The following is a 72,089-nucleotide window of genomic DNA, read 5'->3' on the forward strand; positions in this document are numbered from 1 at the left end:
AACCAAATAAGGAAACATTAGGTGGGAACACATGACAGACACGACAGAACCCTGACAGAGAGTCTGTAGCTTGTGATTTCTATCACAGATTTACATGTGACGGCCATCTCTTTGACCATCAATCTTGATTACTTGCCCCCAAATTTGACGATCTCCTTCCTGTGTTGGACTTATTAATAAGTATTCTTTTGTTTTAATGTTGCAAGCTGTTTTGTGAAAGAGGCCGTTTTCTTGGGCCTCTGTGGAATTTTGCCTCTCTCTCTCTCATGTTCCTCCAAGTGAGCCAGCATGTCTCAGACATCTGGCCCTGCCACCTACCCGAACCACTTGGAGACCCGGCAGAGCCCTGTGATGGACATCCTTCAACCCAAAGCAGCCAATGACCTGCAACAGCAGAGAACGGAACAGCGAAGCTGCGACACAAATGGACACCTGACACCCAGCCTGGACAACCAGGAGCTGACCAGCATCATCTCCTCCTTGGCCCACAATCTCAAGGGCCTCAGACAGGAGGTAAATGAACTGAAACTGCAAGTCACAGAGCTCCCAAGGAAACCGACATCCGCTCAGTGAGAGATGGCACAGAACAATTGCAAGGAACCTGACAAGGTGGAGTAACAGAAGGAAATCACCAGTCTTCAGGAGGCTCTAACAACTACTGAACACCAAGAGCAGCTGTAAAAAGTCGCCAGACAGGACTTGGAAAGAGAATTGTTTCACAAAAGCACACTGTTAAAAACAGAACCGTCCCTGGTCACACCTAGGGGTAGATTTTATTACAGACCTTCCCATTTCAGATGGTAATACATGTATACTGGTCATAATTGATCGGTTCTCAAAGTTTATTCGCCTTATACCTCTTGCAGGCTTACCTACGGCCTTTCAGACGGCGGAGCTCCTGTTTAATCGAGTTCTCCGGACATATGGTATTCCTGAAGATATTGTGTCGGACCAAGGACCCCAGTTTATCTCCAAGGTCTGGAAAGCGTTCTTCTCTCTCCTAGGTGTGACCGTGAGCCTCTCATCAGGATATCATCCACAGTCTAATGGGCAGACCGAGCGCAAGATCCAGGATGTGGAGCGATTCCTGCGAACCTTGTGCCATGGCCACCAGAAATCTTGGAGCCAGTTCTTAGGCTGGGCCGTGTACGCCCAAAACTCCCTTCGCCAGAGCTCGACTGGACTCACTCCCTTCCAGTGTGTGCTCGGTGCAGCAGGCAGTGCGTAGACAACGTATCTCTGCAGATGTTCGACAGTCTGCCACTCCCACGTACCATCCAGGACAGAAGGTATGGCTGTCGACACAGGACATTAGGCTATGCCTGCCTTGCCGGAAACTTAGTCCCAAATTCGTTGGCCCCTTCACGATTCTGGAACAGATCAACCCCGTCACTTACAAACTCCAGTTACCTCCACATTACAGGATACATCCCACATTTCACGTTTCACTACTCAAACCATTCTTCCCTTCTGTCTCCCCAGAGCCTGGCCAACCGGAGGAACCCCCTCTCCCTCTCATCCTCGAGGAAGGTGTCGTCTACCGGGTGAAGGAGATCTTGGAATCCCGGCGCCGTGGTGGTAAACTGGAGTACCTTGTGGATTGGGAGGGATACGGTCCTGAGGAACGCTCGTGGGTTCCCAGAAGTGACATACTGGACCCGACGCTCCTAGAGGATTTCCATACAGCTCACCCCGATCGGCCGGCTCCCCGAGGACGAGGAAGACCACCACGACGCCCGGGGTCGGCCCTCAGGAGCGGGCCGTGGAGGGGGGGGTACGGTCACAGATCGGCCAGGCTCTCCTCTCCGCCAATCACAACGTTCAGCATTACCTGAGTTCTGATCACGCTCACCTGCATCTCATCACCGCAGCAATCACCCACAGTACTTAAGCACACACTCCATTCACTCCAGCGTCCGATCTCGTACACAACAAAGTGGACTTCTCTCCAAGACATCGTCTCGCTGAGTATATGCAATTGAAACTTACCCTCTGCTACTTACCTCCTGTGTCTTCCTCCTGTGTATTCCTCTCCTGCCAGATTGGGCGTCTCCGTGATCAGTGTGCTCCAGGAATCTCCCAATACTGTCTGCATCCAATACCTGTGGAAGAAAGGACCAAGCTCATTAGACCAGTCACCTTCATCTAACAAGCCTTCCTTGTCCAGCCACTCACCTCCAGTCACCTCTGCACTACCGTGGTTACTCACCTGTTCAAATAAACACCAACTCTCTGTTACTAACATCTGTGTCCGGGGTTTATGTTACACCTACAAATCTTGTTCATTTTAAAATCATACAAAGAATGACTTTCAAAAGGTAAATATTTATTAAAAACAAGAGAAAACAGTCAAAAAGTATACTCTAAAAAACGCTGGGTTATTTTTTTCAACCCAAATGCTGGGTTGAGGCCGCTGGGTAGGACGTTGGGTTGTTTTAACTCAATTTTGGGTCGAAAATTGGTCTTGATCATAACCCAGCGGTGCTGGGTTGGGAACGCGGACGTGAAAGAGAGCATGCACGTCACGTCAACATCGGACGACCAGCTCGAGAAGCCGCCATTTTCTCTGCCTGAAAGAAGCGAGTGAAAGACGTTATGGTAAGTAAAGATTAAAAATGTAAAGTCATAATTCATAGTGTGTGTCCGGGAGTATTTTGAGGTTTCATGGAAGGCGAAAATAGTCCAAAAAGAGCTTATATTGAAAAATATGCAGACACGGTTTTCGCGTCTTTTCCTCTTAATGGTCTCTTTTACTGAACAGAAGAGGTATTTTTAATATAATATCCGTGAGTGTCTTATGTCATATTTACATAAGATTTTACATTATCTGCACCATTTGAGGTGTTAATAGACAGTTATCAACACATTTACATGTTAATTTGTTATCTTACTTTTCGCGGTTAAACTGAATGTAGTTTCCTAAAGGAAATGGCGTTATGTAATAAAGACTAGCTTAATTATTTTGAGGCTGATGAAGTGATAATTGTTAAAAGTAATGTTTTTCATGTAATATTTCAGACTTGCTGAGCTTGTGTCTTCATTGTGATCAAAAGGGAGAGCGGTCCATTTAAACCACAGGAAAACAATGGATCGCAATGACAGTTCGGACGCTGAGGAAATTTTAAATGCGTATTTACACTCGTATGACGGACCACAGATACATTTATTTTCTAAAAAATAACTTACATCAATCTCAAAAGAATGAAGTTATCTTATGTCTCTGGCTTTCAACATCTACAAAACAAACATTCTTTTAGTCTTAGTAAAAAAAAAAAAAAAATGATAACATGATGGAATTATGAAGTTTACTTGCCTTAAACCGTCTTTCCCTCTCTTCTGAAGAAGCTGAGAAAATCGCGTCCTCGCACAAGCAGGCTGCTGTGTCCTTAACTCCTGGCATGGGCATTAAGACACAAGCTCAACAAGTCTGAAATATTACATGCAAAACATTACTTTTAACAATTATCACTTCATGAGCCTCAAAATAATTAAGCTAGTCTTTATTTCATGACGCCGTTTCCTTTAGGAGACTAACATACATTCAGTTTAATCGCGAAAAATAAGATAACGAATTAACATGTAAATGTGTTAATAACCGTCTATTAACACCTCAAAAAGTGCAGATAATGTAAAGTCTTATGCAAATATGACATAAGACACTCACAGAAGTTATATTAACCTCTTCTGTTCAGTAAAAGAGGCCGTTAAGAGGAAAAGACGCGAAAATCGCGTCCGCGTGTTTTTAAATATAACCTCTTTTCGGACTATTTCCGGAAGCCTTCCATGAAACCTCAAAATACTCCAATGAATTATGACTTTACATTTTTAATCTTTACGTGATAGAACTCAGTGTTTACTTTAGTTGGGCTCTTGAACCTTGACTTTTTAACATTAACTTTTTTTTGGTTACTGTAACAATGTGTTTTTGAAGATTGTTTGTTATGGCAAAATAAAAAAAAGAGTCAAAGAAAAAAAATCTGGTATGTTGTTTATGGATTGATAATAATTCACTGATTCACTGATTTTATCCAGTGTCTCTTCTCTTAATGAATATTGATACTAGAACAAAGCAAAAGAACAAGCACTGCTGAGCAATCAATTATGAAAGACCATTAAAACACATCACTCATTTAAAACAAAAAATAAAAAAAAATAGCTTTGTTGTAATTAGGACACACACATCAAGAATCAGCATATGAATCTCAACAATGGTGACAATCCACAAAATAAATAAACAGATAAATTCTAAACATCACAAAACATGCTACTAAAACTCGAAAATAAAAGCATATAGTAAGAATTCAAGAAAATAAGTGGACAATTCAGTGGCATAATTTATTCATGCCGCAATGCATGCTGGGAGTCATAGCTGAGTTTTGTCCTGTGCTGGTACCCAGCATGCACTGCAGCCTGAAGTTTTTGATTGTCACCATTGTTGAGATTCATATGCTGATTCTTGATGTCTCTCTTTGAACATAAATAACATAGTAGTTTCTTTCTCTCTCCTAGCGTTTATTCCGTCATAATGCGGGGTCCGCTTTTCGGCAGATTGCTCTTTTCTTCCGATCGAGGGCATCCTCGGGGGCGACATTGTCATGTTTCATGTCTTCCTTTATCCGATCCATCCATCGCTTCTTTGGTCTTCCACGGGGTCGCTTTCCTTCCATGTTGAGACACAGGGCCCTCTTCGCTATTGACTCTTCCCCACTCCTGACTACATGGCCATACCATCGGAGTCGCGCTTCCCTCATCTTCTCCATAATCGGTGCTACTCCCATGGTCTTTCTTACGTCTTCATTCGTTACTCGGTCCCATCTGGTCAGCCCTAGCGTCCACCTAAGCATCCGCATCTCCATTACATGAAGGGCCTGTTCGTGCCTGTTGGTCGCAGGCCAACACTCCGCTCCATATAAGGAGACTGGACGGACACCGGTCTTATAGATCCTTGCCTTGAGATGTTTGTGCATACTTTTATCGCAGAGGACGCCGGTGACTTGGCGCCATTTCAACCAGGCAGCGTTGACTCGGGACCTGACATCTAGGAGGCGGTCGCCATCGGCCGAAAGGGTGGAGCCGAGGTACCTGAATTGGGTGGCCTTCTTCAGATCTATACCGTCGATACTGATGGTATCACTAGTCTGGCGGGGGGCACTTTCCATGTACTCCGTCTTACCGATGTTAAGCCGTACGCCATTCTGGTCCAGGCGGTCTTTCCACCGTTGCGTGTGCTCTTGGAGGTTTTGCCGCTCACTATCAGCAAGGAATATATCGTCCACGTAAAGTAGTGTCCAGGGATGTGGTGCCTGCAGATCTACAGTCGCCGCGTCCATACAAGTGATGAAGAGCAGTGGCGAAAGGGCCGATCCTTGGTGTACTCCAACGTTGATGGCGAACGGTGGTGACATCCCAGCAGGGCAGCGGACAACACTCGTAACGTTTTGATAGAGTATTTGGACCCAGTTAATATAGGCCTCGGGGACAGAGTGGGATCGGAGGGAGGCCCAGATAAGTTCGTGGGGTACACGATCGAAAGCCTTCTCTAGGTCCAGGAAGGCCATGTGGATGGGCTTGTTCTTTTCCCGGTGCTTTTCCATCAGCAGGCGGACAGCGTGGATAGCGTCCGTGGTTCCGTGTCCCTTGACAAAGCTGCATTGATTGGGGCTGATGCGTTCAAAGATCTTCATGGTGTGACTCAGGAGTCGGATTGGGCGGTAGTTTTTACATTCAGAAACGTCGCCCTTGCCTTTCCAAATTGGCACCGTGGTGCTGGCCGTCCAGGCCTGCGGTGCCCTGTTCTCTACGATGATCTTATTGAACAGGGCAGCCAGGATCACTGCTCCACGATGCCCCATCAACTTCCAGACATCAACTGGGATGTCATCTGGCCCAGTAGCTTTGCCATTCTTCATTCTCTTCACAGCCTTCATGACTTCGGCGGTAGTGACTAGAGGTACAGGTCCACAGATGGGGTCAGGGCTGTGAATCGGTGGATGTGGGAATTCCTCATTTGAGATGATGGTGAAATACTCATTCCAACGGGCGAGTATGGCAGGAGGGTCGCGCAATACTAGCCCCTCAGCACTCTTGATGTGCTTCACTTGACCAATGGCTTGGGTCGATTTGTGCCGCGAGTTTGCGATGCGGTAGATCATTTTCTCCCCTTCGGGTGTGCCTAATTGCTCGTACAGATCATGGTAGTACTCAGCTTTCGCCGTAGCCACTACCCGTTTCGCAGCCGACATATGTATGTATAAATGACATAGTAGTTTAAAATGTTTTAATCCCAAATTGTTATTAAATCCTTCTCATTTCCCTGGTCACAGCACTGTCACAGCACTGGTCAATCTCATGCTGTAAATCACTGGAAAAAACAAAAAAACAAAAAAAAACAACACATATAATTAGACTCTGAATGAATCCAGTATGTGAGACTCTAAGTCAGTCTAGTAGATGATGGTTGTGACAATTAGAAATAACCAACATCACCTGAGCAACCATAACAATTTTGCCATAACTAACACATCTTAAAGACACAGATATAGCAATAAAACTAATGTTCAAAAGTCAAGGGTCAGGAGCCCAACTAAAGCAAACACTAATCTCCACAATGGTGACATCAAACGAAACAATAAACATCATCACCTCTGTTAATTCTCAATAACAACTTCTGTAGACATCTGAAACAAATAGCTTTATCGTCCGCCATTTTGGAGAGTACCTCAGAATGTATTTCACGTAATCAGCATTGTTTACGTTCGGGGGGGCATGAACGTAATCTGCGCATTACGTTTCTTAAACTAACCCTTTAAGTATCATGTGTGTTACCATGATGGTGTTTTGTGTTTGCATGAATGATTCTGTGCACTTTCTATATATTAGTATATATTTCTGCTTGTGGCAAAGCTGTTTGTGATGAGCTTTGATTCTTCATGTGGCTTTCTCTTTTACCATCTGCATTATTATGTTTACAGTTTTTCTGCATTTTTTACAAAATTATTCTGTCAACCACAGCTGCCAAAATTATTATTTTGTAAAAACTACAGAATTGTTTTTTACATTGTGTCGTATCGAACCTAACCATGAATTTTGTGAACCTTTACACCCCTAGTTTTCACATATATGAGAAGTGTTTTAGTCACTCTTTTGACTGGGATTGTTTAAAATTTTGGACTTAAAAAAATATATTTTTATATTTAGCCCAAGAACATCCTAATTTTGGAGGGTGACCACATCAATTAAAAAAAATGTAACGAGAGGTATTAAAAAAGTAATATAATTAAAATAAAATAAAATATAGCTGCAAGCAGCGATAACCGGGGTTCAAGCATTTTAAGCCCTAAGGTGGTATGCTTTTAGGGTCTAGGCCACACACACACATGTTGGTTTTTGTGGTTTATGGGGACTCTCCATAGGCGTAATGGTTTTTATACTGAACAAACTGTGTGTGCTATTGCCCTACACCAACCCTACACCTAAACTTAGCCCTCACAGGAGACTTTGTGCATTTTTAGATTTTCAAAAAAACACCATTTAGTATGTTTTTTAAGCCTTTTGAATTACGGGGACATAGGCAGTGTCCTCATAAACCACCTTCATATTGTAATACATCTGTCATACCCATGTCATTATACAAATTTGTGTCCTCATAAACCACATAAACATGCACACACACAAATAGAAATGAAATGGTTAAACTATCATATTAATAATCATTAAGCTTGCTTACACACACACACTCATACACGGACATACATGCACACATATTTTGTTGCAGCTATAGATACTTGAAATAAATGACAGGTGACAATACTTTTTGCAAGTCTTCTCTTTTTAAGAGTTTATATAGTAATTTTCAGGTTTCTCTTTGATCATAATATGGCAAAACTGACATATCTGTATGAACAAAATGGTAAACTTGAATTAAATGTGATTTTAAATGTCATAACAGTGATTTTATAAAAGCTCATTAAGAAAAACTATGAACAGTACTGTTTTAGGCTTTCATAAGCCCATTAGTGGTCTTCCGCTGCCATCTAGTGGTTATAAATAGCAATTTCTCATATAACACTGTGTTTTTGACATTTATAACGATTATAGTTCCCCCCCCACCAGATCTCTATTAAATTTTGCATGCTTGTCTAGAATGAAAATATGCATCATGGGCTTTATTTCAGTATTAATAGGCCTTTGGGTACACTATGTAAATAGCATATTATAAAATGACCGGTTTATAGTTATGCAAATGCAAATGTTCAACATTGTTTTGATAAATATTGACCTAGAGAGACTAGAAAACAGTACTGCACTGATTTGATTGATTTTGAGTTAAAAACTGAAGGCTAGTTGACAAAAGCATGTTTTTTTAATAATCTCAAGTACTTAAAGAACAGTTTGATTAACAGCAGTGATCGTAGAGGCAAAGTTGATACAAATGAGAAGACCTATCATATGATATGAAGATATAGTGTATATGAGAATATATAGTGTATATAAGTGAATATTATGAACATTTTATTGCAATTTGAGGTCATTTACTACAGAAATACTGTGTTTTTTAGGCTTTTTTCACTGTTATAGCACCACCTATGGTCCAATCTCTATGAAACTGTTCATGCTTGTTAAGAGTCATCTTACACATGTTTTCACCAAGTTTTGCAAACCTTTGAGCTTTCGTTTAGGTTTTATAGGCTTTTGGGTATATGTAGCCACGCCTCTTTTCTAAATGACCTGTTATAGCTACCCAAAGGACAAAATTCAATTTGTTTTTGATAATTATTGATCTAGAGAGTCCAGAGAGTTGCACTGCCATGGTTTGACCGAGATTAAGCAAAAAATCTAGGACTAGTTTGCAAAAGTAGGTATTTAACATATTTGTGAATATTTAATGAATGATTTGATGCACAGCATTACTCCCAGAGGCAAAGTTGCTCAGAGTGAGGAGATCTAACATATGATATGAAGATCGTGTGTTTGTGGGAATATATGAACATTATCTACAATTTGAGTTTTGTACAGAAAAACATTTTATACAGAAATATTGTGTTTTTGAGGCCTTTTTAACTGTTATAGAGCTACCTATGATCCGATCTCCATGAAACTTTGTATGCTTGTTAAGAGTCGTCTGACACGTTTTCATCAAGTTTCATGAAGTTTTGATTTTTCGTTTAGGTTTTATAGGCTTTTGGGTAAATTTGGCCACACCCTTTTCTAAATGACCCCGTTATATGTAACCGAAGGACAAAAGTCAACATTCTTTTGATAATTATTGATCTAGAGAGTCCAGAGATTATTACTGCAGTGGTTTGATCGAGATTGAGCGAAAAACCAGGGACTAGTTCGCAAAAGTAGGTTTTAAACATATTTCTGAATAATTAATGAACAATTTGATTGACAGCAATGCTTCTTGAGGCAAAGTTGCTCATTATGAGGAGATCTATCAAATGATATGCATATTGTGTGGATATGTTAAACACCACGTGATTACAGAGCCAAAAAACTCGTTAGCGCCAACTAGCGGCCGATTTCTTTCACAATTCTTACAGACCTTTAAGGCCATGAGTCGAACATGCCCACTGAGTTTCATTCGATCGACCTCCGTTAACCTTGTCTAATAAGTGCTTAAATTTTATTGGCCGATGGCGGCCATGTTTTTTGAGATACGCCAATGTCCTCATAGACTCTTATGTCACATCGGACAAAGACATGGCATACCAATTTTCAAGTCGATCGGACAAACAATTACCCAGTTATAGTTTTTCCGTTCTTATACCACCACCAAGTGGCAGATCTGTGCATTTTCTTTTTATTTGACAAAAGTTTGTGCTCCTACACATGAGTCCCGAGTTTGGTGAAGATATCTCATTTCGTTCACGAGTTATAGCCTTTTTCGTAAAATTGACCCGCGACTTTTAAATGTTTTGGGGCCCATTGCGAAAGTAAATTGAAATTTCAAATTTTTTTTGATAATTATTGATGTTTACTGTTCAGACAATATTTCTGCAGTGGTTTGGTTCCGACTGGGTGAAAAACCTAGGACTAGTTTGCAAAAGTAGGTTTTGAACATAATTGAGAATATTCACAAAACAGTCGATTTTTTGAATGTCATAAGGCCAATATTACCTTGAATTACATAGTATAAAGTTGGCCACCACACCTCATATTGAATTTTACCGTCCAGGCATTAGACATGATTCTGTGAAAGAAATTACTCAGCATTACTTCACCTTAGAAAAATTTCCACAAGGTCAATATTACAATTAGCAATAATGTGCAGTGTGGCAATTGCATGCAATGTTAAAACATACACGTTCATAACCATTCATCTATCATGTAAAAAGTGCTCTGAACTATGTCCCTATCCATATCCACAGTTTTTGTGAAAAGTAATGACGAGTAATGAAAAGTCATTCATGGCTTACACTGAAATTATGTTTTGATTTCTTGTTTTCAAGTTTGGCTGACTGTCTGAGTTAGTACGGACATCTTAAAACTTAAAACTGAATTCAAGTAATATCAAAGGCTGGGTTTATTATTGTGGCAATCATATATATAATTTACTGAAATATTATGTAGCAATACACACAAACAATGCAAGGTGTTCCTATGCATCCAATGCATACCCGTTCGTGACTTTGTTCACACAGTCTCTCAGTCTCTGTCTCTGACAGAAGATCCACCAACTCTAGACAGATCAATCACACCACCACACCACCTTGCTACTGATGTTCACTGTCATGAAGCCTGTTATCACCTGTGGAAAAAACTATTTATATTAATTTTGGAATTCATATCTCAAAATATATAAATTTAAAAATTGTTGTTACACTTGCACTATCAAACCCTGCAACAATCAGACCTTATTCCAGAAGAAAGAGATTATTTTCATCACACTCAGATGGATTTCAACTTTGAAAGTAAATGTTAACATTTGTGTTTATTGGATTTGTGGAGGAAAACTGGAAAACTACATTAAATTCTGAATTACACCATTGGGTGTGCCCCTGTTCTTTGTACTACCAAGTGTTTGTTGCTTCCAGACGACAGTAAAATTATTCTTTTCAGCGTGTATTTGGCTTAAAAGCAAAAGTGTTTTATAATGAACGCTAATTATGGGGGTTCGGGTGAGTACCAGCACTTCTTTTTTTCCACTTCAAGCACTGCATATTGTATTGTACATTTATAAATATATATTTCACTACCACTCATCTATCATGTAAAAAGTGCTCTGACCTATGTCCCTATTAGTGGCGGCTGGTGAAAAATATTTTAGGTGGGGCTGTTTGTGTGGGGGGTCTGGGTGCTCCTCCCCCATAAAAATTTAAATTTCATAGATGTGATTTCCTGCATTCTGGTGCATTTCTAAAAAGACAATATTATTTGAACTGCCATGTAGAAATCAACAGTTTCACAGGTAATGATAATGAACAAGTTGCATGTTTATTATGCTCCGTGTCCAAAAATGCAAACGTATAACGATAAATTATTATAGGAAATACAACAATCTAGTTCTTTAATCAATCCCCAGCTGTAGACTACATATCTTTAAAGTTCACTGTAGACAAATTGGATAATGGATAACAGTCTGTGTTGATACTAGAGAAAGAGAGAAGGCTCTCAAAGAAAGGGTGGGACAACATTCTTGAAGAACACCAAGTATGAGAAGAACAATTATTTTAACATTTTAACTAGTATGAAACACAGTAATCCAGCTCAGAACTTTGAAACAAAAAAAGCAAAGCAAACATACAGTTACATTCCTATTGAGATCACTATTTTAATGGCAAATGTGTGTGAAACGTGGTGTGTGACTGTGAGTGAGAGAGAGAGACTGAGTGAGTAAGAGAATGACAGCATAAAAATTAATGGGCTATATTCACTCAAAATTGTGGCAACAGATTACAAGCAATATTATTAAATACATTTAACAAATTAGAATTGAGTAATAATTAATCTAATTAATTCCTTAAAAATTTAAAATGAGTCAAATTTACAAAAAATGTTTTTAAACAAAAATATCTGAATTAAGAATTCTTTCTTTTTTTTATTTACATTAATGCTACTCGACGTCGCCGGCGCTGCCATACTGCACTCGCACTCCTCTGAGGTAAATGTCCGGCGCAGCAGGTGCACTGCTCTAATCTTGGTACTATGGGCGATATTTTCAGAGCCCCCAAACCATAAAATTCGACGACGATGATTGGCAAAATATAAACTTTTTTGCATAGCAACATGGGAACCATTGGCTTAAATTCCAGCACTGTAGGGCTGAGCGAACTAGAGCCCAGGGAAGACAGCCTATTGGCTACTACTACACCAACATGAAGTGAATGCAAATATAATTCTGGAGAGTTCTAAACACATTCTAAAGTAAAACCATTAATAGCATGTCATTAACACAGATCATTTTTCAAAATGAGAGATTATTAAAAACTTCTTATTATTAAATAAAAAAATAAATAAAAATAAAAAACTGGCAGGGAGGTCGGCGCCCCAGCGCCCTCTATGGGCGAGCCGCTGCTGGTCCCTATCCATATCCACAGTTTTTGTGTCATTCATGGTTTAACTTAAATTATGTTTTGATTTCTACATTTATAAATGTATATGTAAATATATGTATTGTCATGTATGGAAAACAGGTCGAATAATGACTAAAATGCAGTGGCTTCACAATCACTAAACCACACAGGGCACTTTGTGAATATAATTTGACATTAATTAAGATGTAAACATGGTCGTGTTTTTTTTTTTTTTTTTATAAAGATTTCCGTGCTTTTATTTTATTTTTATTTTTTATATGGGTGCTTGACTAGACGTGTAAAGGACGTCAGTGGACGTCTATTCACAACCTCTTAAAAACTACTTGGGGCACTTAAATTCATTTTTGCAGTATTAACCAAGGTGTAAGCACAATTTATTTTCCATATTTCATAAGGATTTCATAGAGGGGTCATGCTGGACTATAATGCACGTGTAAAAGATGTCACCTACTGGACGTCGTCTCACTGAATCGCAACAGGGTATATATTGAACTACACGTAGCTAAAAGTCAAAGTAAAAATTATACATGCAACCCCAGAGAACTATATGTACAAACGTATCTGAATGCATTTTAAGGAAATGTTCTGTATTACATATTTTTATATATTTATGTCGTCCTACCGCGACTATTTTTGGCCAGGGACACGACGTTGCCGTCGGACCAATGTTCGCTGGGTAACTGTGGAATAAGGGACTTTTAGCGACATATGGCCAGGCGGGTGAGGGTCTGACAAATAAAATGTTGCCCAGCTGGAACAATAGTTAACAACAACTTGAATGAAATTCTAACACATCCAAACAGAATCATAAATAGATGTCAGGAGGGCGGTCTCCTCTTGTGTGTGTTTGCAGGGATGTAGGGTGTGCTGACTATTGTGTAATTAATGTGTGTGTGTGTGTGAGGTGAGTTTTGAAAAGAGACCAGGCACACCTCTTTTCCTTCCAGCTCATTACTGTCTTTGTTCATGGGAAGAATTTGGGGTTTGTCTCAGTCTACCCAGCAATCTGTCCCTTCAAACAATGCCAGCCTTCTAATGGATTAGTTATTATTTAAATCTGTTTGTGTGTGTGCCTATGCATTCATTTTCTCTCTCTTTACAGCCACTGTTTTTGTTCCCATTCTGCACCCACTTCCTGAGAATGTATTTCTCTGACCTAAACCCAAAATCTAAATCACTCTGTTAATTTTAAACTTTTTTTATGTTATAAGTAGGCTATGTCTGAATTTATCATGAGCATTTGTATGCATATACTATGCATAGAGTGCATGTGTCAGGATTTGGAGTTATTAACATGTTTGTATTACAGCCAGGTAGTTAGTGTTGGCTTGATACAGAGTTTTTTGGCTTTGGTAGAATACTAGAATTGATACCTTATAAGTAACCAAACTAAAAAGGTGAACTGGAAACAATTTTATTTAGAGCACTGTGTGAAACTGTGGTTCAAAACATGTTGCTTGTTTTCAAGTATAAATACATAAGCAACATGAAAATACACGGTTGCACTTTTTTGGTCCCTGTGAGGAAACAAGCTTATAAATTATACAAAATTATTTTTTTGAAATTCTAAAATAGCAGGAAGTTTTGTGTGAGGGGTGTATAGTTATGGTAAGGGGATAGAAAATATATGTGTATATGTACCTGGTATTCCCTATGTTATGGGGACACAAATATAGTAATACCAGTTAATTTTGACCTTGTGGGAACACTTTTTTTTTTTTTGGTTGCAATGAGGAAACAAGATTATTAATAATACAGAATTAAGTTTTGTGTTTGTGAGGCGTATAGGGTTACGTAAAGATAAAAAATATATATATATATATATATTTCTTACATTAAACTATGGAATGTCCCCATAAAACATGGCAAATGTGTGTGTGCATGTTTATGTGGTTTATGAGGACACAAATTTGTATAATGACATGGGTATGACAGAGGTATTACAATATGAAGGTGGTTTATGAGGACACTGCCTATGTCCCCATAATTCAAAAGGCTTAAAAAACATACTAAATGGAGTTTTTTTGAAAATCTAAAAATGCACAAAGTCTCCTGTGAGGGCTAAGTTTAGGTGTAGGGCAATAACACACACAGTTTGTTCAGTATAAAAACCATTACGCCTATGGAGAGTCCCCATAAACCACAAAAACCAACATGTGTGTATGTGTGTGTGTGTGTGAATTCAAGCGATTAGTCATCACTCCCACGCACCTTCATAATTTTTCTCTAATGCTTTATGCTTAACAAAGATCTCCTGATCTCCTAATTATCATACCAAAAGACTTATTCTCCCAGACGACAACTCTCATGAGTGCATGAGAACAAATGCCCTCACAATGGCACGGTCACTGTGCCTTTCTCGATTCTTTAAAAATGCAAATAGCACGAATCCCGCTATTGTGAAACTCGCGAGCAGACACTAAGAATGATGTGTGAATCACAAGAGAGAATATTTATTGATACTTGTCTCACAACCAGCCCAAAGAGTTTTTAAGAACAATTCAACGTATAACGTGCAGAGTTTTTTCACAGAGTGATAGGTTTGGTTGTTTGTTTGTTGATTATTATTATTATTTATTTGTATGTAATATATTTCATATCGCTGTGAAGAATGTTATTGTGGAATATTTATTTGACATTCAGGTGGGTCATGTTGGTTAATAAAATATTAATATAAATAGTAGGGGTGTAACGGTACACGTACTATTCGTACCGAAAATGTTCGGTACGGATCTCTCGGTTCGGTACGCACGTGAACCGAACAAATCATTCAAATATTTTAAGGAAATTCAGACAATAAATGCCGTTTTGGCGCTCCTTGATGAGGCGTAACAGGTCGTTATGTAAACGCTTCAGTTCGGCTCAGAGCGCGAGTGAGAGCGATCATCCCTTCATCTTACTTATAGTTTTAAAGCGAAATAAACATAAATTAACATCTCATGCCTCGTGTAATCGCACAATCAGTGTTTCACTGGCGGAAATATGTGATTAAAACGTTTTGAAATCAAAATGTAACGGAGCATTTCATTTACCTCAGGCAAGTCATCAGTGTCCACAGCTCGTCAGTTCACCAGAGAAATGAAGTCTAGAGAAGAGCATTTCGCGAAATATTAGACTACACATTATATTTTACTTTCCTATCTGTTAGTGATGTCTTAATCATTTAATGTTGCTATATTTAAATAAATATTTTATCAAACAAGTTATGACAGCCACTGTACGTGTAGCCTAAATGATTATGTTTCATCAACAAATAGCTGAAGCCTAGAAATAATTTAGAAGTTTAAAAACGGCATTGAGTGCAATTTACATGTTCGCATTCAATTTTCTTTTTTGAATATGAGTGTTGATTATTATAGTTAAAAATAAATAGTAATTAAATTTAATTTTAGGCTCTATTGTTAATTTGAACCTTATAGTAATGTAAAAGGGCTCCCTTATAGTTTAGAACAGAAGCTGAGGTAGATGTTTATAGATTTTATTATTATTATTATTATTATTTTATGGTTCAGTTTTGGAGATTTAAATAATTTTTTAATGATAATTGAATTCATTTAAGGAAAAAGCGATTTGTTCAGTAATACATTGTTTAATTATAGCCAATATAAGAATATTAGCATTTTTTCCCCCTGCTGTACCGAACCGTCATGTTTGTTAGACAAATATATATTAGTAACTACATATTGTTACTCTGGCCATCTTCAGTGAACTGAATAGCTTCTTGTCATTTTTTATCTGTAAGACTGGACATTAACATGTTGTGGAGTCAGACCTGGGTCGGATGCGTAACCAGTCTTACAGTTAGTCATCTATTTTTTACTGCTTAAACTAGCTCTTAAAATACAGTCTTAACATAGAGGCTAAGTTTATGCAACTGGCCCCTAATTCGCAACCTGTAAATATTAGCAGTCCAAATATGATACATTTTAGTTTCAATATTATCTTTAAAACAGACAAGAGCAAGAGGAGAAAATATCGTCACAATCATTTTGCATCTTGCATCTCGATCGCAGTGGTGACAGATGGATACCAACTGATTCTTTGTGGCTCAGTTAAATGGCAAGTGTTGCCCAATGAAGGGGAAACAAACAAGTGAGAAAATCTCTTAAATAGCCGTGAAGAACTCATTTACACTTTAAATGCGTTTTAAAAGCAGCTATAAGTCGAGGACAATTCATTGGCCGGCTTAATTTATTCAAAGAAGTGTTCATGGAGCTGCCGTATTATGTTTAGGTTAAGCGCAGACCTGAGAACTAACTTCATCTCCCTCCGTCTGTCGTTGCAAAATAATACAGACGCCGACGTCGCCATTGGGATACCCCACCAAGCTATTGTATACTTGTGCTTAACGAGGGGTTCATAAGCCTGTGATATAATCCGGCTATAGAAATCCCTTTCATTAAATATCCTTTCGTTTCAAATAAATCCTATTTAAAAAGAACTTTTACACCTGCCACAGCAGGCGAGATTGCGGGAAAAAAAGCCACAACAGGACTGACATGCATGCTAAACAAGATTTCGCACGTGACACATCTCATAAACTTAACATTTGACTTATCACAATTGATGTATGCTATGTACGTATGAGGGAGGAATAAGATAAAAAATGACCACCACAAAGTTGAGGTTATTTTTAAACCAACAACATACAACTAGGCTACTAGTGTAGTAATAATTTTTAGCTCAGGAATCATGTTTTAAAAATAAAATCTCTCACCATTCTCTCGCTTTATAAAATAGAATTAGTGCAAGTTCACACTGGCATCAAAGTGTCTGATTTATGGCATTTCTTAACGAGTTTAGATGTCTTTTAAAAGACCTCCTTTTTAAAGCAGGGATTGGTCACACTTGATCTCATTTGCATGAAGATGTCTATAAACTACCCAGGCACTGCAGTTTTATCGAACTGCGCGTGGAGCTTGGCATACATGTCAGAGAAACAAAATACATTTTACTGGACAGCTTGCTTTCAAATATTTTCCTCAATTTAAGTTACATACAACTGTAAATCTTGACATTATGAGAGGGACTTCTAGCAGTCGAGTTCTGTGGCATTGGTGGACAGTGGTTGTCGCCTTTGTGTTACTGTCTTTTCTGTCCACTTTAGCAGCGGGAATTACCATGAAATATCAGATATATGAAGAGGACGCTCTATCCAATGTCATCGGAAACCTGGCAACGGACATGGCCTTAAATCTCTCAGATGACTCTAAGACCAATTTCAAAATGATGAATAAGTTCAATGCATCTTCTATTAGACTCAGAGAAAGAGACGGGCAGCTAACAATTGGAGAACGAATAGACAGAGAAAAAATATGTAAGCATACAATCCAGTGTCTCATTGCATTCGACGTTGTGAGTGTCTCGAATGAGAAATTTAAATTAATTCATATTGAAGTGGAAGTAAAGGACATCAACGACCACGCTCCCGTGTTCCCCAGGAAGGAATCCACTTTGGAAATTTCTGAAAATGCAGCACTCGGCACTAGAATTCCTTTAGATGTTGCTATGGACGAGGACGTGGGTTCGAACTACATACAAAGCTACCAAATATCAGTCAACAGTTACTTTACCATTGATGTGTTGAGCAGAGCTGATGGGGTTAAATATGCAGAGTTGGTGCTGTTGAAAGAATTAGATAGGGAAACACATGCCTCCTATGTTTTGGAGCTCGATGCAACAGACGGAGGAAATCCATCAAGGTCCAGCAGCACAAAAATCAATGTAAAAATAAAAGACTTTAATGACAATAGCCCTGTGTTCGACCGGAAAAGCTTTTCAGTTGATATACTGGAGGACGCACCGGTGGGATTCTTGCTTGTGGACTTTAACGCGGTTGATCCGGACGAGGGTTTGAATGGGGAAGTTGTATATGGGTTCGGTAATCAAGTGGCCTCAGAGATCCGGCAGCGTTTCAGTGTTGACCGAAAATCCGGGCGGTTGACACTCGAGAGCCCGATTGATTTTGAGAGCAAGAAAACCTATGAGTTCGATATACAGGCATCCGACTTGGGTCCTAATCCGAGCCCATCCATTTGTAAAGTTGTTGTTCATGTGCAGGATGTGAATGACAACGCACCAGAAATCACCATTACCCCCATGACTTCAGTCACCGCGGGAATAGCGTATATCACAGAGGCTGCTGCTAAAGAAAGCTTTGTGGCTCTTGTCAGCATCGCGGACAAGGACTCAGGCGCAAGCGGAGACATTCATTGTACCCTCTATGGGCACAATCACTTCAAACTCCAGCAAGCCTACGAGGACAGCTTTATGATTGTAACGACATCTTCACTTGATAGAGAAAACATTTCAGAATACAACTTAACGGTTGTAGCCGAAGACCTGGGATCACCTCCGTTCAGAACAATTAAGCAGTATACTATAAGGTTGAGTGATGAGAATGACAACGCCCCTGTGTTCAGTAAACCAGTCTTTGAAGTCTCCTTGATGGAGAACAATGCACCAGGAGCATATATCACAACTTTGGTGGCCAGAGACCTTGACCTGGGGCAAAACAGCAAAATTAGCTATAAGCTCTTGGACACCTACATCATAGGCTCTCCGGTGTCAACCTTTGTCTCTCTAGATCCAGCTACAGGTTCGCTCTATGCGCTCAGAACTTTCAATTTTGAGGTCCTCAAACAGCTACAGTTACGTATTCAGGCAACCGACGGAGGTTCGCCACAACTCCAATGCAGTGCAATCATTAATCTAAAAATAGTTGATCAGAACGACAACGCTCCCTCTATCACGCAGCCTGCGCTAATTAATAATTCTGCCGAGGTTCTACTGCCCAAAGATGCGCCTTCAGGTTACGTTATAACCCAGGTACACGCTAGGGATGCTGATGAAGGTGTCAACGCAGAATTGTCGTTCAGAATATCCGAAGGTGACGCATCTGTGTTCTCCATAAATAGTGCCACCGGAGAAATTTATCTGAAGCATGAACTCAGCTACGAAGTTTACGAGAACTTGAGAATAACAGTAACTGTCAGTGACAACGGGAGACCTTCCCTAACTACAGCAGTCACTATCAATTTCATAATAGCAGGATCTCTCCCTATTGACCGCAATGTTTTCATGCACAAAATTGACGAAGAGACTCAGGAAGTGGATCATTCAATCATTATAATTGTAGTACTGGCGGGGAGCTGCACACTACTATTTTTAGCCATTATTATAATAGCGTCCACTTGTAATAAAGGAAAGGTCGACAATCGAGGCCACAGCCATTCTGGAAAGGAGGACAGAGTTCAGGCCAAGGGAAATCACATCGACCCGCTAATTTCAATTCACAGTGACATCGTTTTTGATATTCACCCTTACTCAAATAAAACAACTTTTTGTGGCTTGATCCAGAGAGGCAGTGACATATCCTACAGCTCTGAAGATAGTATGCGTGTCTCTGAAGATAGTCCGTGTGAACTAGGGGACAAAAGCCGCGGTGTCAAGTCAGAGGTAAGCCTAATGTCTTAGAATGTAAATTCTGTATTTGATATTGTTAGTTCTTCTCAAATATTGTACTTTACTTTAATAGGGATTTTCCACGGTACCAAGCCATGGTAAAGATGCAATGAGACAAATTAAAAATTGGAAAGGCACCTCGTACGCAACTATATCAGCTCCAGAGCCTCATAGTGGAAAGGACAGCGGGATTGGAGACAGTGACTTCAATGATAGTGATTCAGATATTAGCGGCGATGGCTTGAGAAAAGACGAGCATCAAAACAGCGATCAAAATGGTAGGTCTAAACCATGTCTAAATCAGTGGCGCTGAAACGTGTGTTCATGTTACCCTTTCCACATAGTGACAAAGCTAAATGTAAATAACAAAGCTTATATTAATTAACCATGATACTTTGTAACCCTACTGATACTTTGTGACCCTCTATACAGTGCTGCAGATGTACTTGACTTTATGACCTTGCGGATGTTCCATGTTTTTTGGCACCAAGGGCAATACTAAGCCAGTTTTATGTTTGCTGATACATTTTTAAAATTACGTTTAATATGAAAAGTTTTATTTTGTATGTTAGATACATGGAGATTCATCACTGCAGGATTTACTATCTGATTTCCTCATTTATTATGTTCCTTTTTGGCTCTTTTGTTGCTGCTATAGGAATTTAGTAGATCTGTAGATAAGATGCCTATTTTTTTTTCCTTAGTTCAGTGTGAAAAAGTATCTTTGCAAAAAAATATAAATAAGTTATAAGAACACAGCAAATACAGTAACCTATATCAGAAATGATGTTTTATCCAAAAGATGTGCTGCATATTTTAATATAATCTGACAAAGATTTGAGGGTTCTACTAAGCATTTGCTATAACACCTCTACATTGTCATAACGTTTTAAAAGGCTAAACGTTTAAAAGGCTAAAAGGCTTGTACTTATTAATAAGGATATTCTTTTTCTTTCTGAAGGTCTGTGGGCATGTACAAGCGAGTGCAAGATTTTGGGCCATTCAGATCACTGCTGGAGTCCAACAGCTTCCAGGACAAACTGCAATTTAATACATTCATTTGCTAAGTCAGGTTCACTTCCACAAGACACTCTCAGGAGGGAAAACTACAACCAAGCTCACATTCCAAAAACAGTGGGACTGCAGAGTGTCTGTGAGAAAGTACTACATAGAGAATATGACTATATGTAACCAGTTAATTCACCTCAGGGCGCATTAAATTGACAATACTACATTCCTGTTGTTTTCACAAACATCAAAAATGAAGTGTAAAGAGCAATTAAACAACCCTTTAAAATCAACAAAACCAGCTAAACTTACAGATTTTCACATAGTCAGCTGATCATGTAGAGAATAATTATTTAAGTCTTTTTGTAAATGCTGAACATATTTTTATAATGCAACCGATTTTTTTAAAGATGATATATTTTAAAGGTGATTAAATTATATAGCCTACTTGATTTTAAAAGCATGTTGATTTTGTTTTTCACAGTTCAAAATAGTCGTTAATCAAGTAAACATTTCTCTGAGTGTGTTTATATATTTATTTGTAAAAATGTAATGTTTGTGTTGCACTTGGTTAAGTTTTAATTATTAATACTTTTCAATTTGTAGAAGGGAATTCAGTTTTAGTGGTGAAAATATGTTAAACATGCATCAAAAGCTGAAGACATGTACTGATTATTTGTAAATAAATAATGTTATTATTGTCTGATCGATTAGTATTTTTTTAAATCCATAACGGATCTCAGACCTGCCAACCTGTACGCATGTCTACCAATGTTCCCCCTAAGCTTTGAGCGCGGGCGGCCGCGCAGAGAAATAATGTGCCGCGCACACGCAAAAATGAGTAGGGAAAGCCATTTGATTGTATTTTAGTAAAAACGAAAGAATTGCAACGCTCTGATAAACCGCTATAGAGTTAGAACCGGTGAATGCCCACACGGAAAGGTAATATATTCACATATATGTGAAGCACTGTTAAATATATTTAGAAAATATTTTGAAAAAATACATTTAATGCTCATGTTGCGCGCGCGCGATATTTGTGAATTTATATTCATGCCTCATATGAATTTTTAATCAAAGTGTTTTTGCAATACAGCAATGCATTTTGTTTCTACACTAATTAAAGCTATTATATCATATTATATTATAGCCTATTATATTGTATTATAGATCCTATATTCTCATTCAATTTAGGCCTACTATCCACTTAAACAATGTTATCAAGTTTCAGGGCAATTTTCAAATTTTATGTACTATTACGTAAACGCTGCGTACATTTAACGTGTTCGTTGAACACTCTAGGCGCATTTAAACTGGAGTGGAGGGAGTTACCATGGAAAGGGGAGGCAGTTCGGCTGACAAGTAGCAAAAAAAAAAAAAAAAAAAACATTCTCTCACTGTTGTTTTAACTGCTTTCAGTTAATTTAGTCCCTAAAATCACACAACTAATACATACAGCTGTTCCTGACACTTTCTTACATGTAGGCCTAATTGACACGCTTCTGTTGAATATTTAAAATGGTCCAGTGTCATCGGGAAAAGTCCGTTTGTGTCACAACTGAGATAACTACAGAGGCCAACTATAATAGGTAAGCTAGCAAAAGATTTGAGCTCTTATTTATGAATGTTTGGGATTTTAATCACATATTATTTGTAGATGAGTGATTTTTTATAGCTTTGTAGAAGTTTTGCTGGCAATTTGTTAATGGATGAATTGAATTAAGATAATTAATTTAACCCAAAAGTATGCACTGTACTGTTAATCCATTAACATGAACTAAAATGGGCTGAAACTATTCCAAACACTTTTTATCTTTCATAGACAAATATTGATAAGAATTGTACCATGATTTCAGGAGTGTCATAAAAAAAAAAAAAACCTGTAATGGGAGCTGCTGACAGAGATATAGGAAACACAGGTGATCTGAGATAGCTTATTAAATAACTTCATATGCATTTTTCACAATATATTTAACCTATATCATCATGCATCTTTAAAACCTAAAAACGTACATTCTCTTTTCTTAAGATTTTTTTAGTATGTTCTGTACATTATTCTCTTTTCTGCATTTAACCTCTGCTGTAGTTTGTTTCTAATACACCTGACATTGTATATTACATATTGTTGGCTCTGTGACAGATTATGTTCCTATATTCTTCCATGCTGATGCAGCAGAGTTGGGGACCTCTTTTCGAAGAACATCTCCAAGGCACTATGAACCATCTGACTAGTAAGTAAAACCTCAAACATTCAAAAGTTTATCAAATATTTAAAAAAATATATATATCAAATAAATATCAAATATTTTTGGAGACATTAAGACATTTATTTATGTCTTACAAGGCCATCCTGTTTAACACTGCATTGAGCACACTGCAACCTACAGAGGAGTACAACATAATTCAAAATGAGACACAGATGCTAATAAAAAAAAGTGCTTTGAAATGAAAATGAATAATGTTAAGACAGAACCAAGTACTGTGACTATGCCTCACTTCAAAGTGAAACAGTCTGTAATGGTCATCTGCCATACCAGATGGACGGTGAAGGTGGGAATTAGAAGTAAGATTTTCTAAACTTTAAATGTAGTAAAGTGTTTGTTCAAGAAGACTTTGTTGCTTGTGGAAACCCCACACAAGCCTGAAAGGTGCTTAAAACTTAAAATCTTAATTGCACTCTTGAAAACTGTTCACCAAAGACTAAATTTTAGTCCGGCAGAATTTTCTGCACACTTCACCACCACCAAGATCAAAATGAGCATTGTGAATATAAAAGTTTCACATTACATTTATAACAATCATTGTTAATACAGGTCCTTCTCAAAAAATAAGCATATTGTGATAAAGTTCATTATTTTCTGTAATGTACTGATAAACATTAGACTTTCATATATTTTAGATTCATTACAACACAACTGAAGTAGTTCAAGCCTTTTATTGTTTTAATATTGATGATTTTGGCATACAGCTCATGAAAACCCAAAATTCCTATCTCAAAAAATTAGCATATCATGAAAAGGTTCTCTAAACGAGCTATTAACCTAATCATCTGAATCAACTAATTAACTCTAAACACCTGCAAAAGATTCCTGAGGCTTTTAAAAACTCCCAGCCTGGTTCATTACTCAAAACCGCAATCATGGGTAAGACTGCCGACCTGACTGCTGTCCAGAAGGCCATCATTGACACCCTCAAGCAAGAGGGTAAGACACAGAAAGAAATTTCTGAACGAATAGGCTGTTCCCAGAGTGCTGTATCAAGGCACCTCAGTGGGAAGTCTGTGGGAAGGAAAAAGTGTGGCAGAAAACGCAGCACAACGAGAAGAGGTGACCGGACCCTGAGGAAGATTGTGGAGAAGGACCGATTCCAGACCTTGGGGGACTGAGCAGTGGACTGAGTCTGGAGTAGAAACATCCAGAGCCACCGTGTACAGGCGTGTGCAGGAAATGGGCTACAGGTGCCGCATTCCCCAGGTCAAGCCACTTTTGAACCAGAAACAGCGGCAGAAGTGCCTGACCTGGGCTACAGAGAAGCAGCACTGGACTGTTGCTCAGTGGTCCAAAGTACTTTTTTCGGATGAAAGCAAATTTTGCATGTCATTCGGAAATCAAGGTGCCAGAGTCTGGAGGAAGACTGGGGAGAGGGAAATGCCAAAATGCCTGAAGTCCAGTGTCAAGTACCCATAGTCAGTGATAGTCTGGGGTGCCATGTCAGCTGCTGGTGTTGGTCCACTGTGTTTTATCAAGGGCAGGGTCAATGCAGCTAGCTATCAGGAGATTTTGGAGCACTTCATGCTTCCATCTGCTGAAAAGCTTTATGGAGATGAAGATTTCATTTTTCAGCACGACCTGACACCTGCTCACAGTGCCAAAACCACTGGTAAATGGTTTACTGACCATGGTATTACTGTGCTCAATTGGCCTGCCAACTCTCCTGACCTGAACCCCATAGAGAATCTGTGGGATATTGTGAAGAGAAAGTTGAGAGACGCAAGACCCAACACTCTGGATGAGCTTAAGGCCACTATCGAAGCATCCTGGGCCTCCATAACACCTCAGCAGTGCCACAGGCTGATTGCCTGCATGCCACGCCGCATTGAAGCAGTCATTTCTGCAAAAGGATTCCCGACCAAGTATTGAGTGCATAAATGAACATAATGGCCATTCCTTTATTGGTCGGATGAAATATGCAAATGTTTTGAGATAGGAATTTTGGGTTTTCATGAGCTGTATGCCAAAATCATCAATATTAAAACAATAAAAGGCTTGAACTACTTCAGTTGTGTTGTAATGAATCTAAAATATATGAAAGTCTAATGTTTATCAGTACATTACAGAAAATAATTAACTTTATCACAATATGCTAATTTTTTGAGAAGGACCTGTATTTGAATTGTATTTCAGAACTGTTTGTGAAGACAGACAATCAAAAGATGTTACAACCTGGACAGAATTCAGCTCCAGATCCACCCTCCACACCAGACTTCTCACTCACAAGAATTGCTTTCTAATAGCATATTATTTGTTCTCTTCAGAGTTAGGTGCATGCAGATATGACTTGATTTTAGATAAAATGAAAACTATATATACAGTGGTGTTCCTGATTTTTTTTTTTGCATGTTTGTCACACTTTAATGTTTCAGATCAAACTAATTTAAATATTAATCAAAGATAACACAAGTAAACACAACATGCAGTTTTTGAATGAAGTTTTTTTATTATGAAGGGAAAACAAAATCCAAACCCACATGGCCCTGTGTGAAAAAGTACTTGCCCCCTAAAACTAATAACTGGTTGGGCCACCCTTAGCAGCAACAACTTCATTCAAGCGTTTGCGATAACTTGCAATGAGTCTGTTACAGCGCTGTGGAGGAATTTTGGCCCACTCATCTTGGCAGAATTGTTGTAATTCAGCCACATTGGAGGGTTTTCGTGCATGAACCGCCTTTTTAAGGTCATGCCACAGCATCTCAATAGGATTCAGGTCAGGACTTTGACTAGGCCTCTCCAAAGTCTTCATTTTGTTTTTCTTCAGCCATTCAGAGGTGGATTTGGTGGTGTGTTTTGGATCATTGTCCTGCTGCAGAACCCAAGTTCGCTTCAGCTTGAGGTCACGAACAGATGGCTGGACATTGTCCTTCAGGACTTTTTCACACAGGGCCATGTGGGTTTGGATTTTGTTTTCCCTTCATAAAAAATCCCCTTCATTTAACCTTAAATTTTATTTTGTTTGTATTCTATTTATTATGAAGGGGCAAATTACAATCTCGGTAATGAAAACATTCACATGTGTGGAGATTAAATTTATTTGCATAAAGTTTGAGTAAACGGGAATATATTCTATGAAAAGTTTGTTTAATTGAATATTTGAATGTTTTAAAATATATTTGTATTTATAGAAATATAATATATTTACATGTACAGAAATGTAATATGTTTACAAATATTAGGAATTAATATATGTGTTACGTTGGTGCTTGCTAATGAAGCGCAGGATGAAAGATAATCAAAATAAAGTCTTTTAATGAGAAGTCAAAACAGAGAAAGTCTATGAGCAATGGGTAGCAAAAACATGAATCAAACTAATAGCAGACAAAGGACTTGGTGAGAACACAGGCTTTAAGTAGTCTACTGAACATAATGGGGAAACAGAAACAGGTGAGGAGCTAATTAAGTAATCAAGGCAACTAAGGAAAAGGTCAACGGAAGACATGGCAAAACTAAAACAGATTAACATGTAACAATATGGACATGTATTGCAAATTAATATATTTACATAGTCTGATATCTAAATGTATTTTCATATAAAGGAAATAAATATATGTAAATTTTTCAGATAAAAATATATCTACACATATATAATATATGTGAAAAATATTAAAAAGTGTCCAAAATCAAGTATTTAAATATGTTTTTAATATATATTTCAAAATATATTTCCATATATTGTATAAAATATATTTTCTTCTATTTTAATTTAAGATATTTAAATATCTATTTATTAAAAAGATATTTCAATCTATGTGACTTCTGTATGGGTGCGAGAACGATGTGCGCCAAATGAGTCGCTGCAGAAACCCGAATACTTCAATGGTTACGGACGAAATAGCTCAAATCGAGAGCCAACGCAAACGTAATGAAATGTGAAATAAAACGTCCTCATGTATTAAAGAAGAGTGCCTTGATTAAGTGCTGGAATGATGGGCACAGAACGGTAACATAACCCTTTGAGACATTTACGGTCACACACACAGGTGTATTGTGCAAACTGTACTTCTTAGGGATGTTTAGATAGCTATATAATTCACGTTCACGGTTTTTTTTTTTCTTTAAATATTTAACTCACAGATCTCAGTTTAAATGCTTCAGTTTGTTTTCTATTCTCCTCTATCAGTTTAAATGCTTCAGTTGTTTTGATATCTTAGGCCTATATTATACATCTAATAATTTACCTTGTTTTTTAATGGAGTCACTTATCCTCACAAGGCTGTATTTATTTGATTAAAATACAGAAAAAAAACAGAAAAAAAAAACAGTAATATTGTGAACTCTAAGGCCCTTTCACACGGGACGCGGCAGTCGCGAGTGTCTAGTTCATTTTCAATGGGAGGCATGCGGAAAGCTGCAAACCGCGAGCGGTTTTGCTGGCGGCGCTGAGGCGGAGCACAAGCGGTGCTCGTGCACCCAAAATCCTGCGAGCACTGCTGCATCGCTGCAGGCGCTGCCAAAGATAAAAATATTTTACCTCCGTGAAGTTGGCCCCCCACCCAACGCAAAACGTCGGCAAAATAGTTCAATCGTTTTTGCTCCGTTTGTGCTGTACAAATTTTCGTTTGTGCTGCTTTGGTTTTTTAGATATTAAAATAATATTTATAGGTCATTCTGAGGTCACTCAGCCCCCACATACTCCAAATTCACCATAAATAGTCTCGTTTGTGCTGGTTTGTGCAGGTAAAAGTTTCGTTTGTGCTGCTTCGGTTTTTAACATATTAGACATTGAATTATAGGCGATGACGTCACTCAGCCCCCCACATGCTCCAAATGCACCCAAAACAGTCTCGTTTGTTTGTGCTTCGTTTGTGCTGGTTTGTGCCGTAGAAAAATTAGTTTGTGCTGCTTCGATTTTTAAGATATTAAAATAATATTAATGTTTTTTTTCTGAGGTCACTCAGCCCCTCCACATGCTCCAATTTCACCCAAAACAGGCTCAATCCTTTGTGCTTCGTTTGTGCCGGTAATATTTTCTTTTGTGCTGCGTCAGCTTTTTAGATAGGCTATTAAAATATTATTTAGTGATCATTCTAAGGTCATGCTCCAAATTTACCCCAAATAGTCTTCTTTGTTTGTGCTGGTTTGTGCTGTAAAATTTTCGTTTGTGCTACCTGCAGTTTTTTAGAAAATAAATATTTGATCATTCTGAGGTCTCTCAGCCCCCCACTTGCTCCAAATTTACCCCAATAGTCTCGTTTGTTTGTGCTTCGTTTGTGCTGGTAATAATTTCGTTTTTGCTACTGACTTTTTTAACAATGCAGTTGAAGTAGCTAATAAGGTAAAATTCAAATGGCAAACCAAATCACGAAAGTCACTTAATTGTTAGTAACCTTATTCGTTCAATTAGGCGAATTAAACGATAATAATAACAACAATAAGTAAATAAATTAAAGACTTAGAAATTTTTGTATCTGCGCACAAATAAAATCAAAAGTTTTGGGTGAATTTGGAGCATGTGGGGGGGGGGGGGGGGGGGGGGGGGTATTTTAAAAACCGAAGCAGCACAAAGGAAGCTTTTACCTGCATAAACAAACGAGACTATTTGTGGTGAATTTGGAGTATGGGGGGGGGGGGGGGGGGGGATCTGAGTGACCTCAGAGTGACCTATAAATATTATTTTAATATCTAAAAAACCAAAGCAGCACAAACGAAAAATTGTACAGCACAAACGATTGAGACTATTTTGCCGACGTTTTGCGTTGGGTGGGGGGCCAACTTCATGGAGGTGCCAGAGAGTGGTAAAACATTAGCATTATGGCTAATTTAGGCTAATGCTCATAGCAAATGCAAATGAAATATTTTAAACCCATGCATTTAGGTTAATTTTGGTATGATTTAGTGTTAATAATTAAGCAAACCCTTACAAAAAATCCTGCAGGACCTACACACCACATACATGCACATTCCTATGGATCCCACAGGATTTTCGTGACCATTTTCCTGTAGGACTCCTGCAGGAATCCTACAGAATCCTACAGGAAACATGCAGGACTCCTGCAGGAATCCTACAGCAAACATGCAGGACTCCTGAAGGAATCCTACAGGAAATCAAAAGCATTAGCATTAGTGTTCAATTCCTATAGGACGTCTGCAGAAATCCTAATGAACTATTATGTATATTCATCCTGTTGGACTGCTAAAGGGATATTCAGGGCCTCCTGTATAACAAAACACTTTTTAAAAAGCAATGTTGTGTCTCAAATTTAAATATCAACAAAAACTGAAAAAAGACTTCAGAAAATGTTAATTATGAATTATTTATTAGTCAAAAGAGCTTAAAGATAAAATGCGACAAGTGTGAAGAAAATCTGAACAGAACGTGGCCCATCATTCTGCAGAAACCAATAACTCTGGACTCTGGAAAAAAAAAGAGAGATACATTTTTGCCTTAACTTTTAATAAGTTAATAAAATATGCATAAATCTAATTACATGCATATGTAACTGTGAATTTGTCCTCACCTGTTATGTGCTTCACCACTCAGTGTTGCAGTGTAACAGTGTCCTTCTTATGTTGCCTGAGAAATAGGAGTATACACTACATATATAAATACTGAAATATAAGGTACTGTAATTATAAGAACTGTAAATGATCATCTTGCAGATTAGTTGACATGTGAAACAAAATGTCTAATGAATAACACTTAAAATATTAAAAAAATATATTAGAAAGTAAAACCTGCTAAGGAGTTTATGTTCATCATTCATTTTTTCTCGTAAAGCAGCCCGAAGAAACTTTCGTGGAGTTGCTGGAAATTTCTTCGAAACAGTGTCTGAAAGAGAAATGTAAATAAACTTTAGTGTCAGACACTTGTTATGAGAGCATATATACTTAAAAACCATTAACACCTTTATACCTATAATAAGTCCCACTTTTGTGGGGTCCAGAGGGGGCTTGGCTTGTGAATCTTTGTTGGCATTTCCAATTTTTCCAGAAAGGCTGTGGGTAGCTAACATGCTCCTTCCAAAAACAGCCACGGCTAAATCCTTAATCATGGCTGAACATGATGTGCCCCTCTACCACATGCTTGGAATGTATCCTTTGCAATGTTTAGTTTTTTGTGGATTTCAACCTGTGCAATACACATTAAATAATAAACTGAATTGGTCATATTTTTTACTCTGCGTTTTACAAAATTCTTATGCTTTCCTAAATCTCACACACAAAGAAAAGACTTATTATATGGTGTGGAAAAAAAAAAAAAAAAAGTATTCTCACATGGTCCAGTCCAGAAGAACTAAGATCTGCAGAATTGGCTGGTTGAAGGGCAGTGCTGCAAGCTGCACTTGTTAGGGAGGTTTGCACAGCATGCTTGTTTACACTGCTGTTAGGCAGCAACTCCGCAAACCTGTTAATAATCTCTAAATAAAAAAGCAATGTTTAAATGAACTCATTCATTCATATAGCAAGAAAAAAAAAACTATAACCATGTATATCAGTAGCCTACCATTTTGCAGTTTAAAGTTCAGGGCTTTTAGCTGCTGATTCTCTGCTTTCAAGGCCTTGATTTCATTTCTCAGGTCATTTAATGTGTAATTTTCTTTGTTTTTTTTGTTTTTTTGAGTTGAGAGACAGAATTAACTCTTATACGGTCTTCGGTGTCTTTTTGACCCAAAAATGGCGTTTGCTAAAATTTTAAAAAATGTTCTCTTTGTCCAAATGTCATGAGACTTTATAAAATGGTCAACACTTTCTAGATCTACAAATAAAGAAAAAATTTGAATGATATCTTAATTTTATGTTAGTGTGAAAAAAGTCACACTCATGGTCTTTTATGGGATGATATTTATGGGATGATATTAGACTCAAAATGATTAATAGATGCATGCACAATTATCCATGTACTGCATAAATTTTATGCATGTATCTTGCTAACCACGAACAAATGTCTTTCAATTTGAGTCTGTGGAATTCAGGATTAAATGATTGTGCAGCGATTTTAACAAATACAGATATGTTTGTGTATAAAAATGTTGTGATCTGCATTAATATATCATAAATTGCTCATGCAAAAAGGAATCCTTGCATTTGTGGATCAGGTGACACACGTGCATGTATTGACATCTTGTTTGCATTAATCTTGTTCGGTTCATTTGGATTTTGAGACTTCATTTTCGCAGTTTGCAGTATTTCACGACGCCCACACACACAACTACCAATGAACAAAGCCCAGTGCAATTCATTAAGGTGTACACGATTTGAAAAATTCGCAAATGTGCATCACTACACTGAAACAAATGCTTTTCAGCCAGTGTCTGCAGAGTTAAGAATTACATCAATGTGCAGCATTTTATACAAATATAGACTTTTTTAATACAAATGTTATAGTTTGTATTAAACTATCATAATTTGTGCATGCAGCGATTAAAATGTGCATTTGTGGAACAGGCGATGCACGTGCATTCATTCACATCTCTTCTGAGTCGATTCTATTTGATTCATTTGAATTTTGAGACTTTTGTTCCGCCCGTTTAGCCTTGCCCAATCCACACACACACAGCTCGCGATCCACACGCAGCTGAGCCTAAGAAAATCAGCGACCACTAGATGGCACTAGCCCCAGTCACCTGTGCTCATTCCATTGTGTACACTTTTATGAATGTTACATTGTGTTTTCCTTGTTTCTTTTTGGTTTGGCTATTCTACTCTGCCCGTAGAAATATAATAAAAATGTTTTATTGAACTTGTTCTAATTTAACTAGTCTTAGGACACAGAATAGCTCATATTAATTTTGCCAAACAAGAACGTCCTGATGGTACCTTTGTGTTTCCCCCCCCCCCCCTGTAATTCAACGGCACGTTGTCAGTTATTCCTTCCTTGTATTATTATTATTATTATTATTATTATTATTATCATTAAAGGGCTATTATAGTTGCTAATTTAAGCCATTACACAATACGTCACGACCGACATTAGTAATTGCACGTTTATATTCAATTAATTAAACTATTACATTAACTTACATAAACATTAACAATGAATGTTTAGGGAAAAATAGCTAGAACACATTTTATTTAGGCCTACTTATTACTAAACTGTTTTCTGAGTCAGTATCGGCTACAAAGATGAAGTTGACAAACTAATTCGCCATTTGTTTATAAGTAGCCTATAAATATCGTCTAATTACTATTTACACTTATTGCAAATATCTGCTACTTTTACAGCATGTATAGAATGGCTATTTTCACTTAGTGTAAACAGCAAATCTCTAAAAATGCTACTGTTGTTACTTAGTGGGGCTAGTGCCATCTAGTGGTCGCTGATTTTCTTAGGCTCAGCTGCGTGTGGATCGCGAGCTGTGTGTGTGTGGATTGCATGTAGTGATAGCTGCAGCCCGGAGACCTGCAAGTGGGAGGAGCTTACGCCAAGAACAGCAAGTAGGAGGAGTTTGAGAACAGCAAGTGGGAGGAGCTTATGCCGCAAGTAGACAGGATTTCATGGTAGTTTAGAATGACATAAATATAACACATTTTCATAGTAGTTTAAACTGAAATTCATAGTTTTGTCATTGTGTTTGTCCAATTTCACTGTTAACAATGAAATTATGTCTTATTCTTAGTTTTGTCATTATTATTTGTATTCAATACCATTCACTGTCAAAATTGAAATGTCTTTACACCTTTTACCATGCTTCGTGATGGTGTCATTTTAAGTCCTTTAACTGTAGTAATTTAAGCATATTTCTGGTATTACATTTTACTTCTACAATTCTTCTACAGTAGCCTTTTAAGGAACATTAAAGTGAGATGCAATTGCACTTTGGAGGTAAATGTGTGATGCATAAAGAAAATGTTGAGTACTGTTAAGAAAATGTAGTTACCATTTGCCTGTACTGCACATTTTTATTTTTCATATTTTTTTTAAATCAAATTACAACACATGACAGACTAATGCTCTTCAGAACATGTTACACAAATCAATGTATTAATCTGAAATCTCAGGGTGGGTAAATTATTTTATTTCTGATGACTCAAATTATGTACAATTATTCATTCAGCACAATAGACTTGCATGCAGTGGACACTGCACAATCCCATATGCATTGCTTCTGAGTAAATTCCACAGAGCTCGCCTCGCTTGTCCTTCCCAACATAACCTGGTGGGTACACAAGAAGCACAATGAGCATTAGGGTTAAACCGAATTTAAAACAATCTCCCCTGCCATCCAAGATATGCATGACTTTATTCTCTTGTTGAACATGTACAAACATTTCAAGAATAATTTCTCAGCTCTGTAGGTCAATGCTATGCAAGTTAATGGTGTCCAGAAATTTTAAGTGACGACATTAGGCCAAGAAAATTAGTCTTTATTACTATTTTTATATGAAGTATTCCTTTTAAAAACCACTAGATAAAATGATAGTTTATTCACCATTAATTTACACAAACCTGATTATTGATTATTATATTAGTATTAAATAAAAAAAAAGGTTATTTAAACTATGTTTTAAATATATTACATTGTGGATTAGGAGGTCAGGAGATGTGTTCTAATACTTTTGAAAATGTACCTTATTATTTAGAAAATTACACTGTAAAAAGTGAACACTTGGATCAACTTTTTTTAATTTATTAATTTTAATTTATTACCTTTATTTGTAATAAGTTAAGTTGAAAAAAAAAACAAGCATTTTTTTAGGTGTTACCAATTGAAGTATTTTAAAAAAAAGTTTTTAAAGTTGATCCAACTGTTCACTTTTTACAGTGTATCTATCATAGACTGTATAAAAACAGCTATCTATTTACAAACGTTTAAGACATTTACACTTTATAAATCAGTGCAGTCCAAAATGAAAAAAAAAAAATTACGGTAACACTTTCTATGGAGCCCATATTTATAATACATTATAAGTGTATTCTTAAGGCATTATAATGAATGCATAATGCACTATAAACAACCTTATAATATGTTATATTGTCAATTTTAATACATTATAATGCTTACACATTTGTACATATTTTTAAGATTATAATTATTTATAACACAATGAACACCATATTAAATCTACTTTTACACTGATAATGGACTATATATCTTGACATTATTTAAGATCTGCACAGTATCTTACTACAGTACATCTTGTAATTGGTCAGGTGTGAAGTGTTATTTATTCCCTGTGAGGCTAATATTATTTTTTATGTGAGCTAGTTAATAATTTCAACTGAAAAAAAAGAGAAAAAGCAATGTTTATATGTTTGGTTACATTTTATTTTGATGTCCCCTTTGTCTATTGACTCTATGCAACTTTGCAACTCTCATGTCAACTAGTATTAGTAGGTTAAGGTTTAGGTTAAAGTTGGGGTTGGTAGAATGTTGACGTACTCATAAAGTTGCTTAGATAGTCAGTTTGTCCATCAAAATAAAGTGTTAGCATATATTTAGCAGACAACATACTACTATACTCCAATGACTGCTAGTTGACATGCAGTTGCAGAGTTACTAAACAGCTCTCTAAAAGGTACCATCAAAATAATCAAACTGATATTAAAATAGAAATAGTTAAAAGCAATCTGATCTGATATCTGATCTTATGGCTTTTTGAGAGAGAAAAAAGACTATTATTATTACTATACTTATAAGTGGTCATTGATAGCTTTAGGTAAAGCAGCATAAGAAAGGTGGCAAGATATGAGACTTATAATACATTATAACTATGAGAAATATGATCCATTGTAACTTAAGTGGATGCAATCTGTTCACTGTGTGTTATAAATCATCATACTCTTAAAAGCTATAACCACTAATAACTAAATATTATAATACTAATACTAAACTAATCATTTAACTGTTCTTATATTCACAAGATGATATAACATATAAGGTTGTTGTTGTTGTTTTTTTTAAATAATGTATTATGCATTCATTATAATGCCTTAAAAATACCCTTATAATGGATTATAAATATGGGCTTTATAGAAAGTGTTACCAAAATTACAATGCCATGTAATTACATTACCTGCTTATGGTCTTCGGTATCCATAACTTGGGAGAGCCATTTTGTTGTATGTAGAAATAAACAAAGATATTGTCAGTCAGGCACATTACAGATTGTAAGCTGTGTGTTGTATTAAGAAAACGTTGTACAAAAGCCACCAAGAAAATGCACTTTTCACAGCTTGTAATACTTTTTACAAAACAAAACAAAACAAAAAAAAGTACGCTTACCTCTTCCACTCCTCCACCGTGCAAGTCTCAAAATTAAATGAATCAAATAGAATCGACTCAGAAGAGATGTGAATGAATGCACGTGCGTCGCCTGATCCACAAATGCACATTTTAATCGCTGCATGCACAAATTATGATAGTTTAATACAAACTATAACATTTGTATTAAAAAATAAGTCTATATTTGTACAAAATGCTGCACATTGATGTAATTCTTAACTCTGCAGACACTGGCTGAAAAGCATTTGTTTCAGTGTAGTGATGCACATTTGCGAATTTTTCAAATCGTGTACACCTTAATGAATTGCACTGGGCTTTGTTCATTGGTAGTTGTGTGTGTGGGCGTCGTGAAATGCTGCAAACTGCGAAAATGAAGTCTTAAAATCCAAATGAACCGAACAAGATTAATGCAAACAAGATGTCAATACATGCACGTGTGTCACCTGATCCACAAATGCACGGATTCCTTTTTGCATGAGCAATTTATGATATATTAATGCAGATCACAACATTTTTATACACAAACATATCTGTATTTGTTAAAATCGCTGCACAATCATTTAATCCTGAATTCCACAGACTCAAATCGAAAGACATTTGTTCGTGGTTAGCAAGATGCATAAAATTTATGCAGTACATGGATAATTGTGCGTGCATCTATTAATCATTTTGAGTCTAATATCATCCCATAGTAATCTCCCATCAGATATGACGGAGGAAGATTTCAAGAAGATTTTTTCCAAATATGGCGAAGCAAACGAGGTGTTCATCAACGTAGACAGAGGATTCGGCTTTATACGCCTGGTAAGACACTTACAAAACATGTAACGTTATGCAGTAAAGCAAAGTCTAATAGCTTATTTTTAGAGCATGGTGCATAAATAATTATAATTAGGGTTTTCTGGTCCAGTCTAATTATCTAATGATTATTTAGCTGGTATACCAAAACCAGCTAAATAATCAATCAAATAATCACCAACGAAATAATCAAATAATAAAACCAATCAGCTATATGAATTGCAAGATATCTGTTTAAAGATCGCTTAATCTGGAAAGCATCTGCTGTGTACAAACATCTGATAGACATCTTTAAGACGTAATGTTTTGCATATATTCTTAATCATCACCATCTTAAAGACATCTAATAAACGTCTATTTAACATCTGATAGGAAACGTCCTATAGACCTATTGCAGATGAGCAAACACTCATACATCTTGCAGATGTAAAATAGAGGTCTCTGTGATGTGCGTGTGCTATCAGGGATTTATGCTGCATTCACGTCAGGGTTCCCACGCTTCTTGAAAGTACTTGAATTTCAGACATATGGATTCAAGGCCTGGAAAGTAGCCCCCCCCAGATCAGAGCCAATCGATTTTGTCAGATCTATGAATACAAAAATATTTTCAGATTGTCTCATTTTATTTGCATTATCTTATTTTAATGAGTATGTTAAGGCTAAATTATTTGTAATTAATGTAAAAAAAAAAAAAAACGAAAAAACCTAACCTTACTCTCACAACTCGCGAATCTCAAAGTATCGCGTGAGTGGACTCTCTTCTCGTTCTCTTCCCGCTTTCTGCAAAGATACACTAAATGAACAAAATGTATATTGGTCGTTTTTTTAATAAACCCACAATAAAACGCGTGGAGGTCTCTAACTTTGACACTTCTCAAAAGAGGCGGATTCTTCTACATTAGGTAAGACATAAGTTTTTATTCCACTCTTTGTATAGCCAACCAGTCGTTGTTGTAAATGTATTTTAAAGGGGCTATGTGTAGGTTTTTACTTAAAAAAATCTTTAAGATAGAGTTTTCATTTGTCCATTTATAAGCCAACCATAATGTAATAGGAAGAATGACACCTTGACTGTCCACCACGGTTGCCTCTATCAGCATGTAGGCTCAGTTGTGTCTGGAGGAGTCGGGTCCAAATTGGCGCGAAAATTCACAAAATGTGACGTCATGCGCGTTCTCGTCTACAGCGGCAATCGCTAGCGGTAGTGTTTGAAATGGACTCTGTGGACGGAAAGAAGCGACCAGCCTCCAGCACAACCCAGACACCCACAAAAGCTCATCGTAAGCTTAAAACAAAAAACAAACAAACAAACAAACAAAAAAAGCCTCATTTAGTGCGCACCGAGAACGAGCATGAGACTGGCTGCAGTTCCTCTAACGGCCACTGGTGTCAGTAACTGTTAGAAATTTCAGAACTTACACAGTGCTCCTTTAAATGAAGAAGAAAATATATAGGCTATAAATAATTGAAAATGTAGAAAATATGGTATATGCAGTGTGCAAAAAAAAAAAAAAAGTATATACGGCGTGCAAAAAAAAAAAAAAAAAAAAAAAGGTATATACGGTGTGTAAAAAAAAAAAAAAATCAGAGCTCATGGTCTACCGGTAGGTGCCCCCCCAGGCAAAAATGTGAAACTCCGCCTATGCTCACACTCTGTGTAAAGTGAGCACATCTTTACAGTGCGTGGATAATTATTAGACACGTTGATATTCTGATTTATTTCCAAGAACATTTGACCAATTCCAAACCACATCAATCGTAATAACTACTATTAATTTTGTAATTAATCATTTATAAGTGATATATAATTGTCCATGAAGGCTGGAAGTGAAAAACTCCTTATATTCATGTGTGCAGAATTATTAGGCACATTTTCTTTTACAGATAAAATGAGCCAAAATAGAGATTTAACTGAAAAGTCAAAAATAATTAAATCCCCAATGAGAAATATTCAAAACTAATGCAATACAGAAATTGTAAAGTTAAGACATGACTATTGGTCAGCGAAATGCTCACTGGGTCAGCGGGGTTAGACAAAAACAGGTGGAGAAGATAAGACACACGGTAACTGCAAAATAATTAAGAATTATTGTGAAGAATTAGGGGTCTCCAGCGCCACCATTTTCCAGAACTGCAACCTTCCTGGAGTCTCCAGAATTATAAGATGTCAGGTTCTCAGAGACTTTGCTTGTAAAAAATCCTAAAAAAAATACCCTCACTTAATGAGAATAACATGCTGAAGTGTTGTGAAATACATGAAGACAAATTTTTATAGGCTTTATAGACGGATAAGTCGAGAGCAGTGTTAATTTTGACAGCAAATTTTGATTTAGTTTTAGTCTAGTTTTAGTCGACTAAATCTACAGTAAATTTAGTTGGCTAAAATCTAATGGGTTTAGTTACAGAGCATTTATTAAGCATTTCTCTAAAATTTCCAAACTCATTATATAGGGTTGATATTGTTTTTTTTATCATGATAGACTGCAATTTAACTGCGGTGACACACAACATGCCTTTGATAAAATTAAATAAAACCACTTCTCATAAAGAACAAGAATATGGTCTTATTTTTAATGAAATACCAATGGTTATATAGGCTAATTATGCATTCTTTATAACAACTTGTTTATCATTCTTTCAAGCAGACATATTTATTTCTATAAATAAATTTAGATTAATCTTTAGGGCTACTAAAGTTTTTCAGTCAAGAGCAGTGAGTGATTGTATGTCTTTCTTTTGTTGCTTGATTAACATCAATGACTCGGACAATAGCAACTAAATTAGGCTGCTATCCCTTTAAAACCAAATGCACGGTGACGGATGCAATGTAGGCCTACTGATACACGTTCTCCCTACTGTTTACGTTCACAGCTGTGTTTACGTGAATACTCGTCAAAACGGACATTTCGACATCATTTTGTGTGTATTTCTCCGTTCATGCGACGTGAAAGAGTACTCACCTGCTGTGAGACGCGCTTTCTGTGTGTGTATGCTTCAGTGTCTGCACTCAGAAAACATGACCGAATTGAGTTCTCTCTTGCGTCGTCAGATTTATGCATATCTCTGCTCTCCTCTTACTCCCACATATTGACATTTTTTAATGTTTTATGCGCCGTGCAGCAAGTGTATTTTAGCTTATGTCCCGCCGGTTCATATGTTTGCATCTAACCTTCTATGCAGCAGATTCGTTCTGAATGAATCTCTTCCCAAATTGTCCCTCCCTAACATTTTAGATTAGATAGATAGATATGTCATAATTTTGGTCATTCAAAAAGAGTTTTCGTTCATTATCGTCTCGTTGTCGTCAGTGAAAAAAATGTTGTTGATAAATTATGATAAAGTATTCGTCAACGAAATTAACACCGGTTTAGAGTGATTCTTGATGGACCAGCACCACATCCTCTTGTACCACTATTTGATGAATTTATCTTCCAGAATAGCAGTAAGTTTTAGGAGCTCATTTTTAGTTTCATTTAAAAATGAACTCCCAAAACTTACTGCGACATGGAGCTAAGGAGAAAATGTAGAACTTGAAAAATAAGAAAAACTGCTTAGTGGAACGCGTTTACAGTTTAAAAGCAAATAGAAAGTCCTATTTTTTATTTATTTTCTTTATATTTATTTGCAGATTTGCACATGTACAATTTTTAAAATGTTCATGACATATTAAAAAAAAAAAATTGACATTTTGAGCAGCTGCATGTTTGAGCACCTGCATTCCTCTAGGTCAAAGATGAAAAAAATGGGATTTACAAAATCATTTTGACTGGAGTTGTTTATTAATGAGTAACGTCTCTATTGAGAGAACATGCTAATTTTTAATGTTAACAGGTTTACAGTGTTATTACAACATTTAACCACTTTTTATTAATTTAAAAATTGTGAAATTCTTTCAAATTTAAATCTTGTACAAGAACTACAGCAAAAAACAGTTTTGTTTTTTGTAGTTTGCTGTTTTTCTAAAAATATTTTAGAAATTGTATTTGAATATTACCGGTATTAACTTCAATGGATTTCATTAAATTCTTCGAACACGACTACTCAAAATGGTCTAAATTTATGAAACCTACATCAAAACATTATTACTCTGAAATTCTTAATGTAAATGTTAAGTGTAAGTAAAATGTTTAGTACTGTAAGGTCTTTCATGACACTACATTCGCTGGCGTGTGAATTTGATAGGTGCTTGATATAAAATAAATGGTGCTTAAAAAGTCCTTGAAAGTCCTTGCTGTTCATGAAAGAGTGGGAACCCTGTTTGAAGCAGCGGGCTCAGGTGAAGCTTGAGCTTATCTGCGCATCTCTACAGTGACCTGGGTCGCCAGTACCAAATATTGGAGCACACTCTGCTGGACAAACTAAGTAATTACACCATTTAGAAGCATTTCATCTGCATAATGGCAGCGCTCATCGTTTACTTAGGAAAAAGGTCTATATGTTCTGTAATAAAATGTTTATATCAGCGGTATATCTGCGGCATATTTGCCGATACCAATATATCTGCGACAGGCTCATATCGGCCGATAAAATCGGCAGAACGATATATCGGTCGGGCTCTACTAAAGACCAGTAATTCTTTTGTGTGTTGATTTAAAAATATTATCAAAAGCTTTGGCCAATCATTTAAAAATGTGATGGGGCAAATAATACATTCTAATCTGACACACAATAAGACTGATCATTGTCTTATTGTGTAATCGGAGATGTTTTTGAAGTGACAAAATTGACAGTTCGTGGAAGGCTGGAGTGAGTGGACCAAGTGTGTGGATGAAAACTTGAAAGATCTGCCCTTGTATTATTTTAGTGTTTTGAAAGCGTTGGGCTGATGAGTTTGAGAGGAGTTTAAAAATGGAATATAATAATGGATGTGCACCTGATAACAGTGACCCTTTCCCAAACATGGAGGTTTCACCAGATTTTGCAGAAGATTTTTCTCACCCACTGCTTAAAGGGGTCATCGGATGCTAAATTCACTTTACAACTAGTTTGAACATAAATGTGTGTTGGAAGTGTGCGTACACATCCCTCCTATGATGATAAAAATCCACCCAGTGTTTTTTTTTTTTTTAAATCCCTATTTTACTTTACTTTTAGTCATTTAGCAGAATTTTAACTCATAAAATCAGGCTTTTTTTCTCAACCCCTTTCTCAAATCAGGCTGTTCTGAGATTCCTGTCCGAATGACATAGTTCTGCACAGACATCTCCCATGATAGTTGATTGACAAGGCCATCTTACCTTAGACCCGCCCTGAGTGAGTTGAGAGCTGTACGCCATTGTGTCGACTCCAGTGCGGGGGAAGACAAGATGTCTCCGATTAAGCGATTGAGGTATTTTGTTGTTGGATGTAATAATGAACATAGCAGTTGTCATTTACTACCGACATCTGAGACCCTGAAGACGCAGAGGATGAACGTTACTTTCGTTTTGAAGGGAATGCACCGATCCCCGTTCTACCTAAATGCGTCGGTTCGCGCGAATCATTCGTGATCCAGCTTCATCTACAGAAAAGAGTTTAAGGGTTTTTTAATGAATCTTTGCAAATCGAATTTCCTAATAATGTGCTAGTTAGCTAGTTTTGCAGCTGAAGTTTACAGTCTGCTCGTCACCCCACGGAAGGGAGGGGTGGGGTCAGCAGAGCTCATTAGCATTTAAAGCAACATGGATTAAAAACAGCTTGCTGAAAACAGAGCTGATTTTGACAGGGTAAAAGGTGTTTTTTACACTACCATTGAGAAATTTAAACCAAAGTATTGTTATAGACTTTTCATTAAGACCATAAAGAATCATATTAACTCGTGGAAAACGTGCATCCGATGACCCCTTTAATGATATGAGAGCAAATAATTTCGAAATATGCTCAGTTGTGGTGAAAAACTTAGAGATGAGTGTTAATGTGTTGAATAAAGATAAGCTCAAGAGTAAAACAGATATTCTTTGGAAATCACACGTTGGGGTTAATGAGAATTGTAAACCTGAATGGAGAATATTGTATAAACGATCATTGACCAAAATTCTGGAGACTTGCAATGGAAATTATTACATGGAATGAACTTAATACTTAATGTGTTTAAGTATTAAGTTAGTTGAAAGTAAGTGCCCTTTCTGTGAAAAAACAGAAACAATATTCCATTGTTTTTTGTATTGTAATAGAATAAATGTTCTATTTTTAAGACTTCAATAAATTTTTGTAGGTTTCAAGGTAGTATTTTCTCATTTTGGTTTTATTTATGGTTTTAAATATTGGAAAGAATGTAGAAAAAGGGGCGTTTATTAAATTTTATTGTTGGCCAAGCAAAGACAATTGTTCTAACTTAAGGAAAAAAATAGAAGTGAAGGAAGGAAATTGTTGATGGTACTTTCAGAAGTCTAATTAAAGCAAGAATAAGACGTGAACTTATGTTTTATAAGATAATGAATAATATTGAAGGTTTTAAAGATGTATGGAATCATGAAAATGTTTTGTGCACTGTTATAGATGATTTATTTTTCTAAAATTGTATCGAATAATATATTTGGTGTTTTAAATGGATCTTAATTAAGATGGATTGTATGATTTGTTGTTAATTTAGTTAAAAAAAAGTAGCTTTAAAATTCAAATCTCTCTCTCTCTCTCTCTCTCTCATTTATTCAGGAGGAATCTGATGAACCAGTGCTTGCAGATGTTCGGATAATAGTTTGCCAGATCTCTTTCACCAGTATGCTATTATTACAACTTCAAGTGACACTTGTCTGCTCAAATGTTTTTGGCATTAAATATGCACCCACCCTTATCACTAACAGCAGATTTACTTGAAATGTAAACCTGTAAAAGGAAATAATTTTGGTTTAAAATGTTTACATTGTGTAATTTTACTGTTTCTGCTGTCTTGTCATTTTCAGGTTTTAGCCAGATAGCCTTGTACACATTGCCTTTACAGGTTTACCTTGACATAACATGTACTTGACTGTTGTTAGTGATAAGGCTGGGCAAAGTTGGGCAAAAAAAATAAATGCTTTTGTTTAAAAGGTTAAAAATAATTTTATTTATAAAAGTACATGTGCATTTGATACTTGTTAATGAAATGCATTTATATATTGAGGTTGTAAATGTTTTGTGGTATTGTGGAAATTTTAGATTTTTTTTTTAACTGTACAGTGTGTAAATTTTTCAAAATTCTTTTTTTATTGTATTTAAAAAATGTATTTGCATTGTGTTAAATGGAAGAGGTCAAGATGTGTTTGAGGCAATCAGTTGCCACTAGAGTATGTGAGAGGAGTGGAGCGGCAACAATTTCCCCTCCACGCTCCAAGGATTCAATGATCACTTTGCTCCTGCTCCGCTCTGGGTTTGCCAATTCCCATTCCCGCTCCACTCCTCGCTCACTGATATCAGAAACACCACTCCATGGCTAAGTATTTCAGTATGTTTAAAATATCACAGTTCTGTTCATAACATGTATTAAAATAAAAAATAAAATAATATAACATGAGAGTAGTTTCACAGTGGCTTACTGGAACACTAGAGTGCAAACTTTTTTCCTACCACATGCCAAGCTAATTACATGGTTGTCAACATTAAAAGGCATCATTACTGCTTTTTGCAGTGCAAATGTTGTTTGTGAAGGATGCAAATAACTACATTTTCGTCAGTTATTTTACCTACGGATCGCTGCGAATACAGAAGTAGCAATAGGGCTACATTTGTTTGAATGCATTATTGAGAAAGCGATTGTGTGTGAATAAGTGTCGTACCTGTTTAAATGCTTTCACCTGAAAATTTTCAGTATCTAGAAGTAACAAACAAATTCCTTGAGCTATAACTTCCTGCTCATGTCCATTGCCGTCATCATAGCCTTCACATTCTTTCTGATTTGAGTGATCCATCTGTATCAAGCTAGCTAAATATGTTTAAAATGTGAATTCTTGCTAAATATGCGGTTATATTATGGGTTGAATGAATTGTACTTGTGATGGAGCGGTAGTGGAGCGCTCTCCGCTCCTCGCTCCGTTCAAAATCACACCGCTCCACTCACATACTCTGGTTGCCACAAAGTGTTTAAGTTTTGAGTAGGGTGACCAGACATACCGTTTTTCCCGGGAGAGTCCCGTTTTTCAGCTCTATTTTTAGTGTCCCGACTTATTTTGAAACAAATCATGTTTTGTCCCGTATTTCAAAATTTCTTTACGACGGTGATCAGAGCGAGCAGTAGTAGTGTTCTTTCAAGCAAGAACAGCCTAATCAAAGGTAACCAAGCTCGTTGTAGAACTAAACTATCCACTCACAATTTGTTATCGACCTTGCAGTTAGTGAAGGTGGAATCACAATGAATGACCAGAGATGGAAAGAGTACGAAAATATTTTACTCAAGTAAAAGTACCATTACATTAATGAAATTTTACTTAAGTACAAGTAAAAGTACCAGTCTAAAAATCTACTCAAGTAAAAGTAAAAAGTAGCTCATTTAAAATGTACTCAGTAAAAATTAATTAGTTACTTTTTAACAGTGGGAGGGAGGCAAAACTTGGATAGGCCAAGGGTGTCAAACTCAGTTCCTGGAGGGCAACAGCCGTACCCTAATTAAACATCTGATCCAGCTAATCTAATCTTTTAGGTTTATTTGAAAACTACATGGTATGTGTGTTGGAGCAGGGTTGGACCTAAACTCTGCAGGGCTGCAGCTCTCTAGGAACTGAGTTTGACCGCTGGGATAGGCCTATAAATCTCAAACTAGTTGTTTTTAATTAAAGGAATCAGTTATTTAGAATAAGGCATTTGGGCTGTTACCAGGCAAATTAAATCAATTTCAACAAAATTCATCTTTGCAATGCAGAGGAAACACAAAAGCTTCATCTGAAGTGGAATTTAGATGAAGTGATTTCATTTACACACTGTTTAATGAAGGACACGAATGCATTTAACCTGCAGTTACAAATGCAGAAATAATGTTTTGATATACAAGACATAAAATGTTGAATACTCATTTGAAATTATAAAAAAAAAAAAAGAAAATCAAAAGATACTTTAAATGTGAAATTATAACCGCCAGTAGGTGTCACCAAGTCACTGTTAATAAGGGAGTCATTGCGACTGAACCGAATCATTTAAACAGTTGATTCATTCAGGAACTAAACACTGTCATGTTGCTCAGAGACGCAAAACAGTGCTGTGGCTGTGTTTGGGATTATTTTTGTATAGAGCAAAAACAGGCAATATGGTGTCTAAAATGCACGTCTCTTAATTCACTTCTTGTTTATTGAACTGTTGTAAAAGAAAATCTATGTAATCATGCTGATTTTTGGAGAAAAACGGCACTCTTCGTGTGATATTTATTTACTATATGAAATTATATAAATATAAATTTTCTGCCCCATATCTTCTATTTTGTTGCCAAAGCTTCATTTTAACCACCAATGCAATGATGCAAGTATTTACCTTACCTCCGTCTTTCGGATGAGACGTTAAACCGAGGTCCTGACTCTCTGTGGTCATTAAAAATCCCATGGCACTTCTCGTAAAGAGTAGGGGTAACCCCGGTGTCCTGGCCAAATTCCCTCCACTGGCCCTTATCTATCATGGCCTCCTAATAATCCCTATACACTTGATTGGCTCTATCACTCTCTCTTCTCTCCACCTGTAGCTGGTGTGTGGTGAGCGCACTGGCACCGTTGTCCTGTGGCTGCCGTCGCATCATCCAAGTGGATGCTGCACACTGGTGGTGGTTGAGGAGAGACCCCCCACATGATTGTAAAGCGCTTTGGGTGTACAGCAATACACAATAAAGCGCTATATAAATGCATCATTCATTCATTCATTCATACATGCTTGCAAAGGTTTGATGTCAAGATTTTATAAGCTGCTAGTTTGGTCTCCCTAGGCAAACACAGCTTAGACAGCATAATAGAGCATAAACATGGCCAGGGGTTCCCTTCATTTCCTTCGAGTTCAACTTCAGTAGAATACGACGGGGTTTGGTTTTCAGCTGGGTCTGCACCACTAACGCCTGTCTTGTCCGTCTGCATCTTTCTTGTGATTTTAGCGCCAGTTTGTTCTCCTGCCCATTATTTACTGCAATAGTTTCCAGGGAGCGAATTTTTTATTATTATTTTTTTTTTACTCATGAATTAATGTTTTAAAATGTAGCGAGGTACAATACTTCAAACAAAATATACTTAGGTAAAAGTAAAATTACAGATTTTAAAAAGTAAAAGTACACAAAAAAGCTACTCAATTACAGTAACGCGAGTAAATGTAATTCGATACTTTCCACCTCTGTGAATGACACATCCAGAAGCATGTGCGTGACCCCAGTTCACCAGACGGCGCGCAATATCAGTTCTCCTTTCTCCTTGTGTATATTTCTCCAAATATACACAAATGTCAAAATGTCCATCGAGTTAAGTATTTCACTTAAATACAGTGTCTGCCTTAAGTGACCGTAAACAGATGGGTGAAAACCGGACATGTCAATATATTGCATCCATGCATTCGGTTTTAAAGGGACAGCAGCCTCAAGTTTGCACTGCAACAGCACAAAAAAAAAAACAGATAAGAAAAGTCAAACTTGATAAAATTTCACACAGAATTCAAAATTCTGAACTGGACAAAATGATTGGCACCTTGTCAAAATTTTAAGAAACAATTGCTTTTCAAGCATGTGATGCTCCTGTAATTTGTATTTAGACACACTTGTGGCAAGTAACAGGTGTGAGCAATATAGCAGTCACACTTGCAACCAGTTAAAATGGAGAAAAGTTGACTCAACCTTTGTGTTGTGTGTCACACTGAGCATGGAGAAAAGAAAGAAGTGTAAAGAGTTGTCTGTGGATTTGAGAGAAACAATTATTGAAAAACATGGACAATCTCAAGTCTACAAGTCCATTTCCAGAGATCTTAATGTTCCTGTGTCCACTGTGCGCAATATCATCAAGAGGTTTACAGCCCATGGCACTGTAGCTAATCTCCCTGGATGTGGACGAAAGAGCAAAATTAATGAAAAATTACAACTAAGGATTGTTCGAATGGTGGATAAAGAACCCTGATTAACTTCCAAACAAATTCAAGCTGATCTGCAGACACAGGGTACAACAGTGTCAGCTCGCACTATCCGTCGCCGTCTGAATGAAAAGGGACGCTATGGTAGGAGACCCAGGAGGACACCACTGCTGACACAAAGGCATAAAAAAGCAAGACTGGACTTTGCCAAAACTTGTGTGACAAAACCACAATCCTTCTGGGAGAACGTACTGTGGACAGATGAGACAAAAGTGGAGCATTTTGGAAAAAGGACATCGTGGCACTGTTTACAGAAAAAGAAATGAGGCCTTCAAAGAAAAGAACACAGTCCATACAAGTCAAACATAGTTGAGGTTCAAAGATGTTTTGGGGTTGCTTTGCTGCTTCTGGCACTGAATGCCTTGACTGTGTGAACGGCATCATGAAATCTGATGATTACCAAAGAATTTTGGGGCACAACGTAGTGGCCAGTGTCAGAAAGGTGCGTCTCCACCAGAGGTCATGGGTCTTCCAGCAGAACAATGGCCCGAAACACACTTCAAAAAGCACTCAGAAATGGTTACAAACAAAGCGCTGGAGAGTTCTGAAATGGCCATCAATGAGTCCAGATCTGAAACCCTGTGGAGAGATCTCAAAACAGCAGTTGGGAGACGGCATCCTTCAAATCTGAATGACTTGGAGCAGCTTACAAAAGAAAAGTGGTTCAAAGAAACTCATTCATGGTGACAGGAAGCGATTGATTTTAGTTATTTTTTCCAAAGGGGGTGCTACCAAATATTAAGTTAAGGGTGCCAATAATTTTGTCCAGTGCATTTTTGGGGTTCTGTGTGGAATTGCATCAGATTTGACTTTTCTTCAGTTTTTTTTTTGTGGTGTCCCAATGCAAACCAAAAAATAATAAACATCCCAGATAGCACACGTATGTCTGCAAGATGTCTGTTAAAGATCTCTTGATCTGGAAAGTATCTGCTGTCTACAAACGTCTGGCAGACGTCTTACAGATGTCAGTTTTACATACATTCTAAATCATAAACATCTTAAAGACATCTAATAGATGTCTATTTGACATCTAAAAGGAAATGTCCTATAGACGTATTGCAGATGAGCAAACACCCTAAATAATACGTCTTGCAGATGTAAATGCAGACATCAAATAGATAGTCTCAGAGATGTACGTGTGCTATCAGGGATGTGAGTACCAAAACATCTGCAACTGCAACAATTTTCTGAGAGAAGGGTTGCATTTTCTGACAGAATTGCAAGGGTGCTGATATTTTTGGCCATGACTGTATGATCCGTGTAGTGAGTGTTGTTAAACCCATTGCGGCATTCCGCACACAAATCGTTCTCTCATGCGCGCTCCACGTGTTATATATTAAATATTGTTATGGTCATGTTTAAAGAAATGAACTGACAGCGCAAAGCTCTTTCATGAGATTTGAATTTTCCCTGCAAGATAACCTTATAACCACCACTCTGACATGCAAAAGTTTAGGCTATAAATCTATTTTTAGGGAGGGTTCAAGGAATGTTCAACCACATTTTACAAATTAGCTTTCACCTTCAAACTAAAGAAAAACACCCAACAAGGAAAATCAAAAAGCTTGAAGACATATATTATTTGAAATGCAAGTAACGACAGATTGAATATATTGCAGTTCAAAGATAGACATCACAAAACACAGTCGCATAGGTAAAAGAAACAGTAATTCTTATCTGAGGGATTTTGATGTGAAAGAGAAGTGTCCATAGTCCATATAGTCCTAATCCAAAAACTTGCAAGTTGTAAACAACATCAAATAATCCACCACAAAAAAAGGCTTGCAAAAACATAAAAAACCATCCAAAGTTCATGCTGTTTCTTCAAAAAAAACCAATGCAAATATATAATCCTTGTGAAACACCGTCCACAAACAGGCCTGAGGCCCCTTTGTACTGGGCAATAAACAAAAGTTTCTCATGAAACAAAATGTGAGGCAAGATCAGGTAGGCCAGACCTACCTCTCCCCAGCTGACTATCGTCCTCTTTGTCTATACAGAGTTATATTCCTAGATATCTATAACTCACCAGCACCCCTTATGGCAGCAAAGAGGAATTACAGGGAAAACATGTTAACAGTCTCCAAGACTGTTACATACCCCCTCCTTCACTGGAAGACTTGGCTAGACCATGACAAGGCTTAAGGTTTTGAACATGGCATGTATCTACATTCATGGGATTGTCATCAAAAGACACTGAGTAATTGACAGGTCCTAAACACTTAGTAATTCTGACTGGACCTTTCCACTTACTAGACAATTTGGCCATGACCCCTCCGTCTGCTCTGGACAAAGGGTGTGGCCGTACCCAGACCATATCTCCCACCGGATGATGGGTTTGCTTGCGCTTACGATTATAATAGCGTTGCTCTTTATCCTGGGCTCGTTCTACATTCTCTTTGACAAGACTGATGAGATTATGATGCCGGTCTAAAGTGGGATAAATAATGTCATTAATATCTGGAGTACTACGGAACTGAATAGCTCTTTCCAATGGACCTTTAAGTTTTCTTCCTAGGGCGATCTCAGCTGGAGTAAATCCAGTACTTTCGTGCCAAGCAGTATTAATGGCAAATCTGAACTCAGCAAGCTGTTTTCAATGTTGATCAGCCACATAGGATGCTATCATAGTCTTCAATGTTCGGTTGATGCGCTCTGTCAAATTTGTCTGGGGATGATAAGCAGTTGTTAGTTTCTGTACTACTCCCTACTGCTTACATATTAGGTTGAGAAGATTGGACGTGAACTGAGCTCCTCGATCTGAAACAAGGAAAGCAGGGGGTTCCCCATCTAGTGAAGATTTCTTCAACTAGGATCCTAGCAATTTGAGGTGATTTGGCTTGTCTTAACGGAAACAATTCCACCCACTTTGAGCAATAATCAACAATGACCAATAAATGTTCATTTTGCTTGGTGCTCTTAGGGAAGGGTCCCATCAGATCTACCCCCAACATGTATCCAGGTTCAACAATTTGAGTTGACTGAAGATGACCAGATAGTTTAGAAAGGGAAGGCTTGTATCTCTGGCAAGTCAGACATTCTTTACAATGTTTCCAGACATCAGACCTTATGCTTGGCCAAAAGGCTACATCCAGTAGCCTGAGGAGGGTTTTCAGTCTTCCAAGATGACCGCCAAGTGGATTGTCATGAGCATAACACAAGAAATCTTTTTGCAAACTGGAAGGGATAATTAATTGAAGTTTACAGCCCTATTTGTTTATCCGGCACACTTCGAAACAATAGTCCGTTTTCCAGAACATAGTGCACACGTAAAGGGTCTTTATCTGGTTGGGACTTTGTCTCTGCAATCAACTCTTGAATACCTGGATCATTCTGCTGTGCCACATCAATGTGGGAAACATCAACTGGCAAGTTGGGTGGCAAAAATGTAGACTGTGGTGTTTTGATTACTGCAATTATGTCCGCCGTAGCATGCTCTGGTATTCTAGACAGTACATCGGGACAACATTGCATTGGGCTTTACGATACTTAACTTTGAATTGGTATCCTTGTAACCGAATGGTCCAACGTGTCAGCCTTGACGACGGTTTAGGATGTTGGAATACCCATGTTAGGGCTGCATGATCCGTAACAACCTCAAATGGTCTCCCTTCAAGATACGGCCTCCATTTTTCAACGGCCCACACTACCGCCAAACACTCTTTTTCTGACACAGAATATGCCTTCTCTGCTCCTCGTAATAATCTTGATGCATATGCAACGACACGTTCTCCTTCCTCTATTTATTGGGTCAACACCACCCCCAGTTCCTTCTCACTTGCATCTGTCTGTACTCTAAATGGCTTGCTGAAATTAAACTTTGAGTTAAACTTTGTTTGATAGTATCAAATGAGTCTTGACACTCATCAGTCCAGATCCATGTGGCTTTCTTCTGCTTTAAGGCATGCAAAGGAGATGCCTTTTCTGATAAATTGGGAATGAACCGGTGATACCAGCCTGCCAATCCCAAAAAACGCTGAACATCTTTTAGTGACTGAGGAGTGGGGAATGCATTAATTGCTGCCACCTTGGCTGGATCAGTCTTGACTCCCTCCGTGGATACAATGTGACCCAGAAAAACAATGGAGCGTTGTAAGAAATTACATTTAGCCAGATTAAGCGTGAGGCCTGCATCATGTAGACATTGTAACACCTGGTTGATATGTTGAAGATGTTCTTCCTCGTTTCTTGAGTATACAATTATGTCATCAATATATACTAGACAGCACTTTCCCCTCACCTTCTTCAGGACATGCTCCATTAACCTTTGGAATGTGGCTGCGGCATTTTTCAAGTCAAACGGAAGGCGTCGGAATTCAAATAGCCCTGCAGAAGTCACAAATGCAGTTTTTTGTATACTATCCGCTTCCATTTCTATCTGCCAGTACCCACTCTTAAGGTCCAATGTGGAGAATATAGCAGCTCCATGCAGAGACTCCAAGATTTCTTGAATTTGAGGCATCGGGTATGCATCCAGATGAGTCTTGGCGTTGAGGTTACGATAATCAATACATAATCTTAAACTTCCATCCTTTTTTGGAACAACTACCACTGGAGACGCCCATGGTGAAACTGATGGCTGTATAATTTCCTTGTGTAAGAGTTCCTGGATTTCAGCATCTACGAACTGTTGTTTATCTATGGCTAATCTATATGCCTTCTTCCTCACCGGCACCTCATCAGTGGTTATGATGCGATGTTTTACCTCATTAGTGTGTCCAATGTCTTGCGAGCATACAGTGGGCCAGTTGAATAAAAGACCTTCCATTTCCTTCTTGTACGAATGAGTAGTTTCCGCTTTCAATGCGACCTGCTGAATGGAGTGTAGAACTGATTCTGAAATTGATACAGTTGGAACAGCAAGATAGAAATGAACGGAAGATATGGAGTCCTGCCTGAGAAATGGAAACATATGATCAGACTGGTCATTTCCAGCCGTAAGTCTATACTGGGCTTTTTCAAAATCAAGCACAACATCCGCCTTCACCAAAAAATCCATACCCAGGATAATTGGCACCGACAGATCTCTGTCCCTCAAAATGAATATTGTCAGTGCCAGCCTTTGACCTTGGATTTCACACTGCCACTGCACGTTTCCTATGGCTTCATGCATCTGGCCATTGGCTAACATGAAAACTTGACCTTTGCTTGGATCACAAGGTTCACCTTGACTCAATTGCTTCCACAGAGATTCGCGCATAAGCGTCAAAGTGCTTCCAGTATCCACCATTGCAGAACAGAATCTACTACAAAGTATAATCGGGATGTTGACTGTGTTGAAAGTGGTTTGTTCGGCTTTTAACACCAGCTACATCACTCTTGTATTTGCTGGCACGTGTTTTGCTTGGAGCTCACGGGTATTGGGGAACTTCTTCCTTTGCTCATCTGTATTCACTTGACTCCAATACCTCTTTGCTTCATCAAAATCTTGCTCAATTTGAGTGCCTATTCGAACCAGTTCACTTACACTACTGACTGTCCCTCGTAACAAACTTGCTAGTCGGGGATTACAGTTTCGAAGAATGGCCTGTACTATATCTTTTTCAGACATCTCCCGTTTCCATCTTAGACACAGTGCACGGTAATGAAATGCAAAGTCTCTTATGCCTTCCTTCGCCCCTTGCTTTCTCTCCAACAGTTTCCGTGATGCAACATCTTCATAATCCTCACTAAGGAATGAACGAAGAAATATCTCCTTAAATTGTCTCCATCCATGCACATCTCTTTTCTCTGCTTGCCACCAATCCTTGGCAGTCCCCTTCAGCACTGATGTAAGGGCAGCCATTATCTCACTATTATTGAGTGGGCGCACAGCGAAATATTCCTCACATCGTTCTATGAAGACAATGGGATCTTCGTCTTGTCCATCTCCAAAGCATGGGAAATCTAACTTAACTGGAGGATTATACACTGAACTTGAGTTTCCTGAAAAAGTTATTTGGTGCTGCGCTACATCATAAGTTTGATCCTGGGATTTAGAAATGACAGCACTAGATCTAGATGATATAGGAGTAGACATGGGAGGACCCAAAACCTTCAACTTGCTTTCAATCTGCGCATCTCGTCTTTTCAGGTAGTCTATCATTGATTGACCCAGGTCTTGCACAGCAACTTCTATTTTTTTTCTCAACCCGTTCACATTCACGTTTTATACGATACAGCAGGCGGTCTTCCACTGTCTGGCATCTAGTCTGACATGCATTGTGTGTGATATATTCACCCAGCTTTTCAACAGTCTTTAACTTGACCTTCTAGCCCATTGACACGTTCAATCAAACTTGCTCTGGTATTTCATGAGATGTCTCTTCTTCCACAGGTGGTGGAGGTGGAAAATTGACATCATTGAGGTTCTCCTGTTCATAGACTTCATGATCCTCATCAGAGTCTATGTACAAATCACTGAATGTGGTGATTCATTCTATGAGAGGTTCTCTGTGGGTGGTGAAAGCATCGGAAGAGAAATCCACCCTAGGCACGGACCCATCCTCATCCAGAGCATCCTGACTCGCCATTCTATGTTATAAAGTACAAAGCAAAAAACCCCCGAAATGAACAAATACCTGAAGTCCTTGTTCGGGCGCAACTCTATAACCACCACTCTGACATGCAAAAGTTTAGGCTATAAATCTATTTTTAGGGAGGGTTCAAGGAATGTTCAACCACATTTTACAAATTAGCTTTCACCTTCAAACTAAAGAAAAACACCCAACAAGGAACATCAAAAAGCTTGAAGACATATATTATTTGAAATGCAAGTAACGACAGATTGAATATATTGCAGTTCAAAGATAGACATCACAAAACACAGTCACATAGGTAAAAGAAACAGTAATTCTTATCTGAGGGATTTTGATGTGAAAGAGAAGTGTCCATAGTCCATATAGTCCTAATCCAAAAACTTGCAAGTTGTAAACAACATCAAATAATCCACCACAAAAAAGGCTTGCAAAAACATAAAAAAACATCCAAAGTTCATGCTGTTTCTTCAAAAAAACCAATGCAAATATATAATCCTTGTGAAACACCGTCCACAAACAGGCCTTCACACAGGTAGATGCTTTGGTAGCTGCTATATGCCATGGGCTTCATCCAACATGGGTAGCAACACTAAATGCCCCATGTTACCCTTTAAATAGGCCTTATCATGCGGAATTAGCGCTTCATGCTAACCCATTAAACAGTAGGCATGTGACCTGAGGCCCCTTTGTACTGGGCAATAAACAAAAGTTTCCCATGAAACAAAATGTGAGACAAGATCAGGTAGGCCAGACCTACCTCTCCCCAGCTAACTATCTTCCTCTTTGTCTGTACAGAGTTATATTCCTAGATACCTATAACTCACCAGCGCCCCTTATGGCAGCAACGAGGAATTACAGGGAAAACATGTTAACAGTCTCCAAGACTGTTACAACCTCATGCATAATACAGTGCAGGGATTGGATCATAAGACTTCATTCTCATGAATAATACTGAGAAAATCTCGGAAAACTTATGACATAGACAAGTGGTCGACCTATATTGGTTTTTTGACAGCCAATGCCAATATCTTGGGAAGCAGATATAAAGCCGATCTAATTTTATTTAAATTAATATTTAATAAATTTGAAATCATAATCATGGATTAAAAAATTTGCGTAAAATAAACATGCTTTAGATGACAAAGTATTTTTCATAAATAATTATTTAATAAAAATATAATTAAAAAGGAAGTAAACACTGTAACCAACAGGGCACTCAGTATTCTGGGAAGTTTGTGTGCATTGGGAATAGGGTTGGGCGATAATTCAATAACGATAATTATTGCGATATACTTTTCCTGGATAAAACTATATGAAGAGTTCGATAAATGTTGGATATAATGTTTATGCGTCAAAAGCGGAACGAAACAGAGCTACTCATTTGAATCACATGGCCATTTATCCGCTCGGATCAAAGTCAAACTGCCGCGTGGCGCGAGCTCACTAGAACAGATGCGTTTACTCAACCAGCATTAAACAGTGCTGCGAGATCCAATGTGAAGCGCTTGCATTAAGCGATAAACACAAATGACTCTGTGATTTAAACTAGCTTATAGCCAAACAGGAGAAACACTGTGTGCAACTAGACAGTCAGAAGGCTTTTCAGTCTACACATCGCCATCATTTACCATGGATTTACTGTAGTAACACTCACTGCACCATGGTATTGCAGAAATGTGGGATATTCACACAATTTTATTACAGGAGTAATGGTATATAATTATAATGTATGTATTTGTGATTAAGCTATAGCATGCATGCATAAATACTGAATGTTTTTAGACTACGGTTTTTCATATAAATATAGTTACATTTTTACCATGGTATTGAGGTGTTATATGTGTGGTTTTAACTGTTTATCATGATTTTAAATGTATGCTACTATGGGAGACCAATGCTTGATTAAAACAAAAAGTCAGAATAAATTTAACCATATAAAACTGATGTTGCTACAATTTTTACAGATGTTACTGATTTTAAAAATGAACAAAAAATTACCTCTGTATCCTAACTCACGCTATTATCAAATGTGCATTTCTAAGAAACAAAAAACTGATATTATTAATATTATCAGGCAACCCAAACCTGTTTCTTGATTTGAAACAATATCACTCATTAGAACATGCAGCAACTAAGATTTTGTTTTTGTAGTTAGATATATATTTTAAGGAAAATTAATGGTCTGGTTTCTACAACTTTCACTTTGGAGCAAAATTCTGGCTTTAAATTTGAAAGAAATAAAGATTTGACATTTATCGTGATAATTATAGATATTGACTGATATGAAAAAAAAAAAACATATTGTGCAAATTTTTTTGGCCATATCGGTCAGCCCTAATTGGGAATTATATTTTTTTCAAATAAAGCCAAGATAATACTCATTTTATATACAGCACACAGTGAAAATGACATGAATACAACAGTGGGCAAACGCATAAAGCGCAGCATAATTTGAAATCACGAGTTTAGTTGTCGATCACGCATCTCCAGTCGAGCTGAACTCTCTCCGCTTTCAATTTGCACTGACCGACCGTCACGCAGAGAACACGATCATGCAGGATGCAAATACACACTTCACAAGATCTCACAGCTGGATCTGACTAAGTTTGCAAGGCTTGTGAAATAATAAAATATTCATTAGTCATTCAAAGATTTGTTTAAATGATACAAATGCGTATTTGCTGAATGCAAACAAGAAATCATTATAATGTTTGCCTTTCTACTAATATAAAAGCAACCCTTATAATATTATAAGGGTTGAAAAATGTCAAAAAATGTCTTTTAGGGTTTTATGACACTTTAGGTAATAATGGTGGCTTCATTTAAAGTAGAAGGTAAAAAAACAATAGTATTATCCCGAGTACACATTTAAATAAGATGAGAGAAGATAACTGAATTCTTTGTAAAACTCACTGGGGTGAGTCGGGGCCAGGGGCCTTTCCACCCTTCAATAAATGAATTGTATCTTGTATTTCTGAAACTAAGGGATCTGCATTAGGAAAATCACGATCCTCCTGAGCTAAAGTAGGAAGGTCGCTGCAAAACAGGAAGCTTTTTATGGGAGCGTCATCGGCTAAGGCCCTAGAAGAGTATAATTCTTCATAAAATTGTTTGAACCTATCACTAATGTCTTTATGAGATGTTAAAATATCACTGTTTTCCACTTTACTTTGCTTAAAGTGCGATCACGGTCTTATTTTCTAATTTGGCTAGCCAATAATTTATGAGGTTTTTCACCAAATTCAATAATTTTTTGTTGTGTAAATAAAAATCTCCTAGTTAAATGATCTGAAAGTATCTGATTATATTTAAATCAGAAAGAAAGTATTTTTTTATAGATCTCCATGGATGGATGCATTGCATTTTCTTTGTCTAAACAATAAATTTGTTGCTCCAGGTCAACCAATTCCACCCTTTTTCTTTTCTTTTTAGCAGCCTGAAAAGAAATTACACAACCCTTGATTTAAGCTTTCGCAGTTTCCCACAATATTGAAGGGGATGTCCTAGGAAGATCATTCATCTAAAAAAAAAGGAAATTTGTTCTCGTGAAAAAATTGCAGAATTTTGGTTCTTTTAGAAGCTGTGGGTCAAATTTCCATACTCTATCACCCTGAGGTAAATTATTTATATTTAAAGAGAATGAAAGAGGAGCATGCATGACCCTGTCACAACTCTCGGGAAGCACAGAACACGGAAGCCAGGAGACGAGGAATTCACTAAGCGAGAGTCTTTAATATCCAGAAGATCACAGATCACAGGCAGGGAAGACAATTCAAGGACCGACAAACACTAACTGAACGGACTGGGGCTTTTAAAGACAGGATAACGAGGGAACTAAGGAGACACACCTGGGATCAAATTAACAATTAACATGAGGGAAAAACTGGGTCACAGGTTACACGTTAAGCAGTCAGGAGTTCATGTCCAGATCCAGAGGTCTTTGTCCTGTTTCTGGTTGAATTATGTTTAAGTGATAAGAAACCACAGCGAGGTCCTGTTCTTAAACACATCCAGACATTTTCCTCAAATTTCTCCTTGTTTTTAGAGGTCTCCTGAGATAAGTAGAGCATGGCAGGAAGCTGGTTAGACAATTGGGCGCGGTGCTGGTCGTTTATTAATTTTATTACTTGCAGATGGTGAAGAGCAGATGTCTTAACTTCTGCAAAGGAATGTGCCATCTTGAAATTATTTTGTGTGTCTTCAATAAGGTTCTACACATCCCCCTTTGCTCGGTGAAGTTCCCTTCTGGAACAAGAAGCAGGGAGAACAGGCACACACAAGGCACAAACAACATCTCCATCACTGACTGAATCCTGGTGTAGGGTAATTTGGGAAAGAACAGGTTAGAAACTTGAGAAGACGTAAGGGTACATTCCTTAGGATGATTGGTAATTGGGTCATTTCGATTGGTTTAATTGTCAGGGGTTCGACGAGGCGATATAGGCGTGATCTCAATCAGGTTGGTTGAGTTCTCAGGTTCGGGTTCTTGGTCGGTTTTATCACGTCGGAAAATGCGTGGGACGCCTGACGTGCATTTGTTGAAAGACTCTTGAACGGCGTTCACTCGCTTGTGTAGGAGGAAGGCCAGTGTAAAAGTCAATCTCAATTTCGGGATCTGGATTTAAGGATTGTTTAAAGAAGTTCCTTTGAGGGGACTAGAGGGGAAAGGAAATTATAGTGAGAGAGGAAAAAGGAAAAACAAACAAAAAAAACAAGGAAAACACAAAAGACACAAGGACACCGAATTAGGTGAGGTAGCAAACGAGTGTCACCTGCGTGGAGTAAGTCCTCTCTACTAGAGATTGGCCCTAGAAGTGCAGCTGAGGAGAGAGTGTATGTGTTGTGTTTAAGCAAGGTCGCTATATGTTTTCCTAAACAACAGAGGTTATGTTAGTGTGGTGTAGAGCGTATGATTGTCGGTCTGTGTCAGTGGGTTGGCTCTTCCCCCTTTCCCGGTCAGCTGGAGCCCTGGTGCCTCTTTATCTGGTCTCGATGGCAAAAGTCGTTCTCAGGTGCTGATGCAACTCTTCCAGGTACTGGTGAGTGGTATAGGCGGTGATGAGTTTCAGGTCACCAAGTTGGTACAGCAGATGTAGCGGTAGCGTTATGCTTCTCGCTGTCATCAATGTGAACGAGGGTAGACTGGAGTACCCCCGTTCACGTTGATGACAGGGAGAAGCATGACTCTGGTGAGGGGTGACCATCAGTACCAGAGGAAGTTTAATATCCCAATCCTTCTGACTGGTAGACATGTAGTTCTTCAACATGCTGACCACTGTCCTGTTGGCCCGTTCAACTTGACCTGAGGCAATTGAGTGATGGCTTATATGGAGCTTGGCCTGTATACCCTGGAAGTTTCCACACTTCCTGCATGATTTCGGCGGTGAAATGGGTTCCTCGGTCAGAGTTGATCCTTAAAAGCAGTCCAAATCTTGAAAAGATGTGGTTCATTAACAGTTCATTATCTGCTTTATAATTGGGAGCTGGGAGGCACTCTATCCACTTTGTGAATTTGCAGAACACGGCGAGGAAGTATTTGTTACTTCGCGTTGACCGTGGCAGGGGTCCTACCCAGTCTATTTGGAGGTCCGACCATGAGAAAGTCATTCCTTTCCTTTGCTGTGGGGCTTGGTGGTTTGGGTTTGCTGGTTGGAACTGGCAACACACCAGGTATCCTTTGACGTATTCCGCTACGTCTTGCTGCATGCCAGGCCAGTATGCTACTTGCTTGAGTGTTTCATAGGTGGCCTTGGCACCGTGGTGTCCTGCGCATGGTACATCGTGTGCATGTGTCAGCATCATCCCCCTTTGGCCGTGAGGTACTACGAGCTTTGGCGCAGTGAGGGGCTCAAGGACATACGTGAGAACACCTTCTCTTAGATGCAGCATGTGCTTGATTGAGTGGAGCGTGTGGAGCTCAGTGGAAGCGGTTAGGTCAGAGGTGAGATAGGATGAGATAATGGATCGGCAATGTGAGCTGCCATAGTTCGCAGTGTTGGAGCCGCAGTTTGGAGGGTGAGGAGATCATCAGTAGCGAACTGAGGTGATAGGGCAATGTGGGAGGAGGCGGGGGCCTGTACGCCAGTGGCGGGTAATGGCTGCTACTGAAGTGTTGGGTGGGAGGGCTTGAAATGTCCAGGACTCTCCGTGTAATGCGCCTGCTTTGGCGAGGGCATCGGTTTGGTCATTGAAGTCTTTGTCTTGTCCTGGTTGACCTGAGTGATCTCCAACCTTTTTCCAATAAACGATAATGTCATGTTCAGTGACAATGGCATCGCCTGCTTGGAAGAGTTCCTGGTGCTTGACAGGCTTGTTGTTAGCTGTCTTGAATCCATTCTGTTTCCATCCAGCTAAATGGCAGGTGAAGCTGAGACGGGCGTAGTTCGAATCGGTGCAGATGAGGAGTTCTTTGATGTTGTGGGATGCAGCCATTTGTAGTGTGATGAGGAATGACCGCTATTTCTGCATATTGCGATGAGCGAGGGCCTAAGTTGAATTGTTGTGGTGGGCAAGGGTCGTTGTTGAGCCAGACCACTCCCGCTCCTGCTTTTAAATTGCCCTTGTGGTTGTAGGAGCAGCCATCGACATATGCTGTGGGCATCCCTTCACACACATTCTCCTCGAAGTACCTGTGATTTGTCCGTTGAGGTTGTGGCGGTTCTTTAGGTTCCGCTGGTGTGTGCAGGGTGTCTGTTGAACAGTTTTGGCAGGCCGCTAGCCCGTTCCCAAGTGAGGATTTGTAGTTTTGGGCATATCTTGCCTTGACGTCTCGTCCTTGGAGTGTCATTAACCAGGTAGCTATGCGTGCTTTGGTCACCACGCCATCTCTGATTCGTTGACTGTTGAGGAAGGGGACTGGCTGGTGATAAGTCTCGATGATGACTTTCTGTGCACCGATGTAGTTAGAGAAACGCTGGATAGCCCACACAGTACAAAGCAAAGCTTTTTCGCAGTCTGAATACTTGCATTCTGGGGGAAGCAGCGTTTTGCTGGCATAAGCGATGACTCGCTTGTCTTTGTCATGGAGCTGGTATAGGCCTGCGCTGATGCAATGATTGGAGAATTCAGCGTCCAGATAGAATTCTTTTCCTGGGTAGGCCAGGCACGGAGCAGAGCACAGGTGCTGTTTGAGCTGGCTCATTGCTGTGTCCTGGGCTTCCGTCCAAACGAAGGGTTCATCCTTTTTCAGGAGGGAAGTCAGTGATCATGCGATATCAGCATAGTTCTCGATGAACTGTCGTGAGTAATTGCACACTCCCAGAAAGCTTCGCAGCTCAGAAATCTTAGTCGGCGTCTTTATGCTTTGCATTGCTTGGGTGCGGTTAGACTGTGGCTCAATGCCGTTTCTTCCGACAAGCAGTCCGACATAGTTCACCTTGGTTTTGCACCACTGTCCTTTGTGAAGGGCAATCTTAGCTCCTGCCATTGTCAGCTGGTTTAGGACGTGATCGATTTCTTTGAGGTGGTCCTCCACACTTGAGCTTTTCATCAAAACACCATCTACGTTGCCTCTGGCTCTGGCGTCAAGGCATGCTTTGTTCAGAAAGATGTTGAATTCAGCAGGTGAGTTGGCATAGCCGAAGGGGCACCGTGTGAAGGTGTACTGTCGATTGTCAAAGGTGAATGCCAGCTTGTGTTGGTCATCGGGGTGGACAGGGATTGTCCAGAACCCGGAGGCGACGTCCAGTGTGGACAGGATTGTTGAGCCTTTGATTTTTGAAATTTCTTGGTCCAACGGGTCATAAGTCATTGTGACAATGGTACTTGCTGATTCAAATTGCGATAGTCGATGGTGGGCCGCCATTTGCCGTTGGGTTTTAGGACTGGCCATATCGGGGCAGAGTATGTGCTGTTACAGGGCCAGATGACCCCCTTTTCCAGCATGAAGTCAATAATTTCTTGCACTGGCTCATATGACGCTATTGGAATCTTGTTCTGTCGCACAAATGTGGGTGGCGCATTTGGGTTTGTCGGAATGCGCACAGTGTGGATTTTGGTCAGTCCACAATCCAGGGAATCCTTTGCGAAGGAGTCCTTGTACTTGTGCAGAACCTGTTTGAGTCCTTGGCGATCCACTTCATTGTGGAGGTCATCCGCCTCACTCAGGATCTGTTGAACTTGTGCGTTGAACCCGGTGTAGGGTTCTTCCGCAGTTAAGTCATTTGAGGGGCTTTGGGCCCCGATGTTCACCTGAGTAGGTGATTCTGTTGCAGGCTGTGTTGAGACAGCGCAGACAGCGATATGAGTGTCATCTGTTAGTTCTGAACGGCAGATGCTTTCTGTGGACACTGGCAGATTGGAAGTGATGGCAATGATTTCATGGGGTTTTGTGAATGTTACGGTGTCGTCGTATTCGTCTGACAGTAGCTGTGCTGGTATAGGGCCTATGACAGGTACCATCAGTTCAAAGTTGTGGAATGCTTGGCTAATGAAACATCCCAGGTGATTGGCTTTGGGAACGTGGATGTCTTGGGCCGTACAGTTGTTGAACAACACACACAGCACGAGATGACACTTCGATGAGAGGTGTGGCTTCCAGGGTCAGTCCTAGTTTCAGGCAGGTACTGGAAGGTTGGAAGAAGCCTAGCTTACTGTTGAGAGTTTGGCCAGGTCGCATGTTAAGGCGGACGCTGACACTCTTGCTGTAGGCAGGTATTGTGGCTTCTTGCTCAGTGATCATAGCGCATGCGTCTGGCATGGTTTGATCGGATTGAAGGTTCTTGAGATCGCCTGAAGTTGTCAGTTGGTGTGACAGGGGAGCCTATATGATGTCGTTCACGGTATCAATGGAAGCATCAAGCCGGACCATGATATCCGCTCCAATGTAGATGTCATGAGGTAGGTCTGGGACAAAGAGGAAGTAGTGACTCAGATGTCTGTTATTCCATCGCATGTCCAGAGCGCAGATGATTTTGGAGGTGGCCATGGTTGTTGAGTATGGACTGAGAGGGAAGCGGCTGTGCTTAGCAACATGTGGTAGACTCTGATGTCTTTGCTTCAATGTGCTGAATAGCTTCAGGCTGATGGCTGAGTTCTCTGCCCACAGGGCTAGTGCTGCGTTGGGCACTGATGTGCCTTGGACGTCTATCGCAGTCATGATCCGAAGGGGGCCTGCGTTTGATTCGGGCTCCTGCAGTAAGCAGAGGAGAGGGTCCTGGTCCTTGCTGTTTGTGCTTGGTCCAGATCCAGGCTTTGATGCTGCATCATCAATCAGTGAATTAGGGGCGGTGTCTGAGACTTGACACCGCGACTCGTTGGAGTCCAATGACTGGCAGGGCAGAGGTTCGCGGACTTGTCCACATCTTTAGGTGCTTGAAGTCTATTAGAGGTTCAAAGCGATTAAGCAGATCTTTCCCAATGAGGAGTGGATATGTCTTGAGTGGCGAGACGTATACTGGATGGACGAGATCCATCGATCCCACCGTTAGGTGGATTGGGGCCACATGTTTTAGTAGTAGGCCCATGTGGGAATATGCTTGGAGGTTCAGTTCACACCTTTGGAGTTTGAGGGTTCTGTTAGTCCTCTTTGTTCTTTCTTGGACTTCCTCGAGGAGTTTGGCAGACATTAGAGTAATGTCGGCTCCTGTATCGAGAAGGGCTTCGACTCTGATGTGTCGCTCGATGATGATGGAGAGGTAAAACATTGTGGGGAGTGAATGTACAGCGCTCTCTCCACCCTCAATACCACAACTGAGGTGCCCTTGTGCAAGGCACCGAACCCCCAACTGCTCCCCAGGTGCCACAGCATAAATGGCTGCCCACTGCTCCGGTGTGTGTGTGTCACACACACACGGTGTCACTTTACTCACTTCACTTTAATTCTTTGTGAGTGTAGCTCTGACTTGGGTCTTGTGCCATGAGGCTTGTTATGTTGTCATCCAGCTGGTCCTGTGTCTGATGTTTCAGTGCTTCAGAGGCTATAGGAAGGAGGCTGTCTGTCGCAATACTCAGCCATGTTTCCAGATCCTCCCAGTGACCGACATGTTCTGTCATGCGAGACATGTTCTGACGGGGTGAGGGAGGTCTCAAACCACAACTGACACAGAGCTTGAAGAGGAAAAACAAAACAAACAAAGCAAACAGGGGTGTAGATATGCAATGAAAAGTGTGTGCTAATGTTGAGTGTGGTTCTCTGCGATTGTGATCCTCTAGGGGCGTGCTTCTAATTTGTTGCCTCTGTGGGGAAAAATTGAGCACACACACAGGTAGCACAACTAGAGAACAGATAAAAAGACAAAGAACACCAACAGAGCAAGGAACATAGTAATAATTGAATGCTTCACCCTTTTCCTGTAAAGGAAAGCCCCCTTTTTTTTCAAGGCCGAAGGTTAGGCTAACGCTCATTATCTTTCTTTCAGCACAATCACAGCAAACAGTAGCAGTAGTCAAATTAGAAGAGAGTGGCAGGGAGAAAAGAGAAGGAAAGTGAAGGTTTGCTCTCAAGGTTAGGATTAGTAACAAGGGTGGCAGCGTGGTGGCGCTGTTGAGTCGATGCACTTAGGGGTTTGGCTTTGCTGTTTTAGTAGGATAAAACACACTGGCCTAAGGGTTGTGAAAACCCTAATTTTCTTTTTGGGGTTTTGGTAATTAGAAGGTTTTTGCTAATTAGAAAGTCCTTATACTCTACGCTTTGTGAGGAATATAATTTGGTCCAGTGGCGTTCAACAGCAAGGCCCACCGTCCGAGTGCATCAGGTGAGCTCCTGTAAGGGTCCTGCCGAACACTCAGTCCCCACCATATTGCAGTAAGCCTCTCAAACAGCTATGGCTTTGGCACAACCGGGCTGGGACTCAGGTGAGGCACGTCAATGTCACTACAGCAACCAAGCACTAAGGGGAGCGCTATCTACTATCAGGCCTAAACAAAAGGAAAACCTATAAAAATTTAACCGAGTTAATTAAGTAAGAGGTGGATCGAATATAAATGGATCGAGTGTGAATTGAATATAAAATTTTAAATTAGAAATTGTGGTTTCTAATTAAAATTTAATAATGTTATTGACAATTAAGGATTAAAGTCTTAATGATGTTTGTAATTAAAATTATAGGCGCAATTACACTTGCATTGTTCAGCCAATAGTGTTGCCGTATGGAAACAGGAACTGTAATTAATTATTAAATTGAATTAGAATTTTCAAATTCGTAATTCATTATGAAATTAAATTACACATTCCATATCCCTAATTTCATATCCCTAATTACAAATTACTCCTTGGGTCATTAAAATCATTAGAACAAATTAATCTGTACCATCCCAATTACTTATAAAGGAAATTTAAAAAAAATTCTGTTACGGAAAATCAAACACTTTGATAGTTAATAATTAAGATCTTAATGTTGTCAAATTATCAGAGAGCTCATAATTACATCACTCAATATGTGGAAGCAGGACTGAAATTATTTTAATGAACTGAAATTAAATTCAAATCTGGGATTAGTTATGAAATTAAATTATCAGTTTCAAATACTTAATAGCAATTCATCCACTGATATCCTTGAAATAATGAGCGCAGTTATAATTGAATTAATTATTTTCCTATCAAAGCAATGATTTTAAAACCAAGCATTAATTTATAACAAACCCCAATAGCTGTGGCAGTTTACTGCGTCTAGCTACAAGGGGGAAAGACCAATCTTGAATAACTGCTTTATCAAAACCACCTGTGAGATCACTTGTCTAACTTCCAATGAAATTAGCTGCCTTGCATAGCAATGGTTTATTTAAATTTGCATTTGTTAAAGTCTTTTCAAATGGGAGGAGAGGTATAGCATGAATACATGCAAAAGAGAAAAGGAAATGACGTGCAGCTCCTCACTCCTCTGTCCTCACTCTCCCAACGGCCCTTTAAAAAGACAACAAATAATCAACCACTGTGCCACTTTTTCAGTTAAAAATCAAGAATATCTTAAGACTTATCCATCTTGCTCTCCACTACATGACTGCGCAGAACGGTTCCTTCCCATCACCGATTAACCACTTTAACACTGACTTTTCTGCCTCTTTTCTGGTAATTTGGTTTGTAAGAGAATTTTTTCAAGCTTCCTATAAAACACAAAGAGCAAAGTTAGATTAAATTCCATATTTAAGCCCTTGCAATAAATAAGTAGTCATCTCCATTTTTAAATTTTTTCAGGAAATACAATAATGGAATCGGATATAATATTCTATCATAAACAAATTATTTCTGTGTAAACAAGGGCACAGAGCAACATTTAAATGCATAGTTCACACAAAAATTAAATGTCTCATTAAATCGCAAATGTCAAAATCTGTCCATCTGAAATTCTTTTAAACAATTACAATTTTTATCAGGCAAATATAGGTAATTTTCATTGCCATTACAGTGAAATAACTGAACATAAACATAAGAGCCTGATAAAAATGATTTTAGAAGAAAATGTCAGACGATTTTTGCATCTGATGACTTAATTTGTTCTTATTTTAGTATCACTTCCCTTGTATTAGTGTACACTCTAAAAAATGTTGGGTTAAATACAACCAAGTGCTGGGTAAATATTGGACAGAACACATGCTGGGTTGCTTTCAACCAACAGTTGGGTTAAATGTTTAACCCAACCTTCTGGGCAGTAACCCAACCGCTGGGTCTAAACAACCCAACCGCTGGGTTCGTCCATATTTAACCCAGAATTTTTTTTTAGTGTACTTGTCTTTCATAAAGTTTGAATTTGATTAATTATTATAAACTGAGTTTTGTGATCGCTACACCACAAATTAACAGTTAATTATCACTAAAATAAGCAGCACACCTGGTCCATATTCTCATAATTTGGGGTATTGTTTGTCCAAGTATGGACAATTATTTGCATACAATCAAACTCATTTAATTCCACTGATTTATGAAGAACAAACTCAACTCTACCAAATAACCTCTGTTTGCACATGAATGTTATAAATAATCCAACAGCAAGTAAACATACCTTATACAACCTCAAGCAGTTTGAGCCCCCGAAAGACTCACTTTCCATGCCGGCCAACAAAATTGAACTCTCTTGATAAGGGGTGGTCCATCATTCTTCTTGTGGCTTCATCCACAGTACTCCCTCCAATTTCTGCCACCACAGCAACCTAACGGAAAACAAGATTATCATTATTGGGGAGACAACACAAAATAATTAACTCAAATAATTGCAATTACATTTCCCCCCAAATCGGGCAGCCATAAGTTAATCGATGGTGTGCTGTTTACACTGGAAGTTGTAATCTACTGTGTGCAACGAGTCCATTACTCACAATTCATATGGAACACTAGGGATGCTCCGATCAATCGGCCGGAGATCGGTATCGGCCGATATTCACATTTTATGACTCGATCGGTACTCAAACATTTGGCCGATCTCATGTACCGATCACAATTTTATGACGTCAACGCGTGGCGACGTATATGATGCATGGGGACATATGCTGCAGTCATTGCCAATGTGGAAATCCTATGACATTTCAAGAAACAATGAAAAATTTGCAATATGTCGTGTATGTTTTGCATTATGATACTATGAATGTATGGTTAATTTTTAACAGCAGATTCAGTGATGTTAGAGATCACTGCACGCGTCTGAGGAGCGCAGGCTTTGGCACGGGCACCGGAGCTCATCGCGGCCGCTCTATTAATTCTATTATTATTCTCTAACCTTTATTAATAAAACTAAATATTTTCTTTGGCCATATCAGCCTACTCAATAGCATTAACAGAGGCTTTACTCCTTTTAAACTTTATCTGGAATGTCACCGTTTCTGTCACTGCAACTTCCCGATCAGGCGAAGACACACACACAAATACCTAATGAAAAAATTTAGTTAATATTGCATCATTTATGATTTATTTTATCCACTGGCAACCCAACCGCATAATCAGAATGCGTTTTTTTATTACCCGACCCGCTGATTATCCGCAGCGCCCGTGGATAACCGTGAAACTACTCCGTTTTGTTCTTTCAGTAGTTTAAATGTTTCAATTTCTTTTTTCCTCTTCCATCTTATATCGGACAGCATTAAACCTTATGAGTTACATCAGACTTCTCCATATTGAAGTTTAAATGTTTCTATTTGTTTTGTCCTCTCTCTAACATTGGATAATCAAAACGTTCTCATCTTGAGCAGAAAAGAATAACAGTTTCAAAGTTTAAATTCCAACCTAGCCATCTAACAACAATTTTATATATATATGTGTGTGTGTGTGTGTATATATATATATATATATATATATATATATATATATATATATTGCTAAATGTAGATCATAAACGTCTTGTTACATCTGGTCATAAGTTATAGATAGATAAATAGTAAGAAAAATAACTGTATTTGCAGCATTGTTTTTTTTCTTCTGTATTTTAGTGAAAGTAATCTATCATTTTGCCTCTCACCGTGTTTCTGTTGTTGTTAAAATAACCACGGCAGCTCTTGAACTTGGCACCGGCGCGCATCCGGAGAGAGAAAGCGCACGGAGCTGAAAGGGCTTGAATAAAGTGTGTTTAGCATTAGATAAAAATATGAGGATATAGCACTGAAAGATATTTACCATAAACGACCCGGAGCGCTTGTAATGTGATCCGCTCCGCTGTTTTGATGCGCTGCTCACTTAAAATGGTGCTGCTGTTACGGCTTGGAGTCCGGATGGATGCCGGGGTGGGGATGCACTTATAGAGGGTATTTAAGGATAAAAGACTCGAGTTGCTTTTAAAATATTCACAAGTCCTTTTCCTCGAATCGAATAAAGTCTGGAGTCATTTCAGGTCAAGTCAAGTCTGAAGGCTATAAAAATGCGACTCGAGTCCTAGCCCATCTCTTTTTTTTTTTGCATCAGACATTTTGTTTGCATTTATTTTTGTCTTATATTAAGTATCCCTGATATATATAATGTTATGCATAAACACAATTTTAAAGGAATATTAAAATGTTCACTGTATAAGGAATAAATTTTATGATTATTTATATAATATTATTACATATGTTATACAAAGCTTGAAGCATCAGAATCGGCATCGGTATCGGCCGATCACCATGACAAAAAATCGGTACTCGGTATCGGCTGCAAAAATCCTGATCGGAGCATCCCTATGGAACACTCCAATAATTCCTATGCAGTTACCTCTGTAACAGATGTTTTATACTTGTACTACAATTGTGTTGCCTGTGGTACAAAACCATTCTGCTTCTGTAGCAAAAAAGCTTCAGGAGCAAATGTCTTAGGCCACCATTATATTTGTTGTTTTAGAAATGGTATAATGACTAGATCATTTTATTAGAATAAAACAAAAAATACAGGAAATTAAAATACAGAAAGAAACAAAATGGTGGCCTAAGACTTCTGCACAGTACTGTGAGTGCAAAAACGTTAATGTTCAGCCCTGTGAACCTGCTAAATGGTCATGTTAGAACATACCACTTATTTCTGGAAGGTGGGGTCTGCCAATTTCCACTCCACTGCATCAACATCCGAGACCGTCCGATTACTTTTTGTAAGAAAAATGCTTATTACTTAAAAAAAATTTAATTCTAATTTCGGCAAAAACATTTGTATAGTCATAACTTGTATGATTTGTATTAACACCCAAATGCAAACTGATGCAGATTTATATAAGGCAGAAACCCCTGTTTGCATGATAAATATTAAATATTGTATTTTATGTATTGTTAAACCTACAACAGCCTTATTGTTTACTCTTCAAATTGAGATCTGTCCCAGGCTAACATAGCTTATTTACACTAGCTTCTCTGCTGTTTTAGCCATTCGACCTCATCATTGTAATCTTCCTGTATCGTGAGCACACAGTTGGGGTGCCAAACTTTGCAGTTTAAGTATGAGCTTTTTTAGTGTCTTTTACTTTTAGAGGGCGTAGGAAACACCAAGACCGGCAGCATTGGCGCCAGAAATAAGAGGAAAATTATGGCGCGATCTGAGTATGATGTCTAAAATATAACGAGACAAATATCCAAACTAGGGATGTAATGGTATGAAATTTTCTCATCACGATTATAGTGACCAAAATTATTACGGTTATCAGTATTATCACGGTATTGTTAAAATGTGCTGGAGATGTTCAAAAATTACCGATACATAATCACTTCACCAAGTTTTATACTTAAAAATCAACAAACAGCAAATAGAATGACTTTTTGTGTGCATAATCACTAAAACAATAACATTACCAATGAGGTCTGGATTTTAAATGACAACTTGACTGACACCAGTTTAATAGCATGTTCAAATAAATAATGTAAATGTTCAAATAAAGCTTTGAAAAAGTTTCATATAAAGGTAAACCTCACATTTCAGCCTTTAAAGAAAAGAGTTAAGTCAAAATGATAATTGATTAATAAGGGGAAGGGGAGGGGGGAAGTGGTGTGTGGCCAAGTATGGTGACCCATACTCAGAATTTGTGCTCTGCATTTAACCCATCCAAGTGTACACACAGTAGTGAACACACACCCGGAGCAGTGAGCTGCGGCACCCAGGGAGCAGTTGGGGGTTCGGTGCCTTGCTCAAGGGTCTCACCTCAGTCGTGGTATTGAGGGTGGAGAGAGTGTTGGTTATTCACCCCCACCTACAATCCCTGCCAGACCTGAGACTTGAACCCACGACCTTCAGGTTACAAGTCCAACTCTCTATCCACCTATCTGCTCCATAAATAATTCTATATAGCTTATCTGAATTGTTTAAATATGTTGAATCCACATAAGCTTGTTTTTCATCAACCGGTTAAAATTTACACCAGGGCATGCAAATTTGGTCCGTTTTTTGACCAGACAGAAACTGCACACAGGCTGAATGTAAATAAGTGTCTGTAAATCCACTCTCTGACAGCAGGTGGCGCTTTATATGTAAAAGCTGAATTACAGCTGATTCCAGTGAACTCCGCGAACAAAGCAGTATTGTGTTTAAGAACACTTCCTTGAGGTATTACATGGATCTAAGATGAAAACAAAATGCCATCGAATCGTTTCTGAAGACAGTCAGATCCTTCAGAGGTACATTCATATAATTAATTCACTGATATATTCATTTGTATAATTCCCTCAGCACTCTTTTAAAATCTCCCAGCTTTGCCGCCCTGTTTTCACTCAGAATGAAACTCTGCTGCAGTGCGCTCGTGACACTGTTACACTCTGCTTTATGCTGGACAGTATTTATTTATCGTGAGTTGTTCAGATCGCGGTAATCGAATACGGTTTTAATGATTATTAAAATATGAAACGGTAATACTAACCGTGGGGAATTTTATCATGATTTATCGTCAAACCGGTAATCGTTACATCCCTAATCCAAACTATGTTTCGGTTAACATTATGGTTTGTAAACAGTGTAATTACATTTTCAGTTTTAAAATTGTAATTCTTACCTTGGATACACTGAAGGCAAATGTCTCCTCCCGAAAATCACATCAAAGCAGTTAGTGAGTAGTGGCGTCGACGCGATGCAGTGCGTGCCGCGTGGGGGATGGAAATTGCTGAATGAAATCTTGCGCGATCCACCCTGCATGCAGATCGAGGCAGGGCTGCATCTCGCGGTAGTTTGATCTCGTGGGGGATGGGAAAGTTGTCAGCACAATTAAAGTGGCTGCATTTTATTTATTTTGTTTTATTTTACTTTTGCTAAATGTCAATTGGGTAGAAATACACGAGTGTTGGAATCATAGACTTTTTTTCAAGTAATCCAAGTGTCAAAACAACAACAAAAATAATTTTAAAGACACATATGTGTCAGGGAACTGTTGTGTGTCTGTCATGTGTTCCTGCCCCTTGTGCCCATATTTGGTTTGTTTCCTGTCCTTGTCATATGTAATCATCAGTTAATTCTTGTCTAGCCGTGTTCGTCTCATTAGCGTGTGTATTTAAGTTCCTGCCTGTTGAGTTTCGTGCTGTCTGGTCTACTCGTTAACCCCGGTGTGTGATGTCCTTGTCTGCCTTGCCCTGCCATGTCTTGATGTTACTCGTTATCCCCGGTGTTGGATGTCTGTGTCTTACCCTGCCTTGCCTTGTCTTGCCCTGCCTTGTTGATGTTATAAGTAAAGACTGTTATTTGAGTTTATATCCTCGTCTGCGTGTTCCTGGTTCCTCCCTCGTGTGTGCACCGTGACAGAAGACCAGACCAAAACAGTAAGCGGCGCCCCTTCACCTCGTTTTGTTTTCCGTTTTTTAAAAGTCTTTTTGTTTGTTCCTGTTTCGTCTGTCCCTCGCGGCATGGAAGTCGCCGCTTGTCATCCTGCCTTAGCCCGCGTCAAGTGGGCGTGGGAGTTTGGTGGGATCACCGCGAGTCCGCTGGCCGCGAGCCCT

General features: G+C 38.5%; 1 protein-coding gene across 1 annotated transcript; it reads left to right on the forward strand.

The window, feature by feature from the left end:
* Positions 1 to 17,555: 17,555 nt before the first annotated feature.
* Positions 17,556 to 21,191, forward strand: LOC306874307 (protocadherin-8-like; the record flags this gene model as incomplete). The annotated part of the gene is made up of 3 exons (XM_079424282.1): positions 17,556 to 19,994; positions 20,074 to 20,278; positions 20,962 to 21,191. The coding sequence occupies 3 exons, from the start codon at positions 17,556 to 17,558 to the stop codon at positions 21,189 to 21,191; spliced, it is 2,874 nt and encodes a 957-aa protein (XP_079280408.1).
* Positions 21,192 to 72,089: the final 50,898 nt, after the last annotated feature.

Source organism: Barbus barbus (genome assembly GCF_936440315.1).
Source record: "Barbus barbus genome assembly, chromosome: 8".
Classification (NCBI taxonomy): Eukaryota; Metazoa; Chordata; class Actinopteri; order Cypriniformes; family Cyprinidae; genus Barbus; species Barbus barbus.